Genomic DNA, 72089 nt, shown 5'->3' with positions numbered 1-72089 from the left:
ACTGAGCTAATTTAATTCCTTTCAAAATAATACTTTTACCCAAAGTGTTCTATCATTTCCCATCTGTGAAGGAAATGGCATTAGAGAACAAAGTTAAAACCAGCCTAGTGGAGAATGTAGTGGGTTCAAGATATTTCAAGATTGGGGTTGACAAAGAGAGGGTAAATATAGACACAACCACAAAGCAACTCCTTCTGATGAAAAGGACAAATCCAGATAAGCTGTATAGGCACGTCAGCACCTGCCCCACATACTAGTGTGGTTAGAGGTGTGCCTGCCCACACCTACTTCCTTGGGAGCTGCCCCCGTGCAGCTGAGAGTCAGCAGTGGAGTCTGACAGCACCAGTGCCCTTGCAAAAATGGAGCAGAGTGGTCTGTGCATGCAAGTGCTAGGCTTAGATTCTGCTCCTCCCCCAAAGCACTGTGACAGTGGAATGGGGGTGGCAACTGTCTTCTGAAGATTTGCTAATCACAGTTAGCACCTTGATTGTGGAAGGTTGTCAGTATAAGTAGGAGGGAAGAGTGTTCTTTACTTAAATTTTCCATATCTAATTCCATTCCTAGGCTATTTCACCTTGTTTTATCATAATCATGACAGATAAGTTTTTTGGAAGAATTTTACCAAAAAAACTGATAAAGAAAAAACGAACAAGGGGAAATCCATAACTAAAAGCAGATTAAATATAAATAAATTGATTCATTTAAGAAGTATTTACGAAAGACTTAATCTGGGAATGTCTTCCAGAAAAAGCCTAGTGGACTAGTGTATTGGAATGGTAAAGAATCAAGAGGTTTGATGAAGCTGGGAACAAGCTGCTGAAGAGCCAGGTCCCAGCAAAATCTTATTTTGGTGAGAGCTGTTCTTTTGTCATTTTCCATTCTTCTTTGTTGTAAGTTTTTTTTTTTTTTTTCTTTTTTGCCTCCACGGTTGTTGCTGGGGCTAGGTGCCTGCACCATGAATCCACTGCTCCTGGAGGCTTTTCCCCCCACTTTTGTTGCCCTTGTTGCGGTTATTATTATAGTTGTTGATGTCCTGGTTGGATAAGACAGAGAGAAATGGAGAGAGGAGGGGGAGACAGAGCAGGGGAGAGAAAGACAGACACCTGCAGACCTGCTTTGCAGCCTGTGAAGTGACTCCCCTGCAGGTGGGTAGCCGGGGGCCTAAACCAGGATCCTTATGCCATTCCTTGCGCTTTGAGTCTCATGTGCTTAACCAGCTGTGCTACCGCCCGACCTCTGTAGTTTTTGTGTGAAAACATTCTAAGCAATAATTGCATGGAGCAGTCCCTTCTGAGGTGACATTTAAAAATCAATCCTGAATAAATCAATCCAATCTTGGACCCACGTTGTCTAATTTTGCCAGCTAAAGGGTAATTTAAAAGACGTGATAATTAAATCAGTCTCTCAATGAACCATGTAGGGGGAAAGTTGTTTTGTTTGTTTGTTTTTTTAAGCCAAGTAAATATATTTAAAAATATTTCTGGCTGGGGAAACAGCTTAATGGTTATGCAAAAGTCTTTTGTGCAAGAGGCTCTGAGGTCCCAGGTTTAAAGTCCGGTACAACCAGAAGTCAGGGCCAAGCAATGCTCTGATCTTTCTATCTCTCTTTCATTAAAAATAAATAAATAAAAATTAAAAAATAAACAATCTTTCAGCATCACCTTCACCTGTATACCTTACTCCCAAAAGTTTCTACTTCCTTCAATTAACTCTTTTCCTACTCAAAAATTCCAAACTCCCCTCTTGACAAGCTTTAGAGCTTCTTTTTTTTTTTTTAAGTCAAAGAGTTTAAAAAAAAAAAAGGCATTTGATAGCAGTTGAGAAATAAGAACAGAAACATAATGCAGAGCTTGGATGAGGGTAGGTATATTGCACCAAAGTAAAGAACTTTGGGGTGGGGTAGATAGCATAATGGTTATGCAAACAGACTCTCATGCCTGAGGCTCTGAAGTTCCAGGTTCAATCCCCCACACCACCATAAGCCAGAGCTGAGAGGTGCTCTGGTTAAAAAAAAACAAAAAAAAACTCTGAGAGTGGGGTGGGGTGGTGCTGGGGGCTTTTAGGTCCTAGTGCTTGATGGTGGAGGAAGACCTAGGCTTGGGGTGAGGTTGTTTTGCAGAAAACAAAAGCTTTACACATGTGCCAATAACTGTGTTGTTATTGTAAATCATTAACCCTTTAAAAAATAAGTATTTAGCCAAAGCCAAAGCTTTCATTACTCTTGGAAAATTGCTAGTATGAGTTTTTTTTTTAATTTTTAAAATTTATTTCTTATTGAATAGAGACAGAGAGATATTGAGGGGAGAGGTGATAGAGAGGGAAAGAGACAGAAAGACACCTGCAGTCCTTCTTCACCATTCATGAAGGTTTCTCTCTGTAGATGAGGATGAGGGGCTTGAACAAGGGTCCTTGCACACTACAATTGTGAGCTCTTAACCAGCTGCACCACCGCCTGGCTCCCTTAGTATGAGTTTTTAAACTGAGAGTTGAATAGTTACTTTTCTCTACTAATAAGAGAAAAAGCCACCACATCAAAGGGTAAAACTGGGATTGGTGTGTGAATTTATTTCTCACCTTAAGGATAGTTTCTCTTAAGTTTAGCTTATTAGTAATAGGTAATTTTTCAGTGATGAACTTTCAGTCTTTAACTTCAAAAAGTATACTGCAAAAACTTAGCCTCATGAAAAAAATGCAAACAAAAAAAGGATTACTTTGACTCTTTTAATAGGGTTGGATACAAAAATGGATGTGGCATGGGAGGTGGTGCAATGGATATAGAGTTCGACTCTAAAGCCAGAAGTCTAGACTTTGATCCCCCACAAGTCTAGAGATTTAAACAGCATAGGCAGTAAGCTTAAACCTCTAATTTTTGTATATTGATGTTATGTATCTATATTCAAACAACAGCGATGATTATTTCTTTTTGAGCATACATTAAGGTTTATAAAAACTGGTCATATACTAAGTCACATAGAAAAGTTCAACAATAACAATGGATTAGGAGTAACAAATGCCATTCTCATTGCAGTATAATTAAGCTAGATAGCAACAAAACACAAAAATTAATATTTCCTCAAACCGGGATTTTGAGACTCTAAGATGAAAGGTAAAATATAAACCAGTATTGTAGAATTTATAAAAGCAACGAAAATACTACATATCACAATCTGTTGGATATAATTTAAATAGGAGTCAAAGGGAAAATTCTCTATATAATGAGATAGCATAATGATTATGAAGACAGAATCTAATGCCTGCGGCTTCAACATCCCAGGCTCAATCCCTTGCACCACCATAAGGCAGAACTCTACAAAAACACAATAAAACAAATAACAGCAAAAACAAACAAAAAAACACCAAACATCAACGTTGTTGAGGCAGATGTTGTTGTGCGCGGGCCGCGGAGAAGAGAGAGGGGGTCCGGAGCGAAGAGGAAACACAAATCTTTATTTGCGCTGGCACCTCAGAGTTGGGTGCTAGAGAAGCAGGTTGGGTCACGTGGAGGTAGCGAAAATGGCCGCCTCACGCAGTAACCTTTCCTGCGTCTGAACACCGGAGTGAAGCACCGGCAAGAGAGAGAGCTTCGGAAAATGAAGGGTTTTTATAGGAGTAGCTTTCACAAGAATGGGAAGGGGGAGGAGTAACCATAGCACTCCAGGATAGGATGATAACTCTCTCGTGAGAATGGGAGGGGGGGAGGAGTCAGGGATATAGACAATGTCCTGAGGCCATAGGAACAGGCACTCCGAGAATGTCCCAACTCTCGCGGGAACTAGCAGTAGCCTGAGGGGACAACATGGCAGATGTGACCTCATCAGCATAATTTCCCAGCGGCTCCAAATTATATTCCTCCATGAGGATAATTTCTGGAACCATCCATTCCACCCCGGTTCCATGGCTGCCAGTTCTTAGCAACATCGCCCCGCCAGATATTCATCGGGATGCGGCATCATCTAAGTTCATTTCCCACGTCTACGCTCGACCGGACCTGCCAATATACGCGGATATCTTCGCCCACCCTGTCCAACGCTTGACGTCTCGTCACCCAATCTGGTCCCCTATGCCTACACTGAACTTCTCTGTTCCAGTCTCTTGGAAACAGAGTTGGCAGTCAGCTGAGGTAAAGAACAAACACCTCATCACAGACCCCTGCAAGCGTCAACCCGGCTTTGACCTAGCACGTTATGATTGGGCCCTCCTCAATCGCTATCGAACAGGCCATGGCCGGTGCGCTGCTATGTTCCATCGCTGGGGAGCCAGAGACGACCCGAACTGCCCCTGCAGCTACAGACAGACTATGACCCACATAGTCAACGACTGCCACCTCTCCAGATTCAAAGGAGGTCTCGAAACTTTACATCAGGCTCAACTTGACGCTGTTGACTGGCTACGGAAGAAGGGCAAACGCTAGAAGAAGAATTTCCCAGCACATCAACCTAGAAAAGCATCATTTCATTTCAAAGAAAATAAAGCATAAGTTAACATATTTTCAAGATATAAATGAAAAGCATTCATTAAAAATAATGAATTTTAAAATATAAATGAAATTATCTAATTAAATTAAGGAAAGAATGAAATAAAAAGTAAAAATAAGCAAAAAAATGACATTGGGTTTAGTCTTCAAATAGTAAATTTTGAAAATAAATGCAATATTGAAGCTCCCTACATAAAATATGAAAATCTGGAAGAGATAACGATATTCTAGGATAATACGAATTTCTATAATTGGTTCAGCTACAAAGAAAAAAATTAAACAAAATACATGAACTTATCTAGAAAAAAATTAAGGGGATGGGTAGTGGCACACCTGGTTGAGTGCACCCATCCCCACATACGGGAGGAAGTTTTGCGAGTGGTGTCTCCCTCTCTGTCTCTGTCTCTGTCATTTTCCCTCTCTATCTCCCCCCTCTCGATTTCTGACTCTCTCTATCCAACAAGTAAATAAAGATAATTAAAAATATTTTAAGAAGAAAAAAAAATTAGAGAAGTTTATTAGAGAACTACTCCATAAAACTGCTGGTCCATATAGTTTCACAAGGGGGAGTATAACATCAATCTTTCAAAAACCAGACAATCTCAATACTTTGAAATTATCCACAGACAATTATTATTGGATTCAGAGAGAAACTGAGAGGGCAGGGGGAATTAGAGAAGGAGAGACAGAGCTCTGCTTCAGCTCTACTGCATTCATGAAGCTTTTCCCCTGCAGGTGGTGACCAGGGGCTTGAACTATGACCCTTGCACACTTGTAGTGTGTGCGCTTAACCAGGTGCACCGCCACTTAGGCTGGAATCTCATAGGAAAGTCACATGCCAAAGATACAAACTCACTAAAAATCTAAGATTTAATTGGAATATTATAGAATTGCTGCCCCACAGACACACGCAGTGCACATCCTTAATACACAGCAACCAAGTAAAATAGCAATGGGCTTTAGCTAAACAACCTATAGGACATTGATTCCCTCAGAAGAGGAGAACTTAGGGAACTAATCATCAAGATGGGAGACAAAATATGAAGACAGTAGAAAAATTGGAAACCTTTGTCACCCATAGTGAGAGGAAACTTTAGGCAAAGTCCTGCTTCCAGTCAGATTAATATAACTTCTCACTCCAGAGTACTGCATTCTGAGAACCTATCTACCAATACAACACAAATAACTTTCCCGGTGGGTGGTGGCGGCACAGCTGATTGAGCACACATGTCGCAATGTATAAGGATCCAGGTTCAAGTCCTCATTCCCCACCTGCAGGGGGAAAACTTCATGAGTGGTGAAACAGGTCAGCAGGTGTCTCTCTCTACTCCTCTCTATCCCTCACTTCCCTCTCAATACCTGGCTGTCTCTATCAAATAAATAAAGATAATGAATTTTTTTTAAAAAATGAATTAATTTGAAAAAACACAAATAACTTTCAACAAGGCATGGCAAAATGTAAGAAAAAGCTTTCTGAAGAGACAAGTCATTAGAATGTCTTCAGGAACAAACTTGGGAAATTGAAGAGAGGGAGGAAACTAGAGAAACTGAGAGGGCAGTTTTACTCAGTTCTGTAGAATTGAGTACTGGCCTAACCTAGATCAACTGTATTGGTGCATAGGGGCTTGTCATAACAGCAAACGTCTATACTCAAATACAAAATTTCTTCTCTAATTTCTCCTTTGGCTGGATGCTTACAAAGTTTATAATCTAGTCCATGCTGCATGCACCTAGGAATAGAAAAAAAAATTTTTTTTTTTCCTTTTATATTTTAGCCTGGGTTTTAGGAACCCAGGCTTCCTCATTCTGTAGTTACTTAGTTACTGATCAGTAATGTCTGTCTCCTTGTCTTAAAGTAACTGGGTAGAAGTGGTGGGCGGGGGGAGACTGGTTTTTCATGTAAAGTAAGCTCTTTGTGCAAGTTTAATAAACTCACTTTAGGGACCCTAGGGGGTAGTGGGGTGGTGCCACGAAACACTAAGAAAACATAGGCTCTTCTCTGTAATACTTGGAAAATGAACCAATTTTTATTTTATACAAATGGAAATTCCAAAACGGAAATGCAAAAGAGATTAAAGAAAAAGAAAATGGAACAAAATGCTATGTTGAAGGACTCTAAGATAATTTCAAATGCTATAACATGTAATTGGAATACAGAAAGAAGAAAAAAGTATTTAAAATAATATCACTGAGAATGTTCCCAAATTTATGCCAGGCATCAAGTCACAAAGACACTTGGCCCAGAAAACACAAAGCGTAATAAACATCTGAAAATACATCTGATCATAACATTTGAAAGAAGCCAGAGGCAAATAAAAAAATAAGTGCCTTACCTATAGTAGAACAAGAATGAAAATCACAGCAGACATTGTCACAAAAGAAGCAAGTCAGAAGAAGCTGTAAGTCTTTTAACTACTGTAAGAAAAAATTTATTAACCTAGAATTCTATATGTGGAAAATCATTACTTCAAGTGTGAATGAGAAAAAAAAAAAACACATGTGAATGAGAAATGAATTTTTTTCTCAGAAAAATTAAAGTGCTATTATTAATGTTAGTAGACCCACTGTATAAGAAAAGTTGGGTTTTTTTTTTGGTTTTTGTTTATTTTAGGCAGAAGAAAAAGGCTAAATAAACTCATACCTAGAATGTTTTAAAGATGGGGTGTGAATAAGGTAAAATATTAATTATTTACTTCTTAATTGTTCTAAAAATAGAGCAATAACAACAACAATGCATTGTGTGATTAAAGCATTATGGAGGACTAGGGAGATAGCATGATTATGCAAAAAGACATTCATGTCTGAGGCAGCAAAGACCCTGGTTCAAGTCCCAGCACCACTATAAACCAAAGCTGAATAGCGGTCTGGGAAAAACAGAAAAAGAAAAAATAAGGTATTAAAGATAAATAAGAATAATAGGAATGTTACAAGGAGAGGCAGAAATTCACAGTACTGCAAGAATATTTTTGCACTACCTATGAAATGTAATCATTTTATTTGAAAGTGAAGTACTTTAAAATTTTATTGCAAATTCTAAAACAAGTTTTTAAAAATATAGTTAATAGGGGGTCGGGCGGTGGCGCAGTGGGTTAAGCGCATATGGATCCCGGTTCGAGCCCCCGGCTCCCCACCTGCAGGGGAGTCGCTTCACAGGCAGTGAAGCAGGTCTGTAGGTGTCTATCTTTCTCTCCTCTTCTCTGTCTTCCCCTCCTCTCTCCATTTCTCTCTGTCCTAGCCAACAACGAATTGCGTCAACAAGGGCAATAATAATAACCACAACGAAGCTACAACAAGGGCAACAAAAGGGGGAAAAAAAATGGCCTCCAGGAGCAGTGGATTCATGGTGCAGGCACCGAGCCCAGCAATAACCCTGGAGGAAGAAAAAAAAAAAAAATATATATATATATATATATATATATATAGTTAATATACTAATAGAGGAGAGAAATATATTTGTGTTAAATGCTGGATTCAAATAATAGAAAAAAGTAAAGCCTTGGGCAATGAACAGGAAGTAGTTCTAAAACTGCCTAATACTAGTTCAAGCACCCCAGTAACTACTTTAAATGTGAGTAGTTTAAATATACTAATTTAAAAAAACAGAGATTGCCAGAGAGGATTAAAAAGTAACACTCAACTATGGAATGATATTGAAATCATTTTCAATTTGAACTGATAGTTTCAAAACAAAGAGATAGACAAAAGATCCAACAGTCTAGTGCTCATGGATTATGATAGAATTGATACTGTAGGATTTTATTAGGAGAAAATGGCTTTGGTGAATATAGAAGCTATCTTTTTAATAAAAGTTTTGTAAATCCAAAAGCATTTTAAAGTTGAGAGGTTATAAAAATAATTTATAAGACAATAAATTATTTAAGAAACAAGGTAAGATAACTAAATGTAAAATGAAGTTAAAAATAAAATACCTTTAAGGTTTTTTTAAATTATTATTTCCAGGGTTATTGCTGGGGTTTAGTGCCTGCACTACAAATCCACTGCTCCTGGAGGCTATTTTTTTTCTCTTTTGTTGCCCTTGTTGTTTATCGTTACGGTTGTTACTATTATCATTGTTGTTATTGCTGTCATTGTTATTGAGTAGGACAGAGAGAAAATGAGAGAGGAAGGGAAGACAGAGAAAGACACCTGCAGACCTGCTTCACCGCTTGTGAAGTGAACCCCCGCAGTTGGGGAGGCGGGGGCTCGAACCTGGATCCTTAAGCCGGTCCGTGCGCTAGTCCTTGTGCTGGTCCTTGCAGCGCTTTGTGCCACATGCGCTTAACACGCTGTGCTACCGCCCAGCCCTAATACCTTTAAATTTTATATAGAGACTTGTCAGAAATGTGCTTCGGCCTAGGTGAGCCTCTTACCATGTGAGTAAGAGTACTGGTATTCTCTTCTTTTTTTCACTCTTTTGGCCTAACATGTGTATGTTCTCACTTTTCATGAATAAAGTTTACAGTTCTTGAGGGGGCGGGGAGACATGTGCATCTTAAAAATCACTGTGTCGGGGGCTGGGCGGTAGCTCACGAGGCTAAGCACACATAGTACAAAGCTGAAGGACTGGAGCCAGGATACCAGTTTGAGCCCAAGTCTCCCCATCTGCAGGGGTCTCTTCTCAAGCAGTGAAGCAGGTCTGCAGCTTTCTCTTTCTCTTCCCCTTCCCCTCTGACTTCCCCTTCTCTCTCAATTTCTCCCTGTCCTATCCAATAACAACAATAATAACAGAAACAAAAAAAATGGAAGAAAATAGCCACCAGGACCAGTGAATTCATACTGCAGGCACCAAACCCCAGTGATAACACAGGAGGCAATAAATAAATGAATGACTGTGTCAGGTGGAGGAGATAGCATAATGGTTATGCAAAAAAGACTTATGCCTAGAGCTCCAAATCTTCAATTCAAACCCCACATCACCATAAACCAGATCTGAGTAGTGCTCTAGTAAAATAAATTTTAAAAAAATTATAAAGAAACAATTACTGTGCCTCCTTAGTTTGCCATCCTGATCTAAAAAATAAATGGTAACTGTACATAAGATTGATAGAATAAGTAAAAGACCAATCTCCTATAAATCAGCTCATTGTTCAAATAGAACTAATTTATATACATATATATATATATTTCAGGAGAGATAAAAATTTATAAATACATATAAGACAAACTCCACTGCAATCTTTAAGCACATATGTGGATAAATCACAGTGTATTTTAGGTAGGAGTATCTTGATGATTTAGCCCTGATTTCTTTTTTTATTAAAAAAAGGAGACATTAACAAAACCATAGGATAAGAGGGTTACAACTCCACACAATTCCCACCACCAGATCTCAGTATCCCATCCCCTTTCCTGATAGCTTTCCTATTCTTTATCCTTCTAGGAGTATGGACCCAAGGTCATTGTGGATGCAGAAGGTGGAAGGTCTGGCTTCTGTAATTGCTTCCCCGCTGAACATGGGCATTGACTGGTCTATCCATATCCTAGCCTCCCTCTCACTTTCCCTAGTAAGGTGGGGCTCTGGGGAAGCAGAGCTCCAGGACACATTGATGGGGTCCTCTGTCCAAGGAAGTCTGGTCGGCATCATGCTGGCATCTGGAACCTGGTGGCTGAAAAGAGAGTTAACATACAAAGCCAAACAAATTCTTGAACAATCATGGACCTAAAGGCTGGAATAGTGCAGATGAAGTGTTGGGGGTACTCACTGCAGACTACTGTGTACTTTTGCTTTCAGGTATATATTTTGTCCTAGTTTATGGATACCTGTGAACATATGCTCTATCTCATGGGACCTAGTCTATATCTAGGTTTTGGGACTTTGTTAGGAAGTGAAACACCTGGAATGGAATTAGAGAATACTATGAAAGGAAAGGTCTCATCCGAGTAATAAAGCTGAAGGGTTGTCATTCTACACCTGAAGTCTCTGGACACAGCCTGAAGTGAAGCATGCTTAGGTGATACTCGTTGCATTGATTAGGTTGGGATTGGCAGATGCAATGTTATTTGGTATGGATTGAGAGAAGCATGCAGGAAAGTGCGCCCCACCGTAAGTTCCCAGGACTGGGGGAAATATAGACTCTATAGTGGAAATGTGAGGTTCCTGCTAACTTAGGATTCAAGAAGACAATAGATAGTTATTGTTATAATAACATTATTTGGTAACTGGGTTAACTTTGAAAAATCCCTTTGTTAGGATTTGTTGTATAATACCCATAATTTATGTCCTTTGACATTATTTGTGTATAGCTGTGCCACCGTTTGCTTCTGTTCTCCCTGGTCTAGGCTTTTTTTAAAAAATTTTTTTAAATTTTATTTTATTTATTCCCTTTTGTTGCCCTTGTTGTTTTATTGTTGTAGTTATTATTGATGTCGTTGTTCTTGGATAGGACAGAGAGAAATGGAGAGAGGAGGGGAAGACAGAGAGGGGGAGAGAAAGACAGACACCTGCAGACCTGCTTCACCGCCTGTGAAGCGACCTGCCTGCAGGTGGTTAGCCGGGAGCTCGAACCGGGATCCTAACGCCGGTCCTTGAGCTTAACGCCACCTGCGCTTAACCCGCTGCGCTACAGCCCGACTCCCTGGTCTAGGCTTTTGAGAGAGTCATCATATCAAAGACTCAGCCTATGTATTAAAATGACTCAGTCTGTGCTTTAAAAAGTTTGAGACATACAATTTTTCCCTCTCATATTAATCAAATAATGATTTATATGACTACAAATTAATAGGAGTGTACATAAACACCATTCCCACCACCAAAAGACTGTGTCCCATCCCACCCCCTACTCTACCTTCCTGCCCCCTGCCACCCCAGGAAGCCAAATATCTACCCTCACCCTCATCCCAGGGTTTTTACTTTGGTGCCCTACTCCAGATTTAGTCAAATCCTTCTTTTAGTTTCCCTTTCTGTTCTCTCTCAAATTCTGTTGATGAGTGGGATCATCCCATACTCATCCTTATCTTTCTGGCTTAGCTCATTTAACATAATTCCTTCTAGCTCTGTCCAAGATGGGTCAGAGAAGGTGGGTTCATTGTTCTTAATAGCTGCATAGTATTCCATTGTGTATATATACCACAGCTTTCTCAGCCACTCATCTGTTTTTGGGCACCTGGGTTGCCACCAGGTTTTAGCTATTACGAAATGTGCTGCTATGAACATAGGTGTACAAATATCTTTTTGGTTGGGTGTTATGGAGTCCTTGGGGTATATCCCCAAGAGAGGAATTACTGAGTCATATGGAAGGTCATATCTAGCCTTGTGAGAGTTCTCCAGACTGCTCTCCACAGAGACTGGACCAATTTACATTCCCACCGGCAGTGCAGAAGGGTTCCTCTGTCCCCACAGCCTCTCCAGCATTTGTTGCTGCTGTCCTTTTTGATGTATGCCATTCTCACAGGGGTGAGGTGGTATCTCAAAGTTGTCTTTATTTGCATTTCTCTGACAGTCACAGCTGGAGCAATTTTTCATGTGTTTGTTAGCCTTTTGGATTTCCTCTGTAGTGAATGTTCTGTTCATATCCTCTGCCCCTTTTTGGATGGGGTCATTTGCTTTTTTGGTGCTAAGTTTGCTGAGCTCTTTTGTATATATTGGAGATTAGTCTCTTGTCTGATGTATGGCATGTGAAGATCTTCTCCCGTTCTGTGAGGGGTCTCCTTTTTTTGTGTGATAGTTTCTTTGGCTGTGCAGAAGCTTTTCAATTTAATGTAGTCCCATTAATGTGTTTCTACTTTAGTCTTCCTTGCAACTGGGTTTGTATCATCAAAGATATCCTTGAGGTTTAGGTGGGAAAGTCTTCAACCAATGTTTTCCTCTAAGTATTTGACAGTTTCTGGTCTAAGATCCATGTCCTTGGTTCAATTTCATTCTTCTGCATGTTTCAACCCAGTTTTCCCAGCCAGCACCATTTATTGAAGAGAGCTTCCTTTCTCCATTTAATATTTTGGGTCCCCTTATCAAAGATTAGATGTCCATAGGTGTAGTGGTATCCCTGATTTCATTCTGCCAGAAAGTCAACAGACTTTCCATGTTCACAGAACTGTTTCAGGCATAATGGAATAGCACAAAAAGGCACAAGAATGCTTTTCCTGAGAAACTTAAATAATACAATCTAAATGCCTTTATAGACAATCTCTGTAACATTTACTCTTTCTTGCAAATCCAAGTTAAAAAAAATATTGCCGTGGTCCGGGAGGTTGCGCAGTGGCTAAAGCATCGGACTCTCAAGCATGAGGTCCCGAGTTCAATCCCAGGCAGCACATGTACCAGAGTGATGTCTGGTTCTTTCTCTCTCTCCTCCTATCTTTCTCATGAATAAATAAATAAAATGTTTAAAAAATATATATTGCCAATATTCGGTAAATAATTTGGAACTTGGCCTTGCAAGACTTTTTGGACAGAATGTGTGTGTTTCACTTATAAAGAAAAAATGGTGTTGATTTCTTCTCAACCAGACCATAGCTCAGTTAAGATTGGGCTACACATAGTTTTTTTTTTATTCTTGAGTACACTTAATTTTTTTTTTTTTAAAAATCTGCATTTCCTTGCTGGATCTCATTTTTCTTTTGGACACATTAATTCAATGTTGTGCAAATATATGGCAGTTTCAACAGCTGTGAAATTCCAATAATAACCTTAGTCACAATTCACACAATGATTTATTAGCCTTTTATTTTGTCTGTATGCTTTTAAATGCTTCAATCTGGCAGCTTTTTAAATGTCAAGTGAGGACCCAAGTTTGTGAGCAAAGCGATATCTATTTCTGTGTAGTGATATCTTTTTTTTTCTTTTTTTCCTCCAGGGTTATTGCTGGGCTCGGTGCCTGCACCATGAATCCACCGCTCCTGGAGGCCATTTTCCCCCCTTTTTGTTGCCCTAGTTGTTGCAGCCTCGTTGCGGTTATTATTGCCATTGTTGACGTTGCTTTGTTGTTGGATAGGACAGAGAGAAATGGAGAGAGGAGGGGAAGACAGAGAGAGAGGGGAGAGAAAGATAGACACCTGCAGACCTGCTTCACCGCCCGTGAAGCGACTCCCCTGCAGGTGGGGAGCCGGGGGCTGGAACCGGGATCCTTATGCCGGTCCCTGCGCTTTGCGCCACATGCGCTTAACCCACTGCGCCACCGCCCGACTCCCCCTGTGTAGTGATATCTTTTCCATGCAAACTATTTGTATTTTATTAACAGTGTAGTAGCATGTTCCATACAGTCATTGATTCTTAACAATTTGTAATAACATTTTGAATATAAGCTACTGATTTGAGAAGAATAATGGCAACTGAGAACAACATGTATTGGTATTTACTGGGATATATTAACAGGGGAGATTCTCAAATATGAAAATGAAAGTTAGCAAAATGACCTTTGAAAAATTTATATTCTTTTTTTATTTTATTGCCATTCTTTTCTGGCCTTTAGTGTTTGTGTGGAGAAATCTGCTGCTAATATTATGGGTTTTCCTCTGTAGGTGACTCTGTTTTTGTTTTGTAGTGTTTAATATCCTTTCTTTATCTTTATTCCTTTTTACTCTAAATATGATGTATTTTGGTGTCTTTAAGTCTGGGTTAATTCTGTTTGGGACCCTCTCAGATTCTTGTACCTTTATGTCTTTTATGTTGTCTATAGTAGGAAAGTTCTCAGCTATGATGTTCTATAAAATGTTTTCTTGTCCTTCCTCTCTTTCTTCCTCTGGCAAGCCAATAATGCATATATTACTTCTTTTGAAGTCATTCAATATGTCTCTTGTTGTTTTCAGTGTCTATTAATATCTTTTTGAGATCTCTTTTTTTTTTCAGGATTAAATAGTATTTTTATTTATTTATTTTTTTTTTTTGGCCTCAGGACCTCATTTTTAAAAAATTTATTTATTTATTTATTTTATTTTTTTATTTTATTTCTTTTTGAGATCTCTTACCTCTTTCTTAGTTTTCTCTAATTTGTCCTCGATCTTGCTAATTCTGTTTTCTGCCTCATTTATTCTATTCTCTCTCCCCTCTGTTGTTTTCTGTTGCTCAGCTATTTTGTTAACCTGTTCTGAGACTGTATTAGCTTGTTCAGCTGGTTGTGCTCTTAGCTCAGCTATTTCAGCTTTCAGCTCTCTAATTACCTCAAGATATTAGTATTTTATTTCAGAGTCTCATTTGCTCTTTCCCCTTTTCTGATGATCTTACTTTCAAACTCTTTCCTCACTCCTGTGATTAATAACTCAATTAGTGTTTGGATCTTGTCCTCAAAACCTTTTGGGAGGTTTATCTGGGCCTTTGTACTGGTTCATTTCTGCAGTGTTTCTTCTTGGTTTAACCATTGTATATGGTGTGTTATGAGGTCCCTCTCTCAGTACCATTCAGTCCACTAATCACACTTGCCTGGATTTACTTGTTTCTGACCAGGGAGAGGAGAGAGATGCAACTGCTGCTACTCTGTGCTAGTTATTGATAGCCAGCATGTGGTGCTATTGTGATCTCTAGGCTTCTCTTATTTGTATGATCCACAGCAGTGGGATGGGGTGGTAAGGGGGATAGTTGCTTTGTGCTGTCTGTGTTCATAAATGCTCCTTTTTTTAGTTTTAGTTTTTTTTTTTGCCTCTAGGGTTATCGCTGGGGCTTGGTGCCAGCACTATGAATCCACTGCTCCTGGAGGCCATTTTCCCCATTTTTGTTGTCCTTGTTGTACTTGTCATAGCTGTTATTGCTGGATAGGACAGAGAGAAATCGTGAGAGGAGGGGAAGAAAGAAGGGGAGAGAAAGCTAGACATCTGCAGACCTGCTTCACCACTTGTGAAGCGACTCCTTGCTGGTGGGGAACTGAGGGCTCGAACTGGGATTCTTATGCTGGCACTTGAACTTTGCACCATGTGCGCTTAACTTGCTGCGCTACCGTCCAGCTCCCACAAATTCTCTGTTTTATTTTGTGCCCTTGCCTTAAATTCAGAAGGCTAAATATCCACTGAGTCAAAAATCGAGAGGTTTTAAGCCCTTTTCTCTTTCCTTCCAGCACTAGGAACAACTTTCATTGCTTGGTGCGCTTAAAGTAAAATCGCCAGAGTGGTGCAGCTTATCTCCATTCTGCCCCCAAAGCTCTGATTTGACTGCTGTTCTTCAACCCACACCCCTTTTTGTCCCAACCGCACTTGAGCAGGCATCCACCTGAGGTTGCAGATCTTTCAGCTGTAGATTATGACTTCATTTGGGTCTCTTGTTGTAATTATTTTGTTGTTTTTGGAGAAGAGATTATTCAGTCCCAGTCATTTCATGGCCACAATCCCCCAGAAGTCGGAATTGTACCCCTCTTACCACACAATCTTGCCAACCATTATTAAATCACTGATAATAATAAAAAAGAAAGAGTTGTCTCAGTAAGACTAAACAAATATCAACAAAATGCAGAACAGCTATATAGGTCTCCTTTTCCCTCTTATTTTCAGAAATTCAGTTGCTTAAAACAATGACTTTTATTATTACTTGCTGCTAATTTCTTGTCGCTCTTTTAAAAATGATGCCAGTAAAAACTTGGTGGTGGGAGAAAGAGGGTTGGACAGTTTGGTGATTTCCACCTTGTAACTTGTAATAAAATTGACTTCAAGGGGAGGTTAGTGAGATTACAAATTACTAATTATTCTGAAACCTATCATTTGCCATTTCCAGACAAGATGGCAATTATCATACAGCTTTATCTTGTAACACCAAATTCTCTTAGGTCTTTAAATACCACCATCCTAAGCTTATCTACACAAGTAAGAAACAAAATATTTCAGAAACTTATAGCATTAATAAAGTTTGAAGTCTGCATAAAATAACATCCTTATTCTAATTAAAAAAAAACTTTTCAAGGTCCATCCAAATTGGGCTGAAAATGGTGAAGTCACCGTTTTTAATATTCCATTGTATATATAGACCACCACTTGCTCGGCCACTCATCTGTTATTGGACACCTGGGTTGCTTCCAGGTTTTGGCTACTACAAATTGTGCTGCTATGAACATATGTGTACGCAGATCTTTTTGGAAGGGTGTGTTGGGTTCCTTAGGATATATCCCCAGGAGAAGAATTACAGGATCCTAGGGTAGGCCCATTTCTAGCCTTCTGAGAGTTCTCCAGACTGTTCTCCACAGAGCTTGGACCAATTTACATACCCACTAGCAGTGCAGAAATCCCCCCTTTTAATAACACACACACATACACATTCTGAGCTAAGAAGTTATGCAACTTTGTGCAGATATTTAGAACATTTATTAAAGTGTCAACAATCATTACATCCTGTGCCAAAATAGAAAATGACCTCTTTCTTTAGCATGAGATGTTTTATGTCTTTTCCTGCACTATCAACAAGTTGCACAGCAGTGAAAGGATACTGACTGCAGGAGCTAAAAATAACTGATGTGGAAACACAGGATGTTAATTGTGACCAGAAAACAAGGCTTGCAGGTGAGTTGTAATGTGCAAATGTGCTGCTAGATGTTTCTGTATTGGGCTTTGACCACATCCTAAAACTAAGCTCAAAAAAGTCAGTATTATGAGCTAGTTTGCTTGCCTGAGTAATCTAGTTACAAGAATGAGGAAAAAAAAATATATGACTAGTTTACTATTTCATATTTCATCTAAGGCAACTTAAACTGGAAGATCCTTGATTATTGCTCAAAAATTGTCTTAGAAATAGGGAATACATTAAAGAGCCATATATCTGAACGTGTACTAAATAATGCTTCCCAACCATTTGGTATTAGCCGTTGAATTTTTATCAAGGCAGTGGCTCTGGATGATGAGAGTAATAAGTTGTGAAAAATCTCATTAAAAAATCTTTGATTTGTGGGACAAAGAGAAAAGCAAGACAAGTAGCTAGCTACTCACATTTGAGTTACTTAATAGGGCATGTACCAACCCCTCCTTTTAATTTAATTTTATTTTCCATATTAATTTAATTTATTTATTCTAACATTTTAATTTGGGGGGAATTAATGTTTTACATTTGACAGTAAATACAATAGTTTGTACATGCATAACATTTTTAAATTTTTCATTATTGGGGGATTATTGGTTTATATTTGATAGTAAAATGCAATAGTTTATACACACATAACATTTCCCAGTTTTCCACATAACAGTTCAGCCCCCACTAGATCCTCCTATGCCATCATGTTTTAGGATCTGTACCCCCCCCACCTCAAAGTCTTTTACTTTGGTGCAATACAACAATTCCAGTCCAAGTTCATGGCAGAACAGCTTCACACCAATTAATATAGTTCATTCCAGTAGACTGTACGAAATTCCAGAACAATTTCATAGCTTTTTTTTCACTTACACAAAATACACCAAATTTTTATAAAAATACACTACACATATACTTACATATGCCAACTACATATTTTAGTAAAATTCTCAGTGGAGTTATCATCCTACCTTAAAGTTCTCAGTTCAGCTTGCATTATGCTTTGCTGTTAGTGACAGATATTCCATTTCTCTACTCAAATAATTTGGACTTAATATCCTTAAGGAGCATGAGACCTAGAGGTAGCCTTGAAGCTTTATTCAGTGATATGCATATGTTAGAACCAACTTACAGAATTTTTCTTTACCTTTGCTTCTCTGTTACAGGATAACACCTGCAACTAAAAGCACCACAGTTGTGTATAAGGAGGGAATTAGGAATAGGGAAAGGGATGTCAACTTCCTCTGTTTCTCTTCTCTTCTCTTCTCTTCTCTTCTCTTCTCTTCTCTTCTCTTCTCTTCTCTTCTCTTCTCTTCTCTTCTCTTCTCTTCTCTTTTTTTTTTTTTTGTGTGTGTTTTCAAAATCTGATTTAATTAAAGTGGGGTTGGGAAGGGGGAGCATGTTGTGAATATATATACACACAGAGAGAGAAGCCTAATGCTTCTGTCAATGCTAGACAAAGAATGTATTAATTTATAATATAAGGATCATGTATTTGAAGTCCAAAGAGTCCATCAGGGGTAAAGACAATTTTATATTTGGCTCAAGTGGCTGCTGAATATCTAGTGGTACTGAATTCCTCCAAAGCACGCAAGAACACCACCAGCCTTGGAAGAGGTTCCACTGCAATCTCAGAAGAAACCCTAGTTTTGTCTTTAACTTTTTTTGGCCCTTGGTAACCATAGCTGATTAAGAACAAATAGAAGCCAGCAGTTTCCAGTGGCCCCATGTTATTGCACAGAGAAATCTGTTTTAAGTCAAACTCTTCTAGCTAAGACAAGGTGTAAGATAGGCCCTTAAATAGTGGTCTAACATTAACACGGTCTATTAAAGATGTTAAGAAGTAGCTCTTTAGTGATTATGTACCAACTACAAATTATCACACTAGAAGAAAAGAAAAGGTAAAGTGGCAGCTTCACGTTTTACATGAAAGACTAGCATTAACTGGGCCAGGCTTGTTGTCTGCAGCTTTCACAAAAATCTAGTGATTATTTTGACTTAGACCTAAGAAAAAAGTAATTTCATACCAGTCTTTTCTTCACATCAGTTGGTGCAGCATTAAACTTGTTTTGGGATAATGACTAGGTCATGGTGGTAAAACTGTCTCTCCTCTGCCAAAATAGAAACATTCTGTCCTGACACCTGTCCAGTGTAACAAACAAACAAACAACAACAACAACAAAGCACCACCCCTTACATATACCTTTGTTATTGCACATCTTTCACAGTGGCTTGTGTATGCATAATATACATACATTTTTCAAATATGCTACACATTAAAAAATGCTATGCAACTTCATGGACTACATGATTAATAAAGTTTATTACACCACAGATATTTGAAAACTGTAATGTTGAGTTAGCACACAGGTTTAAGTAATCCATAGCAAATATTTCTGCCTTCAAGTTCATTGAGAAGTCTAGCCCATTATAAAAGACTTTTTTTTTTTTTTAAATATTTATTTATTCCCTTTTGTTGCCCTTGTTGTTTTATTGTTGTAGTTGTTGTTGATCTCGTTGTTGTTGGATAAAAGACTTTAAATAATGCAGGGAGAAAAGTATTTTCTGGCAGTAATAATAAGCCAGGTATATTAGGTTTTTAGGGCAATTAGGTGATATTTATTGGGCAAATTGGCAGGGGTCAGCAATTTTTTTTAATAGCCGTGCATTTTAAAATCTAAATCACATGGTTTTTGAATGATTCATTCACCCTAGCTAGTGAATTTAAGGATTAAAGGGCCAACATTGGGAGTAGGGTGGTAGCGCAGTGGGTTAAGCGCATGTGGTGCAAAGCGCATGGACCGGCATGATGCGGATCCTAGTTGCCCCCCCCCAGCTCCCCACCTGCAGGGGAGTCGCTTCACAGGAGGGAAGCAGGTCTGCAGGTGTCTATCTTTCTCTCCCCCTCTCTGTTTTCCCCTCCTCTCTCCATTTCTCTCTGTCCTATCCAACAATGACATCAACAACAATAACTACAACAACAATAAAGACAACAAGGGCAACAAAAAGGAAATAAATAAATAAAAGAGGAAAAAAAATACATAAGGGGCCAACATTGTTTTACTCTGTTTAGTTTTTGGTGGTTTGAGGTGTGTCCTTTTTTTAAATTTGACTATTTTATAAGAAAAATTTTTCTTTTCCTGTACAAGATCAAGAATTCACTTTGTAATTTTTCATTCTCACATATGTTTGGCTAAAGTCCCTGTGTCCCTAGATCATCATCCTGATATGAGTCACAAGTGAAAATGTGACCTCTTAGCCAGAAAATCACTTGACAGAATTTACTCTTCAGTTCCCACTGTTTGTTTTAACATGGAAACCAAAAAATTTTTTTTTCAGAATTCCTATAATAGATTTTGGTTTTATTGGTTTCTTGTCATCAGGTTACTTGAAGCACTTTTAAAAATTAAAGTTATTAAAATTAAAATCTGATTTTAAGGCTGCCATATGCCACTGAAATTCTTTGTCATTTCAACATTGGCAAGTATGAAAATATTTGCCATCTGTACCATTAAGCTCCCCCCAATTGAGAAAACACTTTGATTTTGTCTATAAAAACTTGTTTTCTTGGAAGTAGCATTATTTTTCTGTAATAACTTTGTTTTTCTGAAAGAGCTTTATTTTTCTGAACATATAAGATCAGTTATTACTGTAAAAATTATGAAACTGGTAAAATTGTAAACAAAAAAGGGAACAAAAGCCCCCTGCAATCTTAACACGTATCAATTATTCATCTATGAGTGATATCTGTCTAAATTATTAAAAGGAGTTAACAACTGTTTCTTTTATTTTTCCTTTAGTCTCATTTAATTCTTATTTAACCCAAGTTGAATCTTCCTTGAAATCATAACTTTGTGACTTGGATAGTGGCTCACTTAACAGAACACACACATTATTACTATGTTCAGTAACCTGAGTTCAAGCCCCACGTACTGGCCCCCACCTGCAGGAAGGAAGTTTCAAGAGCAATCTTAACTGTCTTTCAGTTAATACTCTTTGTATTTAGGAATTTAACTAGAGCAGACTCATATTAAATGAAAATTGGACTAAGTAATAGTGACATGTGACCCAGGAGGTGTCATAGTGGTAAACTTTTGTGGAGTTGAAAATATGAGGTACTGGGTATAATCCCTGCTATCACATATATCATTCCAACAGTAAAGAACTGATACTTATTGAGTGAGCCTTTCCTCTTTTGTAGAAATTATCCTTTGCAAACTGACCTGTGTAGATGGCAGCTGATATCTTTCTAGGAAATTGTATTTCTTTTTAAACTATTATTCATTTATGTATTTTGGATAGAGACAGAGAGAAGTTGAGGGGGAAAGGAGATAAGGAGAGGGAGAGGGTGGGGGGGAGAGAGAAAGAGAGAGAGAGAGAGAGAGAGACCTGTAGCATTGTTTCATTGTTTGTAAAAGCAGATGGGAACCAGGGGCCTGAACCTGGGTATTATGTATTGCTATGTGGACACTCAACCAGTTATGCTACCACCTAGTCCCGAGGAAATTGTATGTATCTTTTAATTAGGTCTTCGAATACATTTGCCTCAAATTATACAGATATTGTCAGTGTCCTCTAAATTGATGTATTTTTCCACTCTTCCTACTTTGTATATTTGTGTTTTTTTCCAGTGCATCTAGATTTGGATAACTAAGATTTTATCTGCTTCCACACTGAGGTTTCAAGAAAACTAACTCTTAGATCCATTCTTCTAATTTGATTTTTTTGTTTGTTTTCTAATTTATGAATTATTGCTTTTCACTTAAGTAACATCTATATTAACTTTCCTTGGACTTTTACTATAACAATATAACCAATTTTTTTTTTTTTTTGGCCTCCAGGGTTATAGCTGGGGCTCGGTGCCTGCACCATGAATCCACCGCTACTAGGGGCCATTTTTCCCATTTTTTGTTGCTCTGTTATTGTTATTGTTGGATAGGACAGAGAGAAATTGAGAGAGGAGGGGAAGACAGACAGGGGGAGAAAAAGACACCTGCAGACCTGCTTCACTGCTTGTGAAGCAACTCCCCAGCAGATGAGAATTTCATATTTATTAAAAGATTTCCAGGGGGCCAGGTGGTGGCGCACCTGGTTGACAGCACATGTTATAGTACACAAGGACTCAGGTTCGAGCCCCTGTCTCCATTTGCAGGGGAAAAGCTTCACAAGTGGTGAAGCTGTGCTGCAGGTGTCTCTCTGTCTCTCTCCCTATCACCCCCTTCCTTCTCAATTTCTGACTGTCTCTATCCAACAAATAAAGATTAAAAAACAGAGTACCAGGAACATACTTCTCAGATCACTATCTCAGGAAATAATATAATATTTTTGTTCTGTTATTAATAACATTAGCTCTGATACTTAAGTCTTTATCTGCTAGGGTTATATATAAAGAAGTTAATGCTTTTCCTTTAAATTTTTTTAAAAACTATCTTTATTTATTATATAGAAATAGCCAGAAATGGAGAGGGAAGGAGGAGATAGAGACAGAGAAACACCTGCAGCACTGCTTTACCACTCACAAAGCTTTCCCCCTTTCAGGTTGGGGCTGAGGGCTTGAACCTGGATCTTTACACTGTAACTTATGTGATCAACCAGATGGGCCACCACCCAGCCCCTTGCTTTTCCCGTTTTAAGTTAAATAATTTGTAGCATTTTTTTCATCACTTACAACTCTGAGAGAGTAAAATATTCTATTACTCCTCAACCATTCACCTTCCAGTTTGGCACCAATGCCAATCTATATATTTTTCTGAATTAATTAGAAATTTAATAGTTGTAAAATGGTAAATTTTGCCTCTGGGTGGTGGTGCAGTGCACCTGGTGGAGTGCACACATTAGCATACACAAAGCCCTGGGTTCAAGTCCCTGGACCTGACCTGTAGGATGGAAAGCATCACAAGTGGTGGAGCAGTGCTGAAGTTGTTTCTCCTGCTCTCTGCCTCTCCTTACTATATCTCTCTGTCTCTCACTCTGAAAGAAAAAATTAAGGGGAAAATGGCTACCTGCAAAAGTAGCATCATGTTGTCACGAAGCTCCAGCAATACCCTGGGGGAGGGAAAAAAGTAGATTTTCTAATTTTACATTTTCTCTACAATTATTTTTGGCACCCTATTTTAAGAAACACTTCCATTTTACTTATTTGCCCATTTGTCAACTCTCTTCTGTTCTTGTTTTTCAGCTTCTTCCTGAGAGTGAGATCATCCCATATTCATCCTTCTGTTTCTGACTTATTTCACTTAACATGACTTCTTCAAGCTCCATGCAAGATGGGTTGAAAATGGTGAAGTCACCGTTTTTAATAGCTGAACAGTATTCCATTGTGTATACAGATCACAACTTGCTCAGCCACTCATCTGTTGTTGATCATGTAGTATAAACTATTCTCAAACACCCTTCACTTAGAGTTCTCAAATATTAACTTTCTGCCACACTGACCTTATGATTTTCACTTCTTTCTTTGACTCTTTGCTTTGATGATTCTTATCTTTCTCAAACTTGGGGAAATTTTCATGTTTATCTTCCCTTACTTTGACCCTCCCTTCCATCAGTCTTATATAATCCCTGGGTACATTTTGTCCTTATGCTCTATATTACTGTGCAGAAACAGCAATATTATTTAGCATGTCTGAGGTATTGTTTTAGGATTAAGCTAGCTTAAACCCTCAAATTTAATTGCACTCACTTCCTCTTCTGTGCTATGAATTGTAATTCTCCTTATAAAATTATGAAGTGCAAGCCCATCAAAACAGGTGAAATATATGTAAAATTAAGGTTCTTCTTCGTCACTGAGGGTCCACTGTCTTTGCTATCACCCCATAGCAATTGAATTCTATGAGCTTTATCATGAGAGCTGAGTTTCACCAGTGAGTGTGGTGGCTGGTTCTCCTGCATGGCCAGCAATAGTGGAGGAGGGGGAGACAGGCCACTCTGGGGGTGCTGGGGAGACTGCTGAGGGTGAGTGCACAGAGAAAACACACACATCCCAGAGAGCTTCAGAGAGACATCTCATTTATTGGGTGTACAAGCAAGTAGATATACTCAAAGGTTACGAAAAAGTCAAGGTAATCATTAAGCCACACACAATACAGTGTTAAATAATCTTGACCTATTAGGTGTTTGTTCATTACTGGGAAGTTACCATATAAGGTCTGGTCATGAGCTCACCATACATGGGGGCGGGGGGAAGGGGCAGTTAAGCAAAACCAGGATATCTACCATGGGTTTCAGTTGGCCATATATGGTAATTTATGACCTTGTTCAAAAGGGACGAGGAAGTATGTGTAAGAAGGCTCCCTGTCTGGAAAACTCCATCCATCTTAAGGTCATGGGGTCAATTGGGGATCTGCTTACCGCCCCTCCTGTGAGGAGAGGGCTCGGAGTCGACCCTCTCAGACTCTTGTGGAGACAATGCCCTGGATTTTCCAGACAGTGAGCCCTTCCCCACAAGTGAGGGAAAAAGAGAAGAAATGAAAGCAGCATAGAAGAAAGTTGGGATTCTTTGCCCCTGCAGTTTCCTCCTTCCCTGGTTATAGGTGGTAATGGCTGTATTTTGTTGCTGTTGTTTCTGTGTGCCTTTACTTTTAAGTGGAAGCCATAGCTACTGCTAGGAAGCACTCTCTAAGTGTTCTGATAACTGATAACCCTCTAATATTTCAAGTCTGGGGTGGCCAAGGCCTCCCTCTATAGTACAGTTAGGTGTTCTTCCTGTTATACTTGCCAGTACATTTATTTATTTATTTATTTATTTATTTAGCCTCCAGGCTTATCACTACGAATCCACTGGTCCTGGAGGCCATTTTTCCCATTTTTGTTGCTCTTGTTGCCCTTGTTGTTGCTGTTGTTGTTGGACAGAACAGAGAGAAATCGAGAGAGGAGGGGACGACAGAGAGGAGGACAGAAAGATAAGACACCAACAGACCTGCTTTACTACTTGTGAAGCGACCCCCCTGCAGGTGGGGAGCTGGAAGCTCGAACCCGGATTCTTACTCCAATCTGTACACTTCGCTTAACCCTCTATGCTACCACCCAACACCCTTTTATTTTATTTTTATGATAGCACAAAGTTCAGCTCTGGTTTATATGTTGGGGATTGAATTTAGAACCTTACCAAAGGTAACCATAATGCTATCTCTCCAGCCCAACCTGAACCTTTATAAATAGTCCCTTCTTTGGACCTATTTGACTATCCCTTTTGAATGTTTCATCTGTTTCCAGTTCCTTGAATGGTATTTCTGGGCCCCTGACTGGTATTTCTGCTTCCACTCTGTATTCTTAGTCCCTGGAGTGCTCCACCTAAACCTTTCAAACCTTTCAGCCTAATCAAAATGTAATCTGCTGTATTCTTTGGTAGAAGAGTCATTGGATTTAGTGCAAGCTATTCTGAGAATATTAATTATGTTAGCTGACATGGCATATTTGTATTTTAAGAGCTAATTCCTAAGTATAAACATCTTTAGAGAAGTAGACGTATGTAAATGGTCAAGTTGATAGACTTGTGGTGTCCTTCAAGTAATTTACCCTGAATGCTGGAGACTTCTTCTAGCGTTTGCCCTTCTTCCGTAGCCAGTCAACAGCATCAGGTTGAGCCTGATGTAAAGTTTCGAGATCTCCTTTGAATCTGGAGAGGTGGCAGTCGTTGACTATGTGGGTCATAGTCTGTCTGTAGCCGCAGGGGCAGTTCGAGTCGTCTCTGGCTCCCCAGCAATGTAACATAGCAGCGCACCGGCCATGGCCTGTTCGATAGCGATTGAGGAGGGCCCAATTATAACGTGCTAGGTCAAAGCCGGGTTGACGCTTGCAGGGGTCTGTGATGAGGTGTTTGTTCTTTACCTCAGCTGACTGCCAACTCTGTTTCCAAGAGACTGGAACAGAGAAGTTCAGTGTAGGCGTAGGGGACCAGATTGGGTGATGAGACATCAAGCGTTGGACAGGGTGGGCGAAGATATCCGCGTATATTGGCAAGTCCGGTCGAGCGTAGATGTGGGAAATGAACTTAGATGATGCCGCATCCCGACGAATATCTGGCGGGGCGATGTTGCTAAGAACTGGCAGCCATGGAACTGGTGTGGAACGGATGGTTCCAGAAATTATCCTCATGGAGGAATATAATTTGGAATCGACCAAGTGGACATGGGGGCTACGGAACCATACTGGGGCACAGTATTCTGCAGTGGAATAGCATAATGCCAGAGAGGATGATCGTAGTGTGGAAGCGCTCGCGCCCCATGAGGAGCTGGCCAGTCTTGCAATGATGTTATTCCTCGCGCCCACCTTTGCTGCAGTTTTTATGAGATGTTTGTGAAATGACAGAGTGCGATTGAGAGTAATGCCAAGATAGACTGTCTGGGCTTCATGCCGGATTCTCGTATCGCCAAGCTGCACATTAAGCTCACGCGAGGCCGAGGCATGGTGTAGATGGAAAACAGATGATACCGTTTTTGCAGTGCTAGGGATTAGTCGCCATTTTTTACAGTAATCAGATATCAGAGACATGTCTTTCGTGAGTGTTTCCTCGAGTATGTCGAACTTGGATGCCTGAGTTGCACAGCAGATGTCATCAGCGTAGATGAACTTCCTTGAAGAAGTTTCTGGAAGGTCATTGATGTAAATATTAAATAGCATAGGAGCCAGAACAGAGCCCTGGGGAGGCCACTTGAGACAAGTCTCCATCTGCTAGACTTGTCACCTAGATGCACCCGGAATCTTCTATTTTGGAGAAGAAACGATATAGTGTTGGCCACCCATGGAGGCAGGCATCTTGAGATCTTGACTAGGAGACCATGGTGCCAGACCGTGTCATAGGCTGCTGTAAGATCAACAAAGACAGCACCTGTCTTGAAATTCTTCTGGAATCCATTTTCAATGTAAGTTGAGAGGGCCAGGACTTGTTCGCAGACATGAGCCAGTTCAACAGGAAGAAAACAATGTTTGATCTAGTTTTTCTTCAAATGTAGACTTCAGAAGAGTACTCTTGCAAAATGTGTTTAAAAATAAGAACAAGGAGATGCTCCTTTTGTGCAGTAGTTTTTGGAAATACCACATATCTTCCTCTGGAGAAGAAAAATTACATATCAGCTCAGCAAATCTATGAGAAGTCTTGCAGTAAAGAAACTGTTTTAACCTTATTTGGATCATTGTGTTTCAATAAGTACAAAATTTCCCAGAATGCTTTCATTTGTCTAGTAGTACTTCCTCTAGGGCATCATAGAGGAACCAGTATTTTTTTCTAGAAAGTTTGACAATTTTTACCTGTAGGAAAAAAAAAATTCTGCTATTATAAATATCTTTCTCATTACTGAACTTCTGCTATTTGCTCTTTTAGCCCAAGAAATCTCCTATAAGGTTAAGAATAAGTTGATTAATAAACATATAATGACAACATCTGAGTCTTAGGGCAACTCTATGAATTATTCTACTACTTTAAATTTTTTTATTTTTCATTTAAACAACTGTTTTCTGCAAAACCTTGTAGTAGAAACTTAATGAAAATGTAAGTTTTAGATATAGAGTAATGAAATTAATCATAATGCCATAACTAATTGTGAATTTACTTCACTTTATCCTGCTGGTCTTCCCCCAGAGCTTCATACCTATGTGAGTCCACTGTTTCCCAGAGACTATTCCTTGGCCTGCCATTTTTTGTTTGTTTGTTTTCAGGTCAATGGTAAGAGACAGAGAGTGGTAGAGAGAGAATGAGTGAGAGAGAGAAAAAAGAGCACTGCTTCACCACTTATAAAGCTTTCCTTTTGTATGGTGTTCTTATGTGGTGGTTAGGGTCTGGAATACAGGTACTTGTCCATGGTAAAAGGTACACTTTATTTAAAGGGTAAGTAAGCTATCTCCCACACCCCACATTTTAAAGCAAAGCACAGAGGCCTCTCCTCTCCTGTTTTATTACAAACTTGTGTTTACTTTCTACCAGCTTTAGACTTAAGTATGAGGGTTAAAGAATAGGAAAGCTGGGGTCGTGGTATCGCAGTGGGTTAAGCGCACGTGTTGCAAAGTGCGAGGACCAGCTTAAGGATCCTGGTTCAAGCCCCCGGCTCCCCACCTGCAAGGGAGTCGCTTCACAGGTGGTGAAGCAGGTCTGCAGTTGTCTATCTTTCTCTCCCCCTGTCTGTCTTCCCCACCTTTCCCCGTTTCTCTCTGTCCTATCCAACAATGAACGGCATTAACAATAATAATAATAACCACAATGAGGCTACAACAACAAGGGCAACAAAAAGGGGAAAAAATGGCCTCCAGGAGTGGTGGATTCATGGTGCAGGCACTGAGTGAGCCCAGCAATAACCCTGGAGGCAAAAAAAAAATGAATTTAAGAATAGGAAAGCTATCAAGGGAGGGCATGGGATATGGAGTTCTGGTGGTGGGAACTGTGTGGAGTTGTACCCCTCTTATCCTATGGTTTTGCTAGTGTTTCCTTTTTATAAATAAATAATAAAAAATCATAAATAATCCCACCTACACCTCAAGGACATCTTTGATGAATCAAACTCAATTGCAAGGAAGACTAAAGCAGAAACAAACCAATGGGACTACATCAAATTGAAAAGCTTCTGCACATCCAAAGAAACTATTAAACAAACAAAGAGACCCCTCACAGAATGGGAGAAGATCTTCACATGCCATACATCAGACAAGAAACTAATCACCGGGAGTCGGGCTGTAGCGCAGTGGGTTAAGCGCAGGTGGCGCAAAGCACAAGGACCAGCAAAAGGATCCCGGTTCAAGCCCCGGCTCCCCACCTGCAGGGGAGTTGCTTCACAGGCGGTGAAGCAGGTCTGTAGGTGTCTATCTTTCTCTCCTCCTCTCTGTCTTCCCCTGCTCTCTCCATTTCTCTCTGTCCTATCCAACAACGACAACAACAATAATAACTACAACAATAAAACAACAAGGGCAACAAAAGGGAATAAATACATAAAATTAAAAAAAAAGAAACTAATCACCAAAATATATAAAGAGCTCAGCAAACTTAGCACCAAAAAAGAAAATGACCCCATCCAAAAATGGGCAGAGGATATGAACAAAACATTCACCTCAGAGGAGATCCAAAAGGCTAACAAACATATGAAAAACTGCTCTAGGTCACTGATTGTCAGAGAAATGAAAATTAAGACAACACTAAGATACCATCTCACTCCTGTAAGAATGGCATACATCAAAAAGGACAGCAGCAACAAATGCTGGAGAGGTTGTGGGGACAGAGGAACCCTTGTACCTTGCTGGTGGGAATGTAAATTGGTACAGCCTCTGTGGAGAGCAGTCTGGAAAACTCTCACAAGGCTAGACATGGACCTTCCATATGATCCAGTAATTCCTCTCCTGGGCTTATACCCCAAGGACTCCATAACACCCAACCAAAAAGAGGTCTGTACTCCTATGTTCATAGCAGCACAATTCATAATAGCTAAAACCTGGAAGCAACCCAGGTGCCCAACAACAGATGAGTGGCTGAGAAAGCTGTGGTATATATACACAATGGAATACTATGCAGCTATTAAGAACAATGAACCCACCTTCTCTGACCCATCTTGGACAGAGCTAGAAGGAATTATGTTAAGTGAGCTAAGTCAGAAAGATAAAGATGAGTATGGGATGATCCCACTCATCAACAGAAGTTGAGTAAGAAGATCTGAAAGGGAAACTAAAAGCAAGACCTGACCAAATTGTAAGTAGGGCACCAAAGTAAAAACCCTGTGGCGAGGGGTGGACATGCAGCTTCCTGGGCCAGTGGGGGGTGGGAGTGGGTGGGAGGGATGGGTCACAGTCTTTTGGTGGTGGGAATGGTGTTTATGTGCACTCTTAGTAAAATGTAGTCATATAAATCACTAGTTAATTAATATGAGAGGGGGAAAATTGATTGTATGTTTTGACGTTTTTCAAGACACAAACTGAATCTTTTCAATATATAGGCTGTGTAATTGATATGCAGACTCTCTCAAAAGCCTAGACCAAGTAGATCAGAAGCAACCAATAGCACAGATATATACAAGATACTGGGTACTGTACAGCAAACCCTAACAAAGGGACTTTTCAAAGTTAACCCAATTACCAAATAATGTGATGATAACATTAACTATCGAGTGTCTTTTTGAACCCTAAGACAGCAGGAACCTCACATCTCCACTATAGAGCCCCTACTTCCCCCAGTCCTGGAACCATTGGATAGGGCCCACTTTCCCGTATGCCTCTCCCAATCCATATCAAATAATATTGCGTCTGCTGACCACAACCTAACCAACACAATGATTGCCACCTCAACATGCTTCACTTCAGACTGTGTCCAGAGACTACACGTGTGGAATGACAACACTTCAGCTTCATTACTCGGGTGAGACCTTTCCTTTCATAGTATACTATAATTCCATCTCAGGTGGTTCACTTTCTAACAAAGTACCAAAACCTAGATATACACCAGTTTCTGTGAGAGAGAGCATATGTTCACACGTATCCGTAAACTACTGCAAAATATATACCTGAAAGCAGAAGTACACTAGAGTTTGCAGTGAGTATCCCCCTAACACTTCCTCTCCACTATTCCAAGCTTTGGGTCCATGATTGCTCAACAACTTGTTTGGCTTTGTATGTTAACTCTCTTTTCAGTCACCAGGTTCCAGATGTCATCAGGATGCCGGCCAGGCTTCCCTGGACTGAAGACCCCACCAATGTGTCCTGGAGCTCCGCTTCCCCAGAGACCCATCCTACTAGGGAAAGAGAGAGGCAGACTGGGAGTATGGACCGACCAGTCAACGCCCATGTTCAGCGGGGAAGCAATTACAGAAGCCAGACCTTCTACCTTCTGCAACCCACAATGACCCTGGGTCCATGCTCCCAGAGGGATAGAGAATGGGAAAGCTATCAGGGGAGGGGGTGGGATATGGAGAATGGGTGGTGGGAATTGTGTGGAGTTGTACCCCTCCTACCCTATGGTTTTGTTAACTAATACTTTCTTAAATAAAAAAATCATAAATAAATAAAATAAAAAATAAAAGAAATAATAGCCAACCTGTATCTGTGAGCTTGGGAGAACTACTACAGTTTCCAATGGAGGGAATGGAGAAACAGAGCTCTGGTAATGGGAATAGTATGAAATTATACCACTGTTGTCTCATAATTTTGTAAATCAATATGAAATCACTAATAAATGAAATAAAATTAAAAAAGGCTTGAAAATAGGACCTCCTTCTACACACTGTGACCTATTTTTCTGAGTGTAGAGTCTATGAATGGCAGCTGCCATCTTGCTATATTTTTCATTTTCTTTTGGCAACAAAATTTGAATTTTTTGGTCATAAAATTCTCTTTTTTTGACAGGTGCCCATCAAAATCACATGCCTTTGCTCCTAAATTTCTTTCAACATTTCTTACTACTCAAGCTTGTCAGGACATTTCTGCATAGGATAGCTATCTTCCAAACTTCATTTTGATAACACATCTCATTAAAAAGTATCACAGCATTGCTTAGCTGTAGTATTTTTGTTGGGCACGAGCTCTGCATCATATACCCGTCTTTCTTTTCAATGTGAATCATCTGATGTCCTACACATTTTTAGTTTGCTTTCCTCACTTGTGATGTCTTCTTCAGAATGATTATTTCTGGAATTCCATGAAGTTTAATATCTTGATGAACAAACACATTCTAGTTTCCAAGATTTTCACCGGATTTTTAATGAGTATGAATTTTCTGGTGTCTAATGTGGTGTGATTTCTGACTAAAAGCTGTTCCTCATTCACTGCATTGGTAAGGCTTTTTACCTGTGTGTATTCTTAAGTGCAGAGCAAGAAAAAGGGGTGAAGATGGGAACACTGCACTTGTAGAATCATCTTCTAATGGATTCAGTCCCAGTCAAATACTAAACTTTTTGTAGAAAATATTTCTAAAATCTTATCAATAAGTGGATGAACTTTCTCTTTATGTGATATGAAATTTTTTTTATTAAAAATTTAAATGATAGGGAGCTGGGCGTGGCACCCTGGGTTAGGCGCAGGTGGCGCAAAGCGCAAGGACCGGTTTAACAATCCTGGTTTGACCCCCTGGCTCTAAAAACAAGGGACAAAAAGTTAAATGATAGCGTAAGCCAGATCTGTTTTAATATATTTTTATGTTATTGTGTACCCTATATGGTCTGTATCTTCACATATCTAATATTTTCAACATCATTTGAGTTTAGTGTTTCTAAAGAACTTTTAGTTAAATAAGGGTATGTGCATAGAATTAATATAATTTGTATTTCTCAGATAAAATGAATTTTGAATGTTAGTTTCCCCATCCTGTAAATATCTATAGACATTAAGCTTGTGCATAAGAACAAATCACATTTTGGATTGTTTTAATTTTTAATAAGAGGAAAACATTTCTGCCTCCCATAATATCTGTAATTAAATGCCAGCATCTCAAGTTTTAACCTGTACACTATTTCATTCCTTCTATTGCTTTAACAGATACCTATTTTTTTTTAGCTTTACTGAGGTATAATTGACAAGTAAAATTGTAAAATAAAATAAAAGTACTACAGAAGCCTCATGTTTATTTATTATTTGGATGTGGCTCATGAAGCCATCATTCAAATCTTCAAATACATCACTAGTATATTTCATAACAGACATATATCCATAGGCTACTTTAGGTCCTGACAATGTTTGCATGTGCTCAGTTGTCTATAGTTGATGGAAAGTGATCATATTTTCCCTGGCAAATTTCAAACAAATTTCAGATAGCTATGGGGTTTATTGTACCCACACATATGCATACACATTTTTTAAAAAATTTATTTTATTGGTGATTTAATAATGATTGACAAGATTTTGGGATAAGAGGGGTACAATTCCACATAATTCCCACTGCCAGAGTTCCACATCTCATCCCTTCCATTGGAAGTTTCTCTATTCTTTATCCCTCTGGGAGTATAGATCAAAGATCTTTATGGGTGCAAAAGGTGGGAGGTCTGGCTTCTGTAATTGCTTCTCTACTGGACATAGGCATTGACAAGCCATACTCCCATCCTGTTTCTATCTTTCCCTAGTGGGGTAGGCCTCTAGGGAGGTGGGGTTTCAAGACACATTGGTGAGATTGTCTGCCCAGGGAGGTCAGGAAGGCATCCTGGTAGCATCTGCAGCTCGGTGGCTGAAAAGCATTAAGATACAAAACAGAACAACTTGTTTAATAATCAGGAACCTAAAGGTAAGAAGAGAGCAGATGAGATTTGGGGATTTCATGTTGGAAGAAGCTAGGTGGTCTATTTTAGGTATATTCCAAGGGCCCCGTGATTTTACTAATTTTTTACTGAGCCCAACAGCTAATATGCAGGTGGGCTCAAAGTATTGTCTGGGAAGATGGTTTCAGATTTGTGGATAGAACCAGAAAGTTGGATCAGGGCAGAGAGTAGCTCCCAACTACGGAAAAAGTATATAAATACCATTAACTGTAAACCCCATCCATCTGACCCAGAGCCCATGTCTATTCATATTTAGCACAGGAGCCTGTGTAATCTCTGCATCCCTGTAGGTCTGAGCTTGCATTCTTTGATCATAGCTAGGAACATTCTAAGCTGCACACACACTTTCAGTGTGAGTTTGCACAGTCTTGTTCTATCTCCTGATTGTGTCAGTCTATAGAGTGGGAAACAGTATGATACAGATTATTTTTTAAAATGTGACAATAGTTAGAAACTGTGAAGTGTTTCAGATTTAGCTGCCAAAAACTTACTATTTTGAAGATGCCATTCTTGTGTATGTGGACTCCTTTTGGACCCTGGTAACCACAACCTGCCTAACTGACCTAAAAAAGGAACATAAACACTTCCTTCATCCTAACATGTTATAACAACAATCAGCTTCTGCCTTCTCCAGATCTCTGCGTAATTTGGTGTGTATGGTCTCATATTTGAAGCAGCCTCAAGTAGTCACAGATGCTGTTCCAAATGGTGGGCCTGGCTATGTCTCTCTTCCTGTTGAACTGTCCATAAAGGTATCCCTCTCGGAATAAACAATGCCAACTATTGAAAATCCTTACTGTTTCTGGCTCTGTATGTATGCTTACCAACCAGGAGAGGAGAATCTCCATTCCTATTTTTCCCATGCTTTGCACCATTCTTGTTCTAATAAGGGTATTATACAGCATTTTTCTCTCCTATGCCCTCTTTACACCCCAATTTAAATAAACTAGCATCTACTTTGCCCATGTTCAAGATCCTGAACACGCATGTTCGTTTTGGGCCTGGCCCTTCTGACTTCTTTCTCAGTCTCATTCAGGATCAAAGTTCAGTTCCTCAAAGCCACTCTATAACTAAGCCCTCTTTTTCCTCTGGAAATGAAGTCTGAGATGCCCAAACATAACTGGAAATCTGAGATTCATGTCTTCAGAAGCCTATTTTGTTTTATGTAATTATTAGCTATATCCTTTCAATTTTCTTCTGTTAATTGGTTTATAAAGGAACCTGAGGATTCTTTTGCTTTGAACTCTTGGCAAATGTGTACAGAGCAGGCCTGCTTCCTAGAACCTGTCACTCTTATTAATGAATGACAGAAGAACAAAAAACTCTCACCATAGTCAGTTTAGAAAGAGCACTGGCAAAGAGGTTATTCAGATTTTTCTTGTAGAGTTTACCTATACCTTTAATATACTAATATACATGGATAACAATGAAAATAACATGTAATTTTTTCCCAAATACATATGCTTTTTTGAAACTAGAGAATCTCTGTGGTAGCTTTCAGTTTTATAGATTCAGTCATTCACAAGAAATATTTGGGTAAACATTTCAAGGTAAGTTTGTCAGTATTCAACCAACTCTGTCCAAAGAACAACGAGGCACTGTGTTTTGATTATTAGAGTGTTGTTTTTTTACAATGAAGCAAGGAGGAAGCAGAAGACTAACATTCTTTTCTTCTATAATTTTCAGAACTTGAAAACCACAACTTGAATTTGAAAGGTATTATTCTAGTTCCGGGAGTTTAATGATGAAAGAAGACCAATACTCTACATGTTCCGAAGAATCTTGGAGCAATCAACTAGCATGAAATATCCTGCAAACCATCTAATATCATTGCTCCTAATCTGTGTGTCCTAAGTTTCATTTTAAAGTTTCCTTTAACATTTAAGTTCTCTGTTTAAGTATATCTCCTTTTTTAATGAACTGGATTCAGGTTTATCATTTATCTATAATTAATGAAAAGTGTTGGCGGACATAGTAAATATGTAAAGGCATATAATGTGCAACTGATACACATATACAGAAACACACAGGCTGTATACACGAACTACCAAGATACCTATCACCTGACTAATGTTAAAAAGCAAAAATGCATGGCCAATAAATTGTTCACTGGGTAGGACATGTGCTTTGCCATCTGCTCCACCCAGCTATGAGCCCCAGCAGCATATGGGAGGTGCTGTGGCACTGAAGGAAACTCTTGTGCTGTGATCCCTGCACCCCTGCCTTCTCTCTGGTTGAGAAAATGGCTCAGATTGAGTATGCATGAAGCTCCTGCTTTGCAAAAAAATATAAGTAAAAAAAAATTCTACTATTGACATAAATAACTGTGCATATGTGCATACATATATGCATGCATACAAATTTCTAAAAGCATTATCCAGAACATACACATTAAGTAACCTGGGTAGCTTATGAAGATGCAGAATCTAGGGTTCCATTCTAAATATTCCAATTTTGCGGAACTCAGAAACATGCCTATTAGCCAGTGCCTCACAATATAATACATACTAACATTTAATAACATACAGTATTTATACTCTGCAGTGAGTGTTGAAAGTTGGAGCTTACTGCCAGGTGGCCCTAGATTGGACAGAGAGAGAATTACATTGGCTAAGGTGAGAGTTGGCCAAAAAAAAAAAAAAAGATGATCTCCCAGTGCTATAATGTACAGAAGCTACCAGATTCATAGTAATGTCCACAGAGTATCAGTTCTCTTTCCTCCATCTTGCTGCAAATAAACACTACCAATAACTGAGCATACCTGGAGACTGCTGTTTCTTCCTCAGGTGAGTGTATTTTATTCTTTTTATGTGACTTCACTCTTGAAGAGCTCCCTGGATTCTCCCTAGAGAGATGGATAATCCTTCCTATTCTAATTCATATCTCAGTTTCATCACTTATTTCTAAATTTGATTCAGGCATTGATAAAAACTCAAATAGCAGAGCATGGAGGCATGTGGGATTTTTTTTTTCTCACATTACACAAAAAGGTTAAGAGCTACTGGTTTCAGATCAAAACTCTAGAAGCCTCCATCACCACATTTCCTGTTTGTTAACTGAACAAAGTACACACAAAAGATTTTAAGAAACGGGGGGGGGGGGGGATACTGACATACAGACAAAGACAAGTTTCACTGCAACACTGCCTCTAACATAGCAGAGCAACACCACTTAGAAAAAATTTTTTGCATGTGGAAGCATTTAAATCATTATATTCACCTTATGGCTACATAAGGATTTCTCTAATAAAAGAAGTATGTCAGGTAAGTAGTATTTAAAATTCTTTTGTTTAATTCTTGCCTAAAAATTCATTTAATTTCCAAATCTCTAACAAAAGGACACTTAAGAGTTGAAAAGAAAATTAACTTATACAAGTAAAAATGCAAGATGAACTTTAGTATAATTAGAATATCTTTTGAAATATATTAGGGGTACAAGTTGACTATTTTCTCATCGAAGAAAAAATTGGGCAATGTGTTAAGACATATACCTAATTGTGCCTGTTCAGTAGGTATTCTTTGATAGTTACTCACTTAAAGGACTTGTTGCTTTTAAAAAAATTCTTACTGCCTGTGCATACTCTCTTCCTAACAATCAGTCTACTTGTCAACTGTCAGAGATGACAGTTTTTGCAAAGGGAAGTGAAAATCTGATCCTTCATGAAGAGTAAGTAGACATTTGTTGACCTATCTCTCATGTTGGTGGTTCACTCATTTATTCTTTTATGTGCTTTTTAATTTTTAGAGCCAAGGTCTCACATGTGTGCTGTTACACCTCTCTATGTCTATTCAGATAGCGAGACAACTGGGATAGACACTACAGTACCAGAGCTTTCTCTTTGCCATGGTACTCCATATGGAGCCGGAATTCATACCTGGGCTGCAGGCACATGGCAAGGGAGAACACCCCATCCAGTCAGCTAGCTCTCCAGCCTTGTACTTCATATTTTCTTAAAATTGATATATTTTTGTTACAGGAGAGAAGTGTATATTCTATATGGTTGGAATACTGTGACATATAGATGGAAATCATTGTTTACAAAGCTCTGATTGCTTCTTTCCATTCAATATGATTTGCTTTTCATAACTGAAATAATAATATAAAATCATATGTTCACAAACTTCTGTTAACATCTTAGCATGACTATTTCTGTTTTGTTGTAATTAATTTCTGCTTAATCATTTTAAATGATGGTGCAAAATGATATCTATTGGATTACTTATAACTGTTTAGTTGTTTAATGTTGAAAGTTAATGTGTCCTTATTTAAAAAGCTTTTCTAGGAGAGAAAGATCAACAACTCTATAGCTTTTTTTTTTTTTTATGATAGGCGGTTATCTACTTTAGGAAAGATTTCTAGAATTGGAGTTACTGAATAAGAGGTTATGAACATTTTTGAGTCTCCTTACTGCTAAATTACTTTCCAAGAGTCATGCCAATTCACTCTCATTCTAGCATTTTCCTTAACAAGATGATCTAATTAAAAAAGTCTTTACTAACTTGATAATACATGTCTGCTTAATGTGCATCACTTTGATTAAAAGGAAGTTGAACACTTTTTATGGCTTATTAAACTCCATAATTCTATCATTGTAAATTGTCTGCTTATATCTATTGCTTTATTAACATGTATAACATTTTAATGCCAATTTGCACCAGCCCTTTTATGAAAATATAATATACATATATGTAATTTTTCTTCATTGACTTCTAGTATTTTGTTCACTAACTTTTAAAATTGATTAAATGGACTAATCACACAGGGAGAATAATCTAATTATAATTTTCACACATTTGTTTTTTTTCCAGCTTTATATATTAGCAAAAAAAATTGTTCCAGGTTTGCTGATGTCCTGAAAGACAGAAGCATAGCAGCAATGTGAACGATTTTTATGAGCTGATGGTGATGGGGAGTTTTGGAAGGGCGGAGAGGCTGAAGTCAGTGAATACAACATTCAGATATCTCCAAGAATAATTAATTATAATTTCATGAGGACTATGATAATCTTTTCTCCCTAGCATTTTACAAGTTAGATTTTCTGTTAGGTGTAACACAAGAGCATCTTTAGTGTCACTTAAGACCGACAACTATACAGAAGAGAGAAAAATACAAAGCCTTTATTATTAAAGCCTCATAGTTGTTTTTCTTTTTTTAATTAGGGGGAAGTACACTTGTAAATACACTTGTTGGCACATGTGTAAGATTTCTTAGTTTTCTGCAAAACGCTCTCATCCTCAGCTTGGGTCCTCCTCCCCTACCCACGCATCAAGACCTGAAAGCCACACCCCCCACACACACACACACCTGTAGTTCTTAAGAGGAAAAAAAAAAAAACCTTAGTGTGAAAGAAGAGAGTATCAGGCTGTTTGTTTGATGTTGAAATAGGTCACATATAAGAATATGCTAAGAGTAAATTAAATATCTCACTTGGATAGTGCATGGATATGCTCTGCCATGTGCTTGACTGAGGTTTGAATCTAGCCATCATTACATTGAAGGAAGCCTTGGTACTGTGGCCTCTATTTTTCTCTCTTCTCCTCTCTGTCTCTCTGAAATAATAACAATAATAAAAATAATAAGAAGAATAGATGAGAATGCAATGAAACAAAGAAATTATTTCTAGTTAAAGAACACAATATATTAAAAAAGACACAAGTTAACTTTGCTCATTCTGTGCATTGAATTCACAGCATCAATAAATGGTTTTGTATCATAATTCTTTATTTTTTAATTTAATTTTATTTATTTAAGAAAGGAGACATTAACAAAACCGTAGGATAGGAGGGGTACAACTCCACACAATTCCCACCACCCGATCTCCATATCCCATCCCCTCTCCTGATAGCTTTCCCATTCTCTATCCCTCTGGGAGCATGGACCCAGGGTCTTTGTGGGTTGCAGAAAGAGGAAGGTCTGGCTTCTGTAATTGCTTCCCCGCTGAACAACATGGGCATTGACTGGTCAATTCATACTCCCAGTCTGCCTCTCTCTTTCCCTATTAAGTTTGTTTAGGGTGGGGCTCTGGGGAAGCAGAGCTCCAGGACACATTGCTGGGGTCGTCAGTCCAGGGAAGTCTGGTCAGCATCTTGCTGGCATCCAGAACCTGGTGGCTGAAAAGAGAGTTAACATACAAAGCCAAACAAATTGTTGAACAATCATGAACCTAAAGGCTGGAATAGTGCAGATGAAGTGTTGTGGGGGGTACTCTCTGCAGACTCTTGTGTACTTCTGCTTTTAGGTATATATTTTTCCCTAGTTTATGGGCACATGTAAACCTATGCTCTATCTCAGGGGACCTGGACTATACCTAGGTTTGGGGACTTTATTGGGGAGTGGACCACCTGGAACGGAATTAGAGAATACTATGAAAGGAGAGGTCTCACCTGAGTGATGAAACTGAAGGGTTGTCATTCCACACCTGAAGTCTCTGGTCACAGTCTGAAGTGAAGCATGCTGAGGTGGCACTCGTTGTGTTGATTAGGTTGCGACTGGCAGATGCAATATTATTTGATATGAATTGAGAGAAGCATGCAGGAAAGTGGGCCCCACCCAAGGTTTCCAGGACTGGGGTAAATATCGGCTCTATAGTGGAAATGTGAGGTTCCTGCTGTCTTAGGATTCAAGAATACAATGGATAGTTATTGTTATCATCACATTATTTGGTAATTGGGTTAACTTTGAAAAGTCCCTTTGTTAGGGTTTCCTGTATAATACCCAGCATCTTGTATATAGTGGTGCCACTGGTTGCTTCTGTTCTCCCTGGTCTAGGCTTTTGAGAAGTCAATATATCAAAGACTCAGCCTATGTATTAAAAAGACTCAGTCTGTGTTTTAAAAAGTTCTAGACATATGATCAATTTTTATGATCAATCATATTAATTGAATAGTGATTTATATGACTACACTTTACTAGGAGTGTACATAAACACCATTGCCACCACCAAAAGACTGTGTCCCATCCTACCCACCCACCAACTCCCACCCACCCCCCGCACCTCCCCCCCGCCTCCCCGGGAAGCCGAATGTCCACTCTCTCCCTCACCACAGGGTTTTTACTTTGGTGCCCTATTCTGCATCATAATTCTTGCAGTGTTTTTGAATTTTTGTAAGATCAGTATTAGCTGAATCAAATAGTGAGGTTTCCTTTGGGCTCCTATTAAGTTTGTTTAAGCAGTGACTCACAATTTAGTTACCCATTGCTTTCTGTTGCAATTTTTTTTTAAACGGATTTTTGTTGTCTTTATTATTTTGTCTTTCTTTGTGTCTGAGAGTAATAAAAGGTTTTCCCTTTAGAAAGTAGGTTGGAATTATCAATCATCTTTTAACTTGGATGTTCTTTAAATTAAAAATAGGTCAAAGGCAAAGCTTTTATAGTTTAATTTAGTTAATGATTGGCAATTATTTTATCAAAGGTCATCCAGGAAAGATAATTGTTACTTAAAGATTACAGTTCAGAAAAATAAATATTCACATACTGCTTTCTATTTTTTAATTAAAATTTTTTTATTATACTTATTTATTGGATAGAGACAGCCAGAAATCAAGAGGGAAGGGGGTGATAGAGAGGGAGAGAGACAGAGAGACACCTGCAGCACTGTTTTACCACTCATAAAACTTTCCCCCTGTATGTGGGGACCGGGGGCTTGAACCCAAGTCCTTGAACATTGTAATACGTGTGCTCAACCAGGTGCACCACCACCTGGCCCCTCACACTGCTTTCTTTGAATAAATCTAGTACATACTGGTTATGAGAAGTAATGTACAAGCTACAGTACAAGGAGAACTTGGTATTATACAAATAAAGCTCTACATTCATTTTAGTGCTTCAGTGAGGTTCAGTGATTTATGGAAAGCACACACCTAGAAGGTGACTTCTCTTATTTGTGTTTTTTTTAACTTTTTAAAAATATTTATTTATTTTCCCTTTTGTTGCCATTGTTATTTTATTGTTGTTGTTATTGATGTCGTCGTTGTTAGATAGGACCGAGAGAAATGGAGAGAGGAGGGGAGACAGAGAGGGGGAGAGAAAGAGAGACACCTGCAGACTTGCTTCACCGCCTGTGAAGCGACTCCCCTGCAGGTGGGGAGCCGGGGACTCGAACCAGGATACTTATGCAGATGCTTGCACTTTGCGCCATATGCGCTTAACCCGCTGTGCTACCGCCTGACTCCCTTTTTTTTTTTTTACTGAAAAATTTTTAAAATTTATTTTTATTTATTAATGAGGAAGGAGGAGAGAGAGAAAGAACCAGACATCACTCTGGTACATGTGCTGCCGGGGATTGAACTCGGGACCTCATGCTTGAGAGTCCAATGCCTTACCACTGTGCCACCTCCTGGTCCACATTTGTTTTCTCCATATTGTTCTAAAGCAGACATTCCAAAGCCCAGCTCTTCTTTAAAAAAAACAATTGCTCTCCCCATATGCCATTCACTTCTCAAGTAACTTTCTGCTCATAGTAGACACGTGTAAGATCGACAGGTTTCTAATGTTGCAGTTAAAGTAATATTTATTTTCCTTGAAATAGGGATGAATTAGCAGTGGTGGCAGCTTGATAGTTAGTGGTGTACCACAATGAAAAGTTGTAGAGAAGGACTGGGGAGACAGCACAATGGTTATGCAAAAATTTTAAAGAATAGGGAAGCTATCAGGGAATGGGATGGGATATGGAGCTCTGGTGGTGGGAATTGTACTCCTTTTATCCTATGGTTTTGTCAGTGTTTCCATTTTATAAATAAATAAATTAAAAGAAAAAAAGAAAAAAAAATTCATGCCCAAGCTTCTGATGTCCCCAGTAAACCAAAACTGATCAGTGCTCTGGTCTCTCTCTGTAGCTCTCTTTTAATCTCTCTTTTATTAGAAATAAATAAAATAAATATATCTTGACCTAAAAGGGTATAACTTGGCTCATTTATAGATCCCCTCCAGGAGAAAGAATTAAGACATCATACTTATTGCTGCTCTGATGTGAATTATTTAAGTAAAGATTTCTATATGAATCAAATCTGCCAACATAAAGACATTATATCTAAACCTTTGCTTAAATAAATTTCTTTCCAGAACACATATCATTGTGAATTCTAAATACAGTGCCTGCCAAATACTTTGGCACCCAGGGAGTCAGAAGTCTTATAATTAAACCTGTCACTAATAGCCTCTGGCAACTGAAAGCTAGTTAGAAACTTAAATCATAGTTTTCCTAGTTATTATTAATAACTTTTAAAGGACTATTGACTTTTTAACAGTGTAAGTAGCTAAATTAAAATACGTGGTATTTAATTTTTCAAATACATGAAATTAATCATAGTTATTGAATAATGATGCTGGAGATTACATTAAAAATGTAAGAACATTGTACATTCAATATTACAAGGTTCCATCTGTACTTAAGAGATCATGGGACTGGAGGTAGTCATACTATATATAGATTATAACCAGGTAGGGGGGAGTATAAAATTTTATTTTAACTGTGTGTTTGTGTGTGTGAATATACATTTATAGAAATCTACCATTCAGGTTGAGAATTGTTTCTACTATTTTATGTAGCTATTCAATGCTTATTCTCTCTCTGTGTATATATGTGTGTTTATTTGCATTTGAAATGATAGCATTCATTGTTAGCAATAAATATTATAACATATATCAGAATATCATGAAATCAAAGGCCTTTAAGATAGGAAGAAAGAGAGGGAAGGAGAAAGAGAATGAGACAAAGAAAGAAAAGAAGGAAAAATGTTAAGTTTAATATACATCTAGAGGGTATATAATGCAGCAAAGACTTCAACATCAACAAATATTTAAGTAACCAATTTCAAAGTTGGAATACAAAAATAAGGAAAATTAGTAACACAAAGAACATTTTTAGAGTAGGGATTTTTATTAGATGGTATGAACATACATTAAGGAACAAAACTAATTTCCCTGTTAATGATTTGCTTATTTTCTTTATTGTGTTTATTTGCATTTCCATTAAAGAACTTAAAATGATCTCTGATTTTGATCAGTCACATAGAGAAAGAGCTGGTACTATGAAGAATACAATATCTATTTAATGCCCATTTCACATTGCACATCTAATTATATGTTTATATGTCCATAAAAATGCTATTCTCTAAGCAGAGAATTCTCTTAATACAAAAGTTCTTTTTTTTTCTTTATCTCTAATTTCTTAATTTAGGACATTGTTTCTGGTAGAGATAACCAATAACAGTAACTGTTATTGGTTGAAAGCACAAGTATATAGTATTATAAAGCCACAAGTCACCTTTCTGGAGTCAGGATTCATATGGATACATGAACACTAAGAAGACATTTGACTTAGTTATATATGCAAATGTGTATGTGTTATATATAAACATATATAATAAGACATATATTACAAATAAGCATTTATAAAAATTTAATGAAATTAAGTATCTCTATATAATCAAAATTCTACGAATAAAACTGTGTTGTAGCCATCTAATTCTTAGATACTTTGTATTCTTAACCCATCAGAATTATTTATCTCTACTTACTAATTTATAGAATTGTTTATTTTCCTTAGCAAGGGTTTCCTTTCTGGCCTTCTTTACTTTCTTTTCTTTTGAAGAATGTTTTCTTTCCTCTTAAAATTTTTTCAGCTCTTAAGACCTTCCAAATCTTTCCTGTATCGTTTTTACATAGTCCATATGTAACGAATCTTTGTTGCCATCATTTCAGGTCTTTTTTCCTTAAGGGATGTCTATTATTCATAAAATAAATTCTCTGTGTAAAGGTTGATATATATAGTCAAAGGTAACTGACAAGTAACAGCCTACAAAAACACTCATTGTGGCTCAGAGATGAAAAAGAAGGCTTAACAGAGGGAAGGAAAACATAATCAACTCTCCACCATTTCTTCATGGGGTTCTAAATAGTGTGAGAAAAGTTCCTTGTGGTCAATCTTGACAAAACTGAGTTATTGTTTCTCCCAATCCTGGAACCTCTGGGGTGGGGCTCACTTCCCTGCATGCTTCTCTCAAGTCAGGCCAAGTGATACTGCATCTGCTAATTCCAACCTAATCAATGCAATGAGTACCATCTCAGCATATTTCACCTCAGACTGTTTACAGTGACTTCAGGCATGGAATGCCAATCCTTCACCCTCATCACTCGGGTGAGACCTTTCCTTTCATGGTATTCTCTAATTCCATTCCAGGAGGTTCACTTCCTAACCAAGTCCCAAAACCTAGATATAGGCCAGGTCCTAAAAGATAGAGCATATGTTCACATGCATCCATAAATTAGGACAAAATATATACCTGAAAACAAAAATACACAATAGTCTGTAGTGAGTCAGTATCAAGTTCATAATGAAATAGTGTCTGCTTTGACTTAGATGCCCTCCTCACCTACTTCCTATGACAGTTCTCTCACTCACTCCAAAGCTAACCCTAGCAAAGCAAGGACTGCAAATGCTGAATAAGGGCAAGAGACTGGCAAACTTTAATGATGATTCTTTAGTCACTATCAGGCCATTCCACCGGCTGGGGCCCTAATAGGGGAGTCCTGAGTCTCCCAAATATGCTTGATGGGCCTAGAACTCAAATAAATCCCTTTCTACACTGTTACCTGTCATTTCTATCAGGAAAAACAAAATAGACCCATTTGTGGGCCCCCATAGGACCTTGCCCTCAACAATGGTAGAGAATGTTCCATCCTCTGAAGGGAGGCTGGACAACATATTCTATGCCACACCTGAGGAAGATGGGTTGATACTGGGGCAGCATGGAATGTTCCTACTCATGACCACAGAATGTGAGCTCAGATCTAGAGGGATGTAGAGGTCACACAGGCTCCTAAGCTAATATGGGCCCCAGATCAAATCAAATCAATGGGATTCACAGCCAACAATATTTATACCCCTTTCCCATATTAGGGAGCTACTCTCTTCCCTGATCCAGCTTTCTGGTCCTTTTCCCAGCAATGACATCATCTCCCCAGACAATAATTAGGATCCACCTGCATATCAGATTTCAGGCTCAGGCAAAACAACAACAACAACAACAACAACAACAAAAACACTAGTATAGCAATAGGCCCTTTGAAATATAACTAAAATATGTCTATTAGTTATCTACAAAATGAAGGACCCCCCCCACACACACACTTCATCTGCACTATTCCAGTCTTTAGGTCTATGATTGTTCAACAATTTGTTTGACTTTGTATGTTAACTCTCTTGTAATCCACCAGGTTCCAGATGGTAGCAGGATGTGACCAGACTTCTCCGGACAGACAACCCCACCAATGTGCCTTGGAGCTCTGCTTCCCCAGAGCCCTTCCCCACTAGGGAAAGAGAGAGGCAGACTGGGAGTATGGATCAACCAGTCAATGCCCATGTTCAGTGGGGAAGCAATTACAGAAGCCAGACCTTCAACCTTCTGCATCTCGCACTGATCTTGGGCCCATACTCCCAGAGGGTTAAAGAATAGGAAAGCTATCAGTGGAGGGGATGATATAAGGAGGTTTGGTGGTGGGAACTGTGTGAAGCTGTACACCTCTTATCCTATGGTTTTGTCAATGTTTCCTTTTTATAAATAAAAAAAAATTTAAAAACTCAGTTATTGTGACTTGAAAATTGTTGTTTTATATCAATGTTATTCTATACTCCTAATACTAATAGATAGGAATAAATGTTTTTCACAGTAGTACATGTTTGATTATAGTCTAATTATAGATTATGATCTGATGTTTAAAGGGAGGGTATAAGCATAGCAAATTAAGAATCTGTGTACTGTGGATGCTTTTGAGTTTTGAAGCAGTTTTTGTAACTCACTGGTTGTCAGACTAAAAACAGCTTCAATTTCATCAGTGTTAAAATGTGAGGAACCATTTCCTTTTATCCATCTGTAGTGCAGGGACTTAATCACTGATAGCAATTTTGAAATTTTTCTGCCCATAACAATTTCTTGGCTGAGAGTTTGTCCACTATGAGTATGGTTTTAAATGTGGGAATACCCAGTTCAAAAGAAATGAGTAACTAAGTACTATATTATAATTATATTTGCTTTTGTTTCCAGGAAACTCTGAATGCCAGTTTTATGTCTGGGCAATTTTAGTCTTCTTGGGCTTAGCTCTGGTTATATCACTGATCTTCAATATTTCTCACTATGTGGAAGAGCGCCGAAAAGGTAAGGCATTCTGGAAAATAACAAGATAGTCTTTATTTGAATGGAGTCTGAATCACTGGAGAATCTAGAGAAGACTAATATTATAAATTATTATCCAACAGTTAGCTGCAGAAATCTATTTAAAATTTTACTTTTTTTAACTGGAGGCTTCTCTTACTTTAAGAACATAGTCCTATTAGGAATATAAATATATTCCCAATCTTAACTTTATCTTCTGCTTTACAATATGGAGTAGCAAGGTGTTATTCTGATACAAGGCATTTCCCCCTTTATCCAGTTCAACAATCCTATGAAACCGTAACCTATGCATAAACCAGGATAAATTTTTCCTTTGACACCTAATGAGAAAAGTGAGGGCTAGTCTTTCAAGATTCCACTCAACCTACTCAAGCTTCTCACCTGTAAGTGCAACAAGTTTAGTTTGGGTCAGAGAGAAAGAGAGAGAGAGTGAAAAAAGCAATGGATCTTATCACAGTTTACTACTAAGCATTCCCAGGGGCTAGGAGAGGAAGTTAAGAGGACCTGTCATTTTTTTCCCCTAGAGCTGAGCTCTTAACACATGAGCAGTTTCACTGCTCAAGGTCACTATTTACTTCAGGTAGAGAGACACCACAACACCAGAAATTCCTCTGCTGCCATAACATCTCCCATGCAGCACTTGGGTCATGTACATGGAAAGGCAGGTGCCCTAGCCAGGAGATATCTCTTGACCCACAATAAGCTTTTAAACAAGGTAGGCAATGGTTTTAGCCATATGGCTTTCATTTTCATGTGCATGATTGGAATAGTCTAATGTCCAGCAACTGGCACAATCTTTGCACACTGTAGATATTCTACACATGTATACGAGGTAAATGGATAAATGTATGGATGAAAGAATGAAAGGCCAATTATTTATGGTAGAGTGTTAATATTCTATAACTAAAAGGCATTGGAGACAAGACATTGAAGTGGTAATGAACAAACAGAAAAGGTAAATATGTTGTAACAGATGAAAAGAGCTAGAATAACGCCACATGTGTCCAAAAAGCTGCATAAAGCTATTTTAGAACAACAGCCAGGTTCTTGGGAAAATCCCCTACCTCTTAGCAGTGTTTTCTTGAGTGTGGATGTAAAAATGTAAAGAATGCGTTATTGAAATGTGAGTTTGAAAAAAAATGAAGCAGCATAGTTGAGGTCTCACTCAGTATCAAAATCAAGGGTAGGTACAGTTTTTTCCAATTCTCTGTCAAAACCAATTCCCACAATACATGCTACGTACCTGTTGACTAAATGTCTTTTAATACTAAGATGAGTTTAATGCAATATGATATCATTTCTATGCTTTAGATGAAATTCCAGTGAAGCAATGCTTTCTTACCAGCAGTTATTTCAATAATTATTTTAAAAATAGATATCTTTTTCAACAAATTTGGTATGTCATATGCATGAATGACCAGTTACCAGACATCTTCGCAAAGTTTCTTTTCTTTGAGCAAGGGTAACACTTTTCTTTATAGAATTTTAAAGTGAAGATGTTTGAATTATTCATTAAGTATTTTATAAATGCAGATATTATCAATTGAGTTAGAAAAGGGTTAATTGAAGACTGGCAGTGGTGTACCTCCCACATATTACCATGTGGGAGGACTTTGGTTCAAGCTTCTGGGCCCCACTGACGGGCCATTTGAACAACGGAGCAGTACTGCAGGTGTCTCTCTTTCTCCCACTCTTTCTCCATTCCCTGTGTATTTCTTTAAGTCTCTATCAAACAAACAAACAAACAAACAAAAAGCGGGGGAATAGTCTCTGGGAGCAGTGGATTTATAAAGTGGTAACCAGGGGGAAGTTAATTAGGGATCGTAACAGTGAAATAACCTAAAGTGAAACCCAGACAAGAATAAGCATCTGAACTAATACTTTACTCTTCCATTGAGTCTGCTAATAATTATAAGATTTATGTGAAGCTAGGGAGTAGATGGGCTTTCAAATTCTCAATTTTTCTAGCTTGAATATTAAAACCTTTTTTTCATATTTATATCATACCTTTGGGAAACTGTTTTCATATCATGGTTAACTGACCACTATTAAAAGACAGTATTATAAAAACTGGCTGTGTTTTTCACAGAGAACCATGACTGCTTATGCCATAAATGGCAATTTAGAGCAAAAGCGTTATACATGACTCTATTGCCTAAAACAAGCATGGTGGGAAAGAACTTTTTTTTGAAAACAGGAAATAGTAGTACATTGCATTTATTGATGTAGTTTTATAAAGAATTTCAGCTCTCTCCCTCAATTGTTTTTAACATAAGACTGAAGGCAATCTTAGGTTAATTTGAGCTCTTGCTTCCAATATTTTACTTGGAAGATCTTGCACAAATAACATAACTCATTCTTAGTTTCAGTTTTCTTATTTCCAAAATGTGTAGAACACTGTGTAGACCTGAAGGTTCTTGTGAGAATTATTTAGAGATTTTAGCACAATGCACAGGACTTGGTTAGTCCTGAATGAATGAATGAATGTATTAATGAATGAATGGTTCACATCAGCATTCCTGGTGGCCATGAATGTTTCCTTCCCTCTTTCTACAATATCATTTTACAAGTGATTGTATGATACATTACTTAATTTTAATGTTTATTACAGTGAAAATTAGTTCCTCTGACTTTTTTTCACTGCTGTCAATCATAAATACATCTGTACAACAACCTAAATTTTAACAGTAACTAGTATATTTATTAAACTCAAATAGTGGTTTTAGAATTTTCTGTAGACTTAGATAGAATTCTAGTATTAATCTATCACAAACTTCTTTATGCAGTAATGTGTCCTTAGCATATTCAACCCTGAGTCTTTCATTGTATAGACATACAAACCTAAGAATATCCTTGGAGCAATGTTTACTAATACCAAAAAAAAAGCTCCTTGTTATCACCCCACCTTCCCCTATTTTCTCTGTACCTCCAACATCTGACATCTTTTTTCAAGTATTAGTAATAACTGCTATCAATTTTATTGCATATTCTCACATGGAAATCAGAAATTTCAGATGAATTTGGGCTTAACTCTGAAAGCTTTTGACCAGTTCTCCTGAAAAAATTTTCCCCATGTGATTTCTCCTAGACAAACTAGAAGGGACTCCATATTTATCTACTGATCAGTCACTTTGTGAACATGAGGTCCCTTATCTGACCTCAGGTAACTTTTTATTTTTTGCATCTTTGTATTATCTTTTGTAGCTAAGAAACTTACAAAATATGACTACATTATGGTGACTAACCAGTGAGTAAGTTTTGCTGGTCTATTAAATAACTTATAAAAGAAAATCTTTGTCCCGACAACAATACAATATCTACACATTCAATCAGTTAGACAAGATAAGCCGCTCTTTGATGTTTTCTGTAGAAGTATTAGGTAGAAGCTTTGAAATGGAGTTCTTTCACATTTTATGACATTCTTGGTACAAGTCTGTTCTTTGGAGGATTATATAATATCTATTTCTTATTGGATGCATTTGCTTAATCTTTATTTAATTCCAAAAGAAGTAGTTCTTATCCACCCTTTCTTCTCTGTTTTAGAGGAAGGATAAACAAGTATGTGTTTGATCATACATCAGAGCTCTATCAGTATATGTTCTACTCACTAGAAAATAATGGCACATTTTTCAGATTTTAGCCTTTAAATGTAGAAGAGTTTTATTGCAAAGTTTATACCATGTGGTGTTAATTCTTCTTATATATTACTCATGGAAGGACAAACACTGTCAGAGGGAAACAAAAGCAAATGTTTGCTCACAGCCACTTAACCATGAACCTGACCACAAAAGTGTTTGTATCTGAATCACAAGAGGTAATAACTCATCCAGCTCTTTTCACACCGTCTTGCAAATGCAGTTTCTTGGTTGCAAAATAAAATTTGCTATTTATTTTTCTCTTTATCACTGAAATAATTAGGTGAATTTTATAAATTAAAAAAAATTTATTTATTCCCTTTTGTTGTTTTATTGTTGTTATTGATGTTGTAGTTGTTGGATAGGAGAGAGAGAAATGAAGAGAGGAGGGGAAGACAGAGAGGCGGAGAGAAAGACAGAGATCTGCAGACCTGCCTGTGAAGCGACTCCCCTACAGGGGAGCCGGGGGCTCAAACCGGGATCCTTATGCCGGTCCTTGTGCTTTGCACAATTAGAATTAAGTGGATTTTAAATCATGCTGTTTATTTGTAAGACCTGATGACAAAATATGGTCTTTTCAGGTGCCTGAGCTTGCTGACCTTTTTCTGAAGCTGTTAAGATTTAAATTTTTGATTACTATTCCCCTAATTATAATTTTATAACTGGAAGTCAAGTTGTATTATAGTACATAATTTCTCCACTAAAAGTTGAGTTTTGTCCTTCACCATACAGTTGACACTTTCCCACTCTCTCCTTCTGATAACCACTAAATTGATCCTACATAATTATGTTTTTTCCTTATTTATGTTCACTTACTTGTTTTGTTTCTTTATATAACACATATGAGTGAAAGCATATGGTGTTTGTCTTTCTCCACCTGACCTATTTCACTAAGGAAAGTACCATCTAGTTCTGACTCCTGTTGCAAGGGTCAAGACTGTACCTTAAAAAAATAATTGAGCGATACTCCATTCTGTATATCTACCACTACTTTCTTGTCCAGTTATCTGTTAACGGACAGTTAGGTTGTTTCCCACTCTTGGCTGTTCTGAACAATGTAAACATGAACATGGGGATCCATACATCTCTATACATTAGTGTTTTTTTTTCCCTGAGTAAATACCCAAAAGTGAGATAATTGTTTGATATACTTTTGAAACCAAGGGTTAAACAATTAAGATCACATAATTATTGATGATTCAAATCCAAGTTACATTTATAAGTGTAAGAGTAGTGTGGAATGTGGTGCCCTTGAACTTTTAAAATCTCATTTCAAGGTACTTAAATATAATTGGTTTATGTGAATAATGTTCTTCACCTATTTTCTTTTTATTATATTGTTTTAATTCTCTTTCTGCCATCAAAGCATCAGATTATTATATTTTATCCTTTCTATGATTTTCTCTATTTTCTTTTTCTCATCAAGCTTTAGCTCTAAAAGTTTCTTTTCATTTTCTCTACTGATAATATAACCAAAATATATTATCCTTCTATAAGAACTATTCTTGTACACATTACATTATTACGTTTCTCAGGCACCGACATTAACATCCCAAGCATCTTTATTTGGAATGTCCACATTATTCATACTTATTCATTTATTTGAAAGATTCTTTATGTTTATTTATTATGATCTAGATAGTTTCACATGAGAAAGAATAAGTAGAGAAGACAGAAAACTCAGAGCACTTCTCCGGGATAGGTGGCACTGGGGATGGAATACTTTAATGTGTCTATTTTTAATATCTTTCAGATAAAGAATATAGGTTCTCCAATGACTACATTCCCAGGTATGTAATAAAGGAGTCATGTATTTTGATTCCTGAAAAGTCAGTAAAAGTAAAAAAATATTAAATTGCTTATAGATTTGGCTCAAAGATGATGTATTTGGGTTGAAATAAAATGAAAAGTGAGGACTAACTACTTTTATTCCCAGCTGAAGATTAAAAGCAGCAGTAACACTATCTGCACTATATGCTCAACCTGAGTTGAATAATGACCTAGGTGAAGGAGGAAATAAAACTATCAACATGCTGTGGTATCTACAAAAGTCATATGAGTTTCAAAGGTGTTGCCCTGTATGATAATTCAATCATACTATAAAAATATAGTCTGATTATCTACAGAATTGAGTATATAATTAATTCCTCAATAAAGAAATTTAAAAAAAGAATTGAGTATATAATACACTTTAAGAAACAGGAATGAATAAATTTGCTATATATAATCAAATTTAAGATGCAAATGTATATATACATAAACAGTGATGTTTTTCAGTGTGCTTTATTTAATTAGTTAATTAATTAATTACCAGAATACTGCTCAGTTTAGTTTTATGGTGGTGCTGGGGATTGAACTTGGGACATTTGGTGGCTCAGGCATGAAAGTCTCTTTGTATAACAAATGTGCTATCTCCCCAGCCTTCAGTGCGCTACTTTTAAGAATAATTTTAATCACCAGTGCAGTGTGATAAAGCAACATTAAAACAATATTCACTTGTAAATGTAGCTTCTTTTTCTCTAAAACCTACTGAATTAGTTGTGGGGAAATTTGTTTAGTAAGAAAGACACTTTAAAAAAAAAAAAAGCTTGTGTCATAAATCATTGTAAAAAAATTTTATTTTCCTAGACAATATATCCTGACCCAAATATGTCATTAGGCTAGAGATTTCTTTCTTACAATAAATAAATAAATAAATATAGAGAATTCCTAGCAGACTCTTCAAGATCTTTTTGAAATAAACTGAAAGGTCTTTCAAAAACAGAGCTTTCTCACAGGTTAGGTTAAGGCTATAAGCATTTTTGTTAACCTCTAAAAGGTCTTAAATTTTTTTTTCATGTCGACTATCTCTGGCAGATTCAGGGTCTGGGTATTGAGCAGAGCACACACAAAAGACTATATATTTTTAAATGAGTCTTTTTTTTTTTGAACGAAAGCACAGATCAGCTCTGGCTTACTGTGGTGCAGGGGATTGAATTTGTGACTTTGGAGCCTCGGGCATGAAAGTCTCTCTGCTTAACCATTATGCTATCTATCCCCCACCCACAAAAGAAATTTTTATGACTATCCTTAATATTTCTGTAACATGAGATAATTTTTAAGACTTTAGCTCACATCAAGTGATTTATTAATTTGGTCACAACTAATATGATGAGAAAATTCTGTAAAGAACTCCCACCTTCTGCACGCCCAATAAACTTTAATCTATACTCCCGAAGGGGTAAGGAAGACCAAAGGCTCTGAATCCCAATTCCACCAAAACCTGAGGCTTTTTTCACCAGGAATTTAATTTTTGTACCATCACAGGAAGGGAAGCAAAACTGAAAAACACCGGACAAAGCCAGGCACTGTTTCCTTTATCAGGAAGGACACTTGGAAATAGTCGTAGGTGTAGGTGTGCCGTGGAAAGGAAGTGAAGGCAGGAACATAGAAAAAATAGGCCAAAAAAAAAATAGATGATAGATATAGATATATAGATAGATAAAGTGAACCCATATCTGTGACGGTGGGAGAACTACTGCAGCTTCCAGCGGAGAGGATGAGGACACATAACTCTGGCGGTGAGAATGTTATGGAATTATACCCCGATTATCTTACAATTTTGTAAATCAATATTAAATTACTAATGAAAAACAGAAAATCCTGTAGAACCATGAAAAGCTCATTTCCTTAATGACTAGCTTAATATGTGTTACTTGAAAGGCAATTAAGACAAATGTGATTTAAAAAATCTTATGATTTGATCATTTTGTTGGGATTATGAATTTGGGATTTATATGGAAAAAGTCAGAAAGAGGACATTATAAATCACTCGTGTCAAAATAAGCAGGGCTTTAGCTGTAAGGCGAATGAGAAAAGAGGCTGACTCTAATCTTCACTCATCAATAACTATGCATCGAACAGATAAGCATTGTGCTAGGCAGTAGAGACACAAAGATAAAAAGCTACAGATCTTTCTCATAAGGATTTAATAATCTATTTTCTATTGTGATAAATCTCTGCTAAGGCAAAATTTGAATATGCATAACGGATGTTATCTGTAGAATAGTTGCTGTGATAATGTATAATTATGTCTCTAAGTAGTGTGGGAATCAACATCTCTTTTGTAGGGGTGCATGAAGGCTCCAGGCGAAAGAAACTATAAAACTGTGCTCAGTCATTAAAATTTAAATATTAAGGGAGTCGGGCCGGCGGTTGCGCAGCGGGTTAAGCACAGGCGGCAAGTGCTGGGGCCCCGCAGGGGGGTTACTTCACAAGTGGTGAAGCAGGTCTGTAGGTGTCTTTCTCTCCTGCTCTCTGCCTTCCATTTTCGCTGTCTGTTATTTTCTCTCTCAATTTCTGTCTCTTCACCCTTGATCAAAAAGAAAGAAAAGGGGAAGTAAATGGCTGTTTGGAGTGGCATAGTCACACAGGCACTGAGCTCCAGCGATAATGGTAGTGGAAAAAAAAATCACAGTAAGCGTAATTCTTCGGTCTTCACACTTTAAAGACTGCAGGACAAATTCTTCAAAGCTTTTTCAAGGTTCATTCATGTATGGTACTGAAAAGTACTTTTACTATAAAACATAACTCATCTCAGCTACTTTAAGATTTCTTAGGTTCTATGGATCAGGAACAGCACTTTATTATGCTATTTGCTAAATACACTTGAAGCAACCTTTAATTTCTATTGTCATCTTCACCTGGGTTTAAGGCTAAGGAGCCTTTTGACAATAAAAAGGCCTATCCAGATTTTCCAGTGAATATGAATATGAGACCATCTCTGTGACCATATTGTAACCAAATCACCTCCATAAATCTTTTTCCCATATTCTTCTGGTTTTCATGTATAAATGACCACGACCCAAACTCTAACCTTTGTGATTATAGGAAATCCAGTCTCCTTTCTAAGTATTTTCTGAGACTCTGTGAGAAGTGCTTATAGGTTCCAGAAAAGAGATATTATTCTCAGTTGTTCTTTTGTCATTCAACTCTGTGGCACTGTCTAGGAATATATATATGGAGAGAGATTCATTTGCTGTTTATTTTTGCTGCTTTGTTTTTAGTTTGTTTGTTTGTTTGTTTTTCCACCTGAGCTATTCGACCACTCCTGAGGGATTCTTTTTTTTCCCTTTTATTCAAATAGAGAGACAGAGAAAGAGACAGAGGGGGAGATACCACTTCACAGCCCACAAGTTTGCCCTAGTGCATGGTGCTCCAATTTGGTACCAGAGATTCAAAACCAGATTCTCACATATGACAAAGTATACACTCTACTGTGTGAGCTATTTCCCAGCCCCTAGTTAATTTTCATGAGAGGGAAATAAGGAGAGAGAATTCATGTTCAAGGTAACTAAGGCAAACATACTATATTTTGTAAGTTGAATTTTCTTAGCGTATTTATGTGATAAAATACAAATTCACAATAATGTGAAACGATTAGTAAAAACTTTTTTTTTTAAAAAAAGGGTGTAGTTATCAGTGAAAGTAGGAAAATTGGACTCTTGGAAAAGACATAATTAACATTATTAAAAATTTAGAGTATCAGTTTCAGACATGTTCAAACCAAGGAAGAATCTAATCTAGTCCTTTGGGATTATTTATTAGTCTAATTTAATAGTAATTAATTTTTCACATAAATTATATAACCCTTGTGCTTAAAGTTTATTAGATATTTGTCATGGGCTGGAGCTACTTAGCACTGCAAAATAAAAATATAATTTGTTGGTTAGGAAACTGCTTCTGAATAAATAGTTTATTTGAGGTGATTAATCATTTGTGACTTGCCTGTAGACACAGGACATTGCATTATAAATCACATCTTATTTTCATTCATAGCGAATGAAATAATGTTCATTTTTGAACATGATTTATCATTTGCAGGTTGTATCTTCTATCAATGTGGGTTGGAAAATGGATGGATTGTCTTATTAAAAATTCTTCACCTTTTGTAATTATATTCTCTGTATAGTTGGGGAAAAATCATGAGCAAGGACAACTTTATATCCCAATACTAAGCTGTACTGACTTAAAGTAGAATGAAAGGTTAGGGATGAGTTTCTTCATTATAAGATACGCAAAATGCATGCCAGCATCTGGACTTTGTAAACCCTTTCTTTTTTTTTCTTTTCTTTTTTTTTAAATTTCTTTATTGGGGAATTAATGTTTTACATTCAACAATCAATACAATAGTTTGTACATGTATAAAATTTCCCAGTTTTCCATGTAACAATACAACCCCCACTAGGTCCTCTGTCATCCTTCTTGGACCTGTATTCTTCCCCTCTACCCACCCCAGAGTCTTTTACTTTGGTGCAATACGCCAATTCCAGTTCAGGTTCTACTTGTATTTTCTCTTCTGATCTTGTTTTTCAACTTCTGCCTGAGAGTGAGATCATCCCATATTCATCCTTCTATTTCTGACTTATTTCACTTAGTATGATTTTTCAAGGTCCATCCAAGATCGGCTGAAAATGGTGAAGTCACCATTTTTTATAGCTGAGTAGTATTCCATTGTATATACCACAACTTGATCAGCCATTCATTTGTTGTTGAACACCTGGGTTGCTTCCAGGTTTTGGCTACTACAAATTGTGTTGCTAAGAACATATTTGTACACAGAACATTTTGGATGGGTGTGTTGGGTTCTTTAGGATACATCCCCGGGAGAGAATTGCAGGATCATAGGGTAGGTCCATTTCTAGCCTTTTTTTTTTTTAAATATTTATTTATTTATTTCCTTCTTGTTGGCCTTGTTTTTATTGTTGTTGTAGCTATTGTTAATGTTGTCGGTGTTGGATAGGACAGAGAGAAATGGAGAGGAAGGGAAGACAGAGAGGAGGAGAGAAAGACAGGCACCTGCAGACCTGCTTCACGGCCTGTGAAGCGAACCCCCTGCAGGTGAGAATCCAGGAGGAACCCGGATCCTTATACCTGTCTTTGTGCTTTGCGCCACTTGTGCTTAACCCACTGTGCTACCTCCCGACTCCCCATTTCTAGCCTTCTGAGAGTTCTCCAGACTGTTCTACACAGAGGTTGGACCAATTTACATTCCCAGCAGCACTGCAAGAGGGTTCCTTTGACCCCACAACCTCTCCAGCATTTGCTGCTGTTACCTTTTCTGATGTATGACATTCTCACAGTGGTATCTCATTGTTGTCTTTATTTGCATTTCTCTGACAATCAAAGACTTGGAGCATTTTTTCATGTGTTTCTTGGCCTTTTGGATCTCTTTTGTGGTGAGTATTCTGTCCATATCCTCTCCCCATTTTTGGATGGAGTTATTTGTTTTCTTATTTTTGAGTTTGGCAAGCTCTTTATATATTCTGGTTATTAGTCTCTTGTCTGATGTATGGCATGTAAAGATCTTCTCTCATTCTATGAGGGGGTCTCTTGGTTTGAGTAGTGGTTTCTTTTGCTGTGCAGAAGCTTTTTAATTTGATGTACTCACATAGGTTTATGCTTGCCTGAGTCTTTTTGGTAATTGGATTCGTTTCATTGAAGATGTCTTTAAAATTGATGTGGAAAAGAGTTCTGCCAAGATTTTCCTCTAAGTATCTGATAGTTTTTGGTCTAACATCCAAGTCCTTGATCCACTTGGAATTTACTTTTGTATTTGGTGAATACAAAATACAGTTTCATTCTTCTGTGTATTTCAACCCATTTTTTCCAACACCATTTGTTGAAGAGACTCTGCTTTCCCCATTTAATAGTCTGGGCACCTTTGTCAAAGATTAGATGTCCATAGGTGTGGGGGCTTACTTCTGGGCTCTCACTTCTATTCCACTAGTCAGTATGTCTATTCATGTTCCAGTACCAAGCAGTTTTGATGATAATGGCCCTATAATACAATTTGAGATCTGGGAGTGTGATGCCTGCAGTTCTGTTCTTTTTTTCTCAAGGTTGTTTTGGCAATTTTAGGTCTTTTCCGGTTCCAGATAAACATTTATAGCATTTGTTCTATTCTCCTAAAAATGTGGTAGGGATCTTGATGGGGATAGCATTAAATTTGTATGTGACTCTGGGTAGTATATTCATTTTGATGATGTTAATTTTGCCAACCCATGAACATGGAATATCTTTCCACTTCTTTGTGTCTTTTCCAATTTCCTTAAGAAATGACTCATAATTTTCCGTATACAAGTCTTTCACTTCTTTGGTTAGGTTTACTCCTAGATATTTTACTGTTTTTGTTGCTATAGTAAAAGGAATTGATTTCTGGATTTTAATTTCTTCTAACTTAGTGTTTGCATAGAGGAATGCCACTGACTTATGAATGTTAATTTTATAGCCTAACACCTTACTGTATTGCCTGATGATTTCCAAAAGCTTCTGGCTGGATTTCCTAGGGTTTTCTATGTATACTATCATGTCATCTACAAATAGGGAGAGTTTGACTTCTTCTCTTCCAATCTGTATCCCTTTAATTCCTTGCTCCTGCCTGATTGCTATGGCAAGAACTTCCAACACTATGTTGAATAGTAATGGTGATAGTGGGCAGCCCTGTCTAGTACTTGATCTGAGGGGTAATGCTTCCAGTTTTTCACCATTGAGTATGATGTTGGCTGTAGGTTTGCTATATATAGACTCCACTATCTTCAGGAATCTTGCATCTATTCCTATTTTTTATAGTGTTTTGATCATAAAGGGATGTTGTATTTTGTCAAAGGCTTTCTCTGCAACTATTGATATGGCCATGTGGTGTAAATCCTTTCTTACAGGTATTGTTTGATCAGTTGTTTTTCTTTTTTCAGTTAACTAGCTATTCTTTATGTACATTATATCCTCTTTCAGTAGTCCAAGAGTAATATAAATGTTATGCTTTGAGATAAGAGTTCTTTTTTTTTTCCTTTGATGCAGTTCCCTTCACAACTCAGTGATATATAATCTCAAAGTTAAAGCAGTTGGCACTGTTTTATGCAATGCCATTCTCGCTGCCTGATATGCTTTCCTTGTCAGTCTGCCATTACGGAAGCTGGTCACCAGGGTTATTTTTACTATTAGATAACAATGGTAGAATGTCTTCTGTAATCCTAGTAGTATTACTCAGGTAAAACTGTTAGAAATTTTAATATAACATCAAGAGTAAATAGTATTCAGTGCTTTAAGATCAGACTTGCATTGCAATTCTAGCACTGGTAGTTACTGATCATATGTCTTAGGACAATTTACCCCTATAATTTGCGAATTCTTTAGCTGCACAATGGGCATAAAAAGCAATTCAAAGGGTTAAGTTTGGGGGTTGGTGAGCATTAACATATAGAAAGTTTTCATAATTGGTAGTTACTACTGATATTACACGTAAAGTTAGGGAAAATACACTTATATATGAATCTCAGACTTCTCATCTGTAAAGTGGGTCATGATAATATTTTTGCAGAATTTCCTGGCTCTTTGATATCATATAAGTAAAGTTCTTGGCAAGCACCTGGATCTAACATATATTGTCATTTTACTATTTTTTCCAATCTAAATCAACAACGTTTCTGTGACTCTACATTTTAAACATCACTGTCACTGGATATTTACATAGTAAGCATAATTTTGGACATTGTTCAGAGTGATATTATGGAAAGTAAATAGGCAGTACAATGCATAGTCAAGAGCACTATGTTCTAATTCCAGTTCTATTTCACAAATAAGGTATCTGAGGCACTGGTGATTTTACAGTGCCTACCTAGTTAGTTTGCTGTTAACATGCAATAAATGAATATATAAATGTACTTCAAGTAGAAATTAACACACTGTTAAATACATACTTATTAATCATTATCCTTTGAAAGAATGTTCTAAAAGCAAATAAGTAAATAAAAAGCCATTTTTCAAATTCATATGCACATACAAATTCATGTATTCTTTAATTCATTTGCATATAAACATGCATATAAATATGCACCCTTTGGTGAAGGGTGAACACATACAAGTTTGCCTAGTATTATGTTCAGTTGAGAAGCTAGTTGCAAGCAATATGTAAAGTGGCTTCTAACTAAGGTAAATGAGCTTTTTTTTTCCTTCTAGGGAGGATGAGTATTATATTGAAGACACACCAATTTATGGTAACCTAGATAATGTGGTACCAGGTAAGTTTTATTTTTCCAGAAATCAAATTTATTTCTAACTGAATACTCCTATTAATTAAACAAATAATTTGAGGTTGCTTATTATTCATCACACAAAATTTAAATGTCCCAATGGTAACTATTAATTCAGCTACATTTAGCATCTTATTTACTATATAATTCCAAAGCTATATATTGTAAGCTGTATCGCAACATTTGGTGTCAGTCAGCATCCTGTTTTTCAACATTTTCTTTATTTCGATCTACTAGTAATGAGAATACAGGAAGACTTAACATGAATTTTGATACACACAAGATTATACTAACACTACAAAGCTATTTCTAGAAAAATAGTCCAGAGGAACAACATTTTGTGCTCTGTACACAAAAGCAAGCATACAGTGAATAATCTGAAACAATCAATACTTTTTCGGTTGTCCCTTGTTTTAACTTATTCTCATTATGTAGTGCATTTAGGCTGCATTGTAAAGTACCCTCTGATCTATGCACTTGGATGAATCAGATTTAGTTTTGTCAGAAGCATATTATTAAAACCAATTTGCCCTCCTGCTCTGCTTTGCAGAATTTTGATGTCTGTGTTCAATATTTGAGGGCTTCAATTTTCATGTTACTGATGGTTTGAAGTTCATTGTATCTGTAATTTTCATATCTAGGTGAGCACAGATGTTATAGAAGTGTATCTGCACCTGATTTTGTAGGTGTGGAGTAGGGCTTAAGTTTGATAAGCATAACTCTAAGAACTTTTCATCCATGTTGCTTTTCAGTAAAGGTCAAATTATTGTACTGTAATATATCTATTTATAATGGGGTCAAATTGTACAATTCACATTTCTTTCAGGTTACTGATCACCACACAAGCTATTCTAATTATCATTGCTTTTATATGGTCATGTATGTAAGGGAAAAAAATATGAAAAATTCCTTAAGCATGTCTACCACAGAATGTAATGGATTCAAAACCCATTACTAACTGATGAGCACTGCTAAGAAAAAAAATAAAAGAAAAGAAAAAAAGAAAGAAAGAAAAGAAAAGAAAAGAGACATTGCAAGACTTAGAAACAGCTTTATACAACTTGAGAATCTCTAAACAGTCTGGCCGAATTGCCCTGTTGCTGATTTATGACACAAAAGTTTCAATCAACGCTGTCTCCCAGGAGTCAGTCAGTAGTGCAATGGATTAAATGCAGGTGGCGCAAAGCGCAAAGACCGGTGTAAGGATCCTGGTTCGAGCCCCCTGCTCCCTACCTGCAGGGTAGTCACTTCACAAGTGGTAAAGCAGATTTGTAAGTGTCTGTCTTTCTCTCCTCCTCTCTGTCTTCCCCTCCTCTCTCCATTTCTCTCTGTCTTATCCAACAACAAAGACAACAATAACTACAACAGTAAAACAAGGGCAACAAAAAGGAATAAATAAATATTTTTTTTAAAAAGCTGTCTCCCTCATTTTCAAAAATAGATATATAGGTTAGAATGCTTCTAATTAAAATTTGATGATGGAAAAAATGACCAAATTATAATAATCAATGTATATGCACTGTGTCTTTTGCCATGATGTACCATAGCAAGCATGTCTAAATACAAGATAATAGAGGCATAACCATGAGAGCTCTATGATATCTAATAGTAACTTAAATGGAGTGTCATATTATGCAATGATATAAACAAAATCAATATGATCTACTTATCATTTCTAATAGCCTTTTGCTTCTCTTATCATTAGCACTTTGGAGTAAAATATTTCTCCATGGTCTGATCTGAGAGAATAATTTGTACTTCCTTATTTCTTTAAATTTCCACCAGAGGAAAAAAATTAATTAAATATTTATTGGGAATTTCAAAAATACAACTAAATGCTGTTTGTGTAGTGTATTTTCATTGGTGCCAGTGTATTTCATTGTCAATTATAATCTTTTAAACCCCCAAGAGCAAACAGTGGATGAAAACTGCTATGAACAAATGAAAGCCCCACCACAGCGATCTGTGAATAAGCTAATAGAGGTACCTCCTGCACAGGTAAGTGTCCTTTCTGTATTCAAGGTCAAGTTCAGACTAATCACAGTAAAGCTGCATGTTTCAAGAGCATCAGAACAGCACGCTCTGGTACATATATGAAGCAGCCTGTTAGAAAGTTTGTAGTCTGAATCAGTGTTACATAATACAAAGCAAGTGTATAACATCCAGAACTATCCTCGAAAGAGTCAAAATTGTGTACAATTGCAAAGGCATATATTTCAAGGGAGAATAGAATCAAGGTTAATAATTAGATTTTAAAGATTTTATTTATTTATTAATGAGAAAGATGAGAGAGAGAAAGAACCAGACATCACTCTGGTACATGTGCTGCTGGGGATTGAACTCAAGACCTCATGCTTGAGAGTCTAGTGCTTTAGCCACTATGCCACCTCCTGAACCACTCAAGATGAATAATTATATGAGAGAGACTCATATAAAAATGAACAAGCATGGGCTGCCTGGTGGTGTAGTCAGTTGAGTACACATGTTACAGTGCTCAAGGACCCTGGTTCAAGCCTCCCAGTAGCACCTGCAGGAGGGATGTTTCACAAGCAGTGAAGCACTGCAGGTATCTCTCTTTCTCCTTTCCCTCTCAATTTCTCTCTGTCTTTATCAATAAATGAATAAATAAATCAGTCAAATATTTATAAACATGGTTAAGCATAGTGTTTATAAGACCTAGATGAAAGGTTTATCTTGTTATTTTTTGCCACCATGGTTATTGCTGGGGCTCAGTGTCTGCATAACAGACCCACTGCTCCCAGGGGCCATATTTTCCTTTTCTTTTTCTTTTTTATTTGATAAGACAGAGATCATTTGAAAGGGCAGGGGAAGATGGGGAGGGAGAGTGTTGGGGCTTCTCAGGGGGAACCAGGCAGGAGTGAGCTCGCTAAAGGGGTGTTCCAGCATATCGTGGTAGTGGATGATATACAAACCTCGTTAGGGTCCTGTTGCGGGGAATGGAACATCTTTATTGGTGCAGTTACAAGTTTACAAAGGGGTAGCTGTGCAAGGGAAGTAGCCAGCTGGGCCAACAAGGTCAATATTTCCTTATGAGGGGAAGAGAGCAAGGCAATGAGAGGGTATGGATGGTGATGCAGGAACAGGGAAATAGAAATATAAGGAAGGCGAAGCCCACCACAAAGGGGGAGGGGTTGGTGATGCGGTGAGACTGATAGGAAGGTGGGAATTCCCCCATGTACTCTTGCCACATCTCGCTCGACCACAAGGCTGGCATGCCAAGGGGAGACTGATAGATGATTTACGGGGGGGGGGGGGGGGGGGGATTCAGCCATCCATGCTTAAGCACACATCAGACCCACAGGAGAGAGACACCTGTAGTACTTACTTTACCACTTGTGAAGCTTCCCCCTGCAAGTGGAGGTCAGAGGCTTGAACCTGGTTTCTTGTGCATGGTAATGTGTGCTCTTAACCAAATACACCACCTCCAGGTCCCCTCAGGATGTTTTTTGTTTGTTTATTTGTCTTTCTTAAATTTCTTTTTTAAGTTGGTGATAGAGATGCAGATAGAGTGAAAGAGACCACAGCACAAAAGTTTTCTTCAAATGAGATGAGGGCTGGGCTCAGACCTCATGGGTTTGTGCACATGACAAAGCAGTGCAAGTAAGCTATTCTGCTGGACCATCAGGAACTTAGAAGGGAATGAAGAGACAGAGAGAGAACTTTGAGTTTTTTTAAATTTTATAAGCTAATATGCATAGAAAACTTTTAAAAATGTAAATATTTATTTGTTTTTTTGTTTTGGCTAGAGTCAGAGACTAAGAGGGAAGGAGAGAGAGGGAGAGAGACTTACAACTTCATCCCTCATGAAGCTTTCCTCCTGGAGGTGGAGACAAGGGGCTTAAGCCCAAGTCCTTGTGCATAATATAGTGTATACTCAACCAGGTACATCACCATCTGGCGACAAGATGTTTGGTTTTCAGGTTTATTAGCTGGATCATACTGCCATTTAAAAAATATTATATTTATTTATGTATTTATTAGATAGAGACAGCCAGAAGTCGAGAGAGGAGGGGGAGATAAAGAAGGAGAGAGAGAGAGAGATAGAAACACCTGCAACACTGCTTCACCACTTGCAAAGTTTTCCCACTGCAGATAGGGACTGGGGGCTCAAACCTGGGTCCTGGTGCATTGTAACATGCGTGTTCAACCAGGTGTGCCACCACCTGGCTCTGATCATATTGCCATTTTCAAAAAAAGAAATCTGTATTCATTTAAATATAAGCTTTGTGGATGTGGTTTTTGGGCAAGAAATTTACATGCAGTTTATGCAAGGAAAGACATGAAGAAAACAACCAGAAACATAAAAGTCAGAAAGAAATAGTTTCTCCTTTTCTTAACTTAGTCAGTTTATTCTCTTCAGACATAGCACTGTTTGTCACGAATCTTAGCCTATATGCTTCCGGTATGTTATAAATTTCAGTTAAAATGGCTTTCCCTTCTTCCAGATCTTGTCCCTTCAATTATATGCTGTCTTGATACTTGCTACAAATAGTAATAGGACCACCCATCCCCACACATGTGTCAGGCATTGTATGATGCACTTTAGAAGCTTTATCTTCTCTGATTCCTATGAGGAAGACAGCATTATTATTCCCACTTGACAAGAGACTGGCAAAAGATGAAAAATATGCCTTAGAGCACTCAAGTATTGAGTGAGGAAAGAAAATCCAAACTTAGCCCTGTCTAGCAGAAAGTTTCCTAAGATAGACCAAGTCTTAGGAAATGTCACATTAAGGGAATTTTTCTCTTTTTCTTTATATGCTATTACCCCAAAGAAATGTGAATTTGTGAGGCTTTCATTAAGTTGACACATAAGTAAAATGTACTGTCATTGGGAAAATCCATCATCTGATACTCAGTTAATATAAAATGTATTATATTAGGTAAAGTGTATGAAAATAGGGACCAGGCAATGGCATACCTGATTAAGTGCATATGTTACTATACACATATTACTATGTTCTCGCCCCTGACTCCCACCTGCAGGGGGAAAGCATTACCAGTGGTGAAGTAGTGCTGCAGTATGTAGCTCTTTCCCCTCTCCCTCAATTTTCTCTCTGTCTCTAATCAATAAAATAAAAAATGAATATAATAATTTTTAAAAGTGTGTATGAAAACACTTGCAGATTATAATATCACCTGCAAAGTCCTTGATAATAATATAAAAACTCTCAAAGAACTATCTGAAATATAGAGATTCTGAATTTTTTTTTTCTACCAGAGATCACTGCTCAGCTCTGGCTTATGGTGGTGCTGAGGACTGAACCTGGGACCTTTGATGCCCCAGATATGAAAGTCTTTTTGCATAATCCTTATGCTGTCTCCTCAGTCCAAACACTCTTACTAGAGTTCTACTTAATACATATAACTGACTAGGTCTCCATACCTGCATGATGATGAATTAGCCATTCCTGGCATTAGTTTTCCTTTTTTTTTTTTTTAATTTGGTATATAGAGAGAAATTGAGAGGGGTTAGGGGTAGATAACATAATGGTTATGCAAAGAGACTCATGCCTGAGGCTCCAAAGTCCCAGGTTCAATCCCCATACTACCATAAGCCAGAGTTGATCAGTGCTCTGGTAAAAAAAAAAAAAGTTATAAAAAGAGAGAGAGAGAGAGATAAATTGAGAGGGAATGGGAAGATAGAGAGGAAGAGAGATACCAGTAGAACTGCTTTACCACTCCTGAAGCTTTCTCCCTGTAGGTTGGGGACCAATATCTTGAAACCAGGTTTTTTTACATTATAACATATGCTTTCAACCAGGTGCACCACCACCTGGCCCTGAAAGGTAGAAAATTTTATCTTTGCCAGGTACCAGTTATATGAATGAATATTGTTACTTTATACTTAAGAATCTCAAAAGTGTAGAAAATTTGCATACTTTTGTGGATATCATTAAGTGGTCAGTTATTAAATATATGTAGAATATATTTTATGATTGTTAAAGTCTTTTGTCTGTTTGGCTACAGTTTAACAAATACTAATACTTGGTAAGAGCAATACAGGAAAAGAGCTAATTGAGGTAAAGCCCTAGGGAGAGAGGAAAAAAGAGTCAACCTGAAGTGTTCATGCTTATTTTGAGTATGAGAAATATAAATACATGTGAAAAATTTTATCTAAGAGTGGTTTTCTACTAAAAGGTCTTGATTTCATTATCATTTTCCTTGTCATGCTAGCAAATATAGTAGATAAGTTAGCTGAAAACCAGAAAACAAGCTACTTGTTTTTTACAGGTCTAAGAAATTCCCAGAACTCAAGATTCTAGAATGAGTAAACAACGAAAAAATGAACATACCTTTCTTTCTAGGTAACCAGTGAACCAGAGATGTTCTATGCCTCGCTGGATCACAGCCAAGAGAAGAAGCGCAGAAAACCCAAGAAACAGAATTCCTACTTGTCAGACAAGACTGAAGATCAGCACTTACATGCAGTGCATGCTAGTGTTTCTCAGACCACATTAGTAGACACTTTACCATCAGAAAACCAGACAGAAGATGAAAGCATTCATGATGATCCCATCAGATTGTTTGGATTGATTCGTGGGAAGAAAGAACTTCTTACAAATTAGGTAGACTACCAGCTCAGTGATTTAGTTCTTTTTGGACGTGATGTTACAGAAAGCAAGATTCCCCCATATGGCACAGCGTGATTAGAGAGGGTCACTATCTTAGCATTTGCTGAGAGTTGGTGGCTTTCTTATCTGAAGTCTATATTTACACAGCCAACTGTAATTTCATTACTGCTAGTTAGTTGAATTAGTTATTTGAATTTACTTCTAAAACACCTGTGCTGTAAATTATCAAATAAAATTAACTTTGTAAATTGAGCCTTTTGACAAAATTAGAACTTTGCCAATGCTCAGATACTAGTGAAATAAAACGATTTGTTAAAGCATAAAGTTCTGAAACACCCTGAAAGAAAATTAAGCCAATGACAAAAACAAGACAAATATTTCTTGGAGTCTGGGAAGTAGCTCAGTGAGTAGGGCACAAATTTTACATGCATGAATGTTGTTAAAATTCCGAGGCTCTAGCTGGCCGGGCTAGCTTCACGGGTGGGTAACAGAGACGACCAGAGACATACGGCTGGGCAGGGAAGCTGTATTTCTTTATTCACGAACAACGATTCATAAACTAAGACAAACTAATCACCAAACAGGACTCTGCTGTCTCTTTGCGGCAGCGCAAGCACTCTCTCTTACTCTGGAACTCTCCAACTCTGCAACTCTCCAACTCTGGCACTCTGGAACTCTGGCGGGCTTCCTAGGGGCGGGGCCAAGCGGGCCCATGAAACTAACTGGACTGATCCAATTTTCTTGGCGGGGGAGGGCTAGAACAAACCAATGTAAAGCATACAACACATGAAGAGTTTAATCTGTGATTCAGATATGACCAGAGGCAGTGCTCTGATCTCTGTTAGTCTCTCTTTTATAAAATAAATAAACAAGTAAATCTTTAAAATTTTTTCCTTTGTCCTTAATATGAAAACATTGGGACTTTTTTTTTTATTGAAAGACATGGTAATATTAAAATATATTCCCAAAAGAAATGGAATCTCTTTAAATAGTATTTTCCTCAAGTGAAGATAGTTTTAAGAATTATAAATAAATATTTTAAAAAATTCAGAAATTTTGCTATACAGAGGTCATCACAACAAACAACTTTCTGCATGTCACTCTAAATTATTTTCTGGGCATGTATAATATTAATATTTTTGTTTGCTAGGACAAAGAGAAATTGAGAGAGCAGTGGGAGGTAGAGAGGGAGAGAGAAAGATAAACACCTGAAGACTTTTGCTTCACCTCTCAGAAAGTGTCCCCACTGAAGGTGGAGAGTGGGGGTTCGAACCTGGGTCCCTGCACCTGGTAGTGTGTGCTCAATTGAGTGGGCCACTTCCTGACCTCAAAACTTCCTTTTATTTATTTATTTTTTTAATCAGAGAAAAAAGAAATAATTAAATTACTTGCATAGGAAGAGTCTGTAGAATTGTGAATTCCAGTGACAGTAAGAAAAAAGGGGGGAAGGTGGGGTTTATCCTGAGTTATGGAATGGACTAGAAGCCTGGAGCTGCAAGGAGAAAAGAGGGAAAATGTATGCTGGTTTCCAAACTCCTCTTAACCTCTTCTGACTTCTCTGATCTACTGAGATAGACCATGACTTTATTGCTGTTTCAACATGTCTATCCCTTTGTTTTATAGATGCCACGTATGAATGAGATCGATTATATGGTATTTGTTTTCTTCCTTCTGGTTTCTTCAGTTTAGCATGGTCCCTGAAATTTCATCCATATTGCAGCAAAGCAAGAGACCAAGATAAAAAAAAAATTTTTTTAAACAGCTTTTTTAAACAGCTAGAATGTGTGTGTGTGTGTGTGCGTGTGCGTGTGTGTGTGTGTGTATGCCCTTATCTCTGTCTGCTGATGATTGTTTCCAGAATTTAGATACTGTAGATAGCACTGCCATGAATATAGATCTGCATCAATCTCTTCAGATAAGTGCTTTTGTGCTTTTGTTTTTCTAATACATACCTTGGAAAGGAATTACCAGATTATGTGCAAGTTTTTAGACTATGAAGTTTAAGATTCTACAACTAAATAGACTCATCAAATAGCCATTGTAACCATATCAATAATTATTAAGAAATTACTCATTGCAGGACACTACTCTCTAAGTACTTGCCTGCATGCTTAATACAGTCGCACGAATGATGTTATAATCCTAATTGTACAGATGAGACCAAGATGGCTAAAGATTAATTTGTCTATTAGTGAACAGATTACTTGCAGATTCAGGATTTGAATATAAGCTGTCAAAGCTCAGAATTGACGTTAGTGAATTGGAGACTCAGTTGGTTCCAAGAGCTTTGGGTCTTATTTTTCTTTTATCCTTACACCCAATCTATTTATTTCACAATCCTCTCACTATACAACCTACAATGGAGTTTCTATTACTTTAAAAAAAAAAAGCTAGCTAAAACAAATGTGAAAAAATTCTTAATTTTTAAAGAGTATGACAACAAATGGTATCACATTAACAACCTGCTATTTATGAAGAATCTATATGCACCTTTGTTGCTCTCAGAAAATACTAAGACCTATATCTCCTACAAAAATATTCATATTAATGTGTTTTATAGGAAATATTTTATGAATGCCACTTGTTTAAAATGACCTAGGAATTCTTTACAATCTTCCATCCCAATTATAGGAAGAGGACATTTGGAGTTCATTACATTAGCGACTTCAGAAACTAAAATCATGTTTACTTTCCATAAATGCCCCAAATTAACTTACAAAACAATGTGTTTATATCCCAGCATGACCCAATTCACTCATCCTAGTTGAGTATGATATATAAGAATACAGAAATAGAAATAGAGCTCAACTCTAACACAGTTTGGAGGAAAAGAATGGAGAAGTGGGATAGTCATCTTCTAACCAGAAGGGAGGTCTACAGTGTCTTGTTTCAGAGAACTCAGAACAAAGACTCTTTTTCCTCTTGCCAGGGATGGTGCAATGTATTTAACTATAAGCTTTAAACCTTTGATTGCCTTAAGAAAAGAATGTTACTTGCCTATATCTGTTGAAACCTTGTCAATTTTTTCACTCATGTGAAAAGAACTCATTACTCATTTGAAAATCAGAATTTAGTAGATTAATGCTATATATACTTTTTTCACTACTAGTAAGCAAAATATTGTCGGTGAATTATTTCATTTCTGACAATGAAAGTAAAGACTATGAGCTTTTTTTAAAAAAATCTTTATGCTAAATAGTGAAATAGTCTAACTTTGTAAAAATTGTGTCTTCATAATTAACAAAAAAGAATTTAAAAGACATGAAGAGAAAATCCCTCTCTACTGAAGTTACAAGACAGAGTTTTCTACAACATAAAAAAATGTTCCCATAGGAGAGGAGGGAAGCTTTTTTTTTTTTTTAACATTGTAAATGCTTTAAATACTTGTATTAATTATACAGTGAGCTTTTTAAAGCAAATTCATAGTTATACTGTAAATAATTTTACACCTAATTCACTGTAAGTCTCCCCATATCTAGTGCTGAAACTTTTAAGCACCCTCTATGCCTACTGAATAGAAAGTAAACTTGAATAACTATTTTCTGATAAAAATCCAGATACATTTTAGTTAAAGTAGAAATTATTCCAAAAGAACTTAGATGTGTTCAGGAATATATAAAAACATACTGGTTGGTGTTTTATGAGTGTTAAGAGTTACTGACATATTGTTTTAAGAGGGACTTAGACCCAGGTTTCTCTCAAACATTGGTTAAGGAATAAAAACCCTAAGTGCATAGTTTCCTCTCCTCTATCAGAGATAAGAGGAAAAGAGAAACACTAACAGAACTAGGACAATAGCTCAGTGGGAGGTTGGATTGGCAAGCCTGAAGCTCCAGTATCAAATCATGTCCTCCTCAGTGTAATGTGGTTATTGTCTGGGCCTAGAACCAACAAACCAGACAGGAGAAAAGAGAAAGCAGCACAGTGTGTGTTTCTCCCACATTCAGCCTGATTTGATAAGGTATTGAATTAGGAGCATTCAGAGAATATCAACCTCACTTCCTGTGCAAAAAGGAGACTCGTGTGAGCATTCATAACTGCTACCAACTTACACTGCTGTCTATTAATATTAATTTCTCCTTGGAATCTCATTTGAAGAGATTTCATGCAAGAGTTGGAAGACTTTAGAAATTGATACTATGCCTTACAACAAAATCTAAAAGAAACTTGCTATTATTATGTTTTCTTATTTTACTTAGTTTTATCATTATAACTATCATCTCAGTATTATTAAATAATAAGGTCATCCAGAAAAGAGTCAGTGGCATATTTTTCAATTCTCTGACAGACATGGTGTGAAAGCTAAAAGCCTATGGCTTTGGGGGGGGGTTGTTTGTTTGTTTTTTCTTTCCCATTCTAACAATTGAGTCTCCAAATTTATTAGAAATATTATTTCAGAAATATTGTGGAAATAGAGGAATAATCCACCTATATGATATCTAATAATAGGAACATATCTAAAACACAAGGATGCAAAACTTGAAAATAGGTTGGGCCAAAATGGTCAAAGAGCAACTCTCAGAGAGGAAGACAGTTCAATAACAGAATGTGGATAAAACACACACACACACACACACACACACACACACACACACACACACACACACACACACACACACCTGGCACCTAGATAAACAGAACCCTCACAGCAAAGAAGATAGACAGGAAAGAATAGTGTGTATAAAAACAAAATGTGTATAACTACAAAAAAAAAGGATTAAAGGAGTCAGGTGGTTGCACAGCTGGTTAAGCACACACTACAGTGCTCAAGGACCTGCGTTCCATCCCTTGATCCTTGCAGGGGTAAAGCTTCACAAGTGGTGAAGTAGTGCTGCAGATGTGTCTCTCTGTCTCTCTAAGTCTCTATCTTTTCTTCCCCTCTTAATTTCTCTGTCTCTATTCAATAATAATTTTAAAAAAAAAGAGAGAAGGGATAAAAATATAAAAGATTTACACATCTGTACTTAATAGTTCAATATGCAAAGAAATAAAAAAAGGGTTTAGAGGATTTGACTTTCTTTTCTTTTTTTTTTTAGGATTTGACTTGATTTTTCAAGTCAGCCTAGATCTTGATTTTGTCTGTCCTAGGGGCAGTGTGCTTGTTGTCTGAGACCTCACGGATCTGGCCTTGTGCTGCATTATTTGCCGCTGTAAAACAGAATTATGAAAAAAGTTGAGGAGAATTGTGATAATCAACTCATATGGAAGATTCTATATGCCACACGATGACAGACATTTCTTCACTTTGACCTGACAGATGGTGAAGAGACCCATGGTATGAGGGACCCAGAAAAAAAATAATAAAAAGATCGTATTTAGCAAGTGAACATTATTTTCAAGGACATTTAAATGTTTGAAAATTGTTGACTATATTCTAAGTCATAAACTAAGTATCAATGCATATAAAAATAAGAATTACGGGAGTCGGGAGGTAGCACAGCAGGTTAAGCACACGTGGTATAAAGCGCAAGAAACGGTATAAGGATGCCAGTTCTAGCTTCTGCTCCTCACCTACA

General features: G+C 37.5%; 1 protein-coding gene and 1 non-coding gene across 2 annotated transcripts; both read left to right on the top strand.

Moving 5' to 3' along the window:
• The first annotated feature begins 36229 nt into the window (after positions 1-36229).
• Positions 36230-67462, top strand: LOC103112706 (T-cell receptor-associated transmembrane adapter 1). Its single transcript, XM_060197009.1, has 6 exons — positions 36230-36363; positions 46144-46254; positions 51661-51697; positions 59904-59965; positions 61887-61975; positions 66307-67462. Exons 1-6 carry the CDS (start codon positions 36357-36359, stop codon positions 66565-66567), a joined length of 567 nt encoding a protein of 188 aa, XP_060052992.1. The 5' UTR covers positions 36230-36356; the 3' UTR covers positions 66568-67462.
• Positions 67463-71791: 4329 nt separating this feature from the next.
• LOC132540637 (small nucleolar RNA SNORD37) lies at positions 71792-71856 on the top strand. The gene has a single exon (XR_009551827.1). It is a non-coding gene; the product is annotated as a small nucleolar RNA SNORD37 (small nucleolar RNA).
• The last annotated feature ends 233 nt before the right edge of the window (positions 71857-72089 follow it).

The sequence above is a fragment of the Erinaceus europaeus genome, chromosome 9 (genome assembly GCF_950295315.1).
Source record: "Erinaceus europaeus chromosome 9, mEriEur2.1, whole genome shotgun sequence".
NCBI lineage: Eukaryota > Metazoa > Chordata > Mammalia > Eulipotyphla > Erinaceidae > Erinaceus > Erinaceus europaeus.
The sequence above is the reverse complement of the archived record's forward strand: the minus strand, read 5'-3'. Positions and strand labels throughout refer to the sequence as shown.

What these genes read in the sequence shown, in the direction of transcription:
- LOC103112706 (XM_060197009.1), top strand. An exon ending in CCTAGATAATGTGGTACCAG is followed by an intron (nt 59,966 to 61,886) that starts GTAAGTTTTATT and finishes TAAACCCCCAAG; the next exon opens with AGCAAACAGTGGATGAAAAC. An exon ending in TAGAGGTACCTCCTGCACAG is followed by an intron (nt 61,976 to 66,306) that starts GTAAGTGTCCTT and finishes CTTTCTTTCTAG; the next exon opens with GTAACCAGTGAACCAGAGAT.